The sequence below is a fragment of the Diospyros lotus genome, chromosome 2 (assembly GCF_014633365.1).
Source record: "Diospyros lotus cultivar Yz01 chromosome 2, ASM1463336v1, whole genome shotgun sequence".
NCBI lineage: Eukaryota > Viridiplantae > Streptophyta > Magnoliopsida > Ericales > Ebenaceae > Diospyros > Diospyros lotus.
In genome coordinates, this window is record NC_068339.1 from 7998150 (window position 1) to 8070238 (window position 72089).

Genomic DNA, 72089 nt, shown 5'->3' on the forward strand with positions numbered 1-72089 from the left:
GAGTTATGATATTCTAGCAAAATTTTGATAAATTTTGTCATGTACTTGTAATACCCTGTTTTGTTCGGAGCAGTTTTTTTTTTTTTTTTAAATAAAAGTGTCGTTTGTGAAAATTTGTTGGTGTTTGGCTAAAATTGAATAGAAATTATCTTTATACCGTGAAGTAAAAATAAAAGTAAAAAAAAAAATTGTTTTTTTCAAAATTATCCCTAACAAACATCTGACTTCACACTTAATAATAGAAAACAGTCTAGATGAAAATCACTGCCTTACTATAATCTTCCTTACCAAAAAGTAAAAAAGAATTAACGACATTCACCATAAAAAAGAAAACGTAACGTAGAAAAGAAAGTTCCAATGATCGGAACAAGCTGAAGCTCCCCATCACCGTAGCTTTTCGATGCTTTAAATGCTCCAGTTATCCGTATCCCTTCAGTTGCCCATAATACAATGTAAGAAATGATAAATGATAAAAAAAAATTACAATAAGAGGATGACAACCTAATCCAAAGAGATTCTTTAGAAAAACTGGGAGAACACAAGAAGCTTCTACTTACAATGGGCTTTTACATCTTTCCTCTGCTCTCGTAATTAAGGATATAGATGAAAGGCAATATTATATATATATATATATATCAAGTCCAAGGACCAGGAGGAACTCAATTAGGATTTTTACACAGGCAGGCATTGAGAAGAGGATGGAGATGGGGTCTACTGCCAAGCTCAGCCACTCCATTTAAGCACTCTCTGCAGGCAGGCTCCCCAGGCTCCCCAGGCTTTTCGCATATTTGGGCCTCCACTGGGTTCTTGCCTTCACGATCTCAGCCCCCGCCTCAAGTCGAAGCAAATGCTGGCACTCAACATAACCAGAATCAACTAATCCCCCAATGCCACCCCCTGAAACAGCCGTCAGAGACTGCAGAATGCTGTTCCTCCCACACTCCCTCCTGTACTCCAGAGTCATTCCAGAAAGCTCATGACTCTCCAAAAGCTCCGGAGGTGCACTCTGCAAAGATCGGTATCTTGTTCTGATGAATTGGAACTAACGTACACAAGTACGTGCAAAAGGAATTACACCAAGGCTAAGAGCCAGATAAGCCAAATAGTTGAGGTGCTTAGGAAATGCAGATATTTAATGGGCATGCTACTACTCAGATGCTCAGAAATCAGCATTCAGTGTAGCACTTAAGTTCAAGCAAACATGACCAGACAAGCATCTACGTGATGGCCACGAATAACCTATCTACATATTCATCAGGTAGGCATGGAAGATGACAGGTAAAGAACCCACTGCAGAGAGAATTAAATGGAATAACATCAAAAGGAAGAAAAGAAATTTACCTCAAGAATCCAGCCAATGTATTTCACGTTGTTAACATGTTGGTTGACATCTAAATGGCTCCATCTAGGCTAATCAAATCAAAAAAACAATGTCAAGTCTCGGTCTCAACAACCATATGGGTAAACTTCAAAGGAAAATAATATCACAAGAACAATCTTAAGCTTACAGTTAAACCACTGCAAATACAATCTGCTGTGCTTTCATCAAGTTTCTGTAGTTTCCTGCTGTCTTCATCCAGAACAGGTGGTGAATCCACAAAATAAGGACCTATCTCAAGTCGAACTTCATCTGGAATTTTAGATAACCTCCGGGTCTCTCTATTCATCATCACCCAGACACTGCAAGATGTCCAACCAAAAGTCAGCAAAAGAATAAAAATTCTGTTGAGTCATTCATCCTCAGAATAAGTTATCGTTGACACAAAAAATTCATAGCTTGGAATGCAGGTAAGGATACCTATATCTCCAGGAGAGTATGTCTTTACAGAATGCTGAAAAGTAACCGTTCCTTTTTCTATTTAAACTAGTGTTATATATATTTATTAACATATTGCAATTTTATCTTAAAACAGTAATAGAAAACCTATAGACTTTAGTCAGATGTGTTACAAACCAATATGATCGAGTAGTGGCACTGTCTCAGAGGAGATGTAGAGACAATGCACCTCATCAAGAAAAAAGTCAATGATATTTTTTCAAATGAGCTCCTACCTCGTAGCTCTTGTTAAAATGTCCCCAGTTTTCCAGTCACGGATAAGCCAGTCACGCCGCATACCATTCTTTCCAGATGCAGCTACCCAAGTGTCCACTTGCACAACATCACCCCTGAAAGAAATCAAGATAGTTCAAAGTATTCACCTCTGCTAACAATTTCAAGTATTTATTGTAGTAATTTCTCTAACTTCCAGGCTATGATGTTCCATAAAGCTAATAATTTCCTTCATCAAGTAAAAAAATGGCTGAACCATGCTAATTATGAAATGAAAAACTATGCAAACAAGGTTAATAGTTCACAATCATGTAGCAGGGTACATACAAAAACAGCAGCTATATGTATCAAAATAAGGGTTGCTCCAATCCTAGTCCATTCATTTCTGCATCTCTGATAGCCAAGTAACAACAATGCCATGCTAATTATGAAATGAAATCTAGCGTCCATGCTAGTTACGACAGTAAACCAAGTAAAAAATGGATGAAATCTAGTATCCATGCTAATTATGAAATGAAAAACCATGTGAACAAGGTTAATGGTTCACAATCATGTTAGCAGGATATGCATGAAAAACAGCAGCTACATGTATCAAAATAATGGTTGTTCCAATACAAGTCCATTCATTTGCAACTGATAGCCATGTAAACAATTTCAAAAACTTCAAAGAAGCTATAGGATTAATTAAATATTCATATGACACTAAAACAGGTCCTGACTCTGTTGTTTTGACTGTCCTGTTATTATATTAAACAACTGAAAGTCCTTAAACAATTTCAACCACTGGAGATGCTCACTAAACACACATTTTCTATATGTGGATTATACAGTAATACAGATACAATAATTATAATCACTCTTAAACTTAAGTTCTAATCAGTGTATAGACCATTCTTGAATGAATTTTCCAATTATCTCATAAAAAGATAAAAATATAAGCCAAAGAAAAACCTTTGGTCAAGACTTTCTAGTCCATAAACCTAATAAAAAACAATAGGCCAGGACATATATTACAAGTTACTCATTCAATCTGCCAGGCTAACACAATCTACTTAACAGTAAAATGAGGATCAGAAACAGGTAACTAAAGATAAATTACAACCTTCATGTGCCAACTGCCAAGCTGGGTAGGGAACATTGGCTATTTCTTCTGCAACATACAGCTGCTAGTATTCTAGTAGTGGTCAATTTGGAAATAGAATCTCATAATAGAAAATAACCATAGCCCCAAATCAAACTCAACCAAAATACATATTAAAGAGCAAGTAGTCCCATATGAAAGTTTGGCATAGAATTGATCTTTTTAACATTTGTCATAAAATTAATACTTGTGTCAAAGTTCAGTATTTTTTGTAATTTGCCTTTAACTATTATCATTAAAATTGTATTGATAATATGAGTCTTTTAATATCATCAACCTAAATTGTTCATAATCTTATCATTAACATTTTAACACAACAACAATCACAAGTCTTAATCCCACTAGGTGGGTTGGCTACAACTACTAATATTTTAATATAACAAAACTATTAATAGCAAGATATTGAATTATATTATAATTGAACATTTTATAACCCTCTTGAATACATTTTTCAATTTTCAGACAAGAAAAAAGGTTTCCATATTTGATTTGAACGCATTTTCCAAATTTTCACTGGAAAATGAAAATTGGAGATGAAGCAGAAATTTAGAGATGAAAAATTGAAAGAAGCTGTGTAACCAATCCCCCTAACATCATCAAGCTTTTCAAATAGATAAAGATGTTTAGGCACCAGAGTTTGCCAAATGGTGTTGAAAGTGTTCCACCTATTTATAGCCTATCCCAAGCCCAAACATAAAATCACAAACCAAGAAATAACAAACCAGAAAACATTATGAAAAACATTAATGAACAGCAAGCACAGAGGAACATTGAACAGCAGAGATATTATTGATTTGATGAAACTTGCAACAAAGAACAAATAGAATATTATTTATACATATTAAGTATTATAATGTAACTAATCGAAAATATATAGAACAAAAAAGAAAAGGGCAACAGCAGTAGCACAGAGCAAAAAGAAACCAATAGTCCATGCAGCCATCCAAACACAGTGGAAAAGGCAGAAGCAATTCAACGCAGGATGTTCAACATCCAAAATAATTGTGAGAGGAGGTTCACCAGCCTCCAGTGACAGTGGTTGTCAAAACAGTTCTCCAGCTCCTTCAATGGTGTGTGAACACGCAGAAGGCTGCCAGAACATGCGACCTCTGGAAAACCTCCAGCTTACATGGGTAGTGTCACCTCTCACAGATATACAATATTATGCATTCAAATCTATAAGAAACAAGATGGAAAACAAGAACTCCAAGCTAGAGATTTCACCTTTCTGATGGAAGAAAAAAAAATAAAAATACCTCTTTTCATTAAGGTTGATTCTCAAACATGTGTAAAAGCCACTAGAGAACTGATGTTGATGCTCTCTTTTTTCACTGGAAGCCTCCATTCACTAGAAATCTGTTCTTTCTTTTTGTTTTATTCGGTGATGTTGGTTTGAATCTTCCCACTCGTCTTTTTGTTTGTTTCTTTTGATTTTGGTTGAAGTTTCCATTAAAATGGCAAAAACCTTTCTGACTTCCCGCTAAAGACAAGAGAGAGCTTTGGTTACTTTTTTCTGCCTTATTTTTTAGGGTTTAAATGACACATGAGGAGTGTGCCTCGTGTGACTCCAGCATGTCAAGGTGCACAGAGCTGAGCCTCAGTGCACCTCACACCTAGGCATGCCTAACAACTACAACACACACTTCCTCAAATAGACCTGACTATAGGCAGAAATAATAGTCTTAACAAATAAACAAACAAAAAGAGACTTCCAATCTTTTAAAGCTTAGGAAGCTGCAGTTCACATGTCACACAATAACTAAAACTGACAATATCTAAAGTTACATATTCAGATATCATATGCTTTTACGACATGGTGAGGTAGTGAGTGCATATAATATATATCTGACAACAAGATATCAAGCCTTTATCCACTGGCTACATGAAGTCCAGTTCGCCGGTCATTTGTATCGATGGCTTTATCTTCCTAATATAACTAGACATGAGAATAAACTCCTAGAGACAATTGAACCACCAGAACCATTAAAAACAGTTATGAACAATATTAATGTTGCAAGAAAGCAATGGCATACCACATAAGACCCAACTTACCATGTAGGATAGTGATCCACGAGAACCTGCATTTTGGCAACCACCCAAATGAGGTTCTTTTTGCACATCCCAGGAGTTGAACCAAAGCCATCGCCTAAAAGCCCTGCACTCTTCACATGGTTAAGGGCTGTTTCCTGCAAAAAGAGCTCAAAACTGTGAGGAACACAAAAGTTTATAAACTTGCTCCCTTAATGGCACAAGTCACATACAATGGACAATGACCTTAAGCTTCTAGTTTCATCTGTTTTTCACTTTAAACTAAAACAATAATATTGTCTTTATAATAAAATGAAAATCAATATTTGAGTATACCTGCAAATGGTTCATCAACGTCTCCATAGAGGCAGTCCGATCAGCCCCTATTTCATAGGATCTGATAGAGAAGTTCTGACGGAAAACAAGACCATCCTGAACAATTTTCCCCAAACCAAATGGGTCGACAAGCATGTCAGGGCGCCTTGGCTTCCAATCAAGCATCATCCATTGCTTTTCTGCAGCCAAAAATATTGTTGTGATAGCAGCAAGAAGCATGCTCCAGTCTGGCAATTGGTTGATGAAAGTCCTTGGCTGAGGTGATGGTGTTTCATTATCACCCTTGAGGCCTTCAACTATGCCAACTCTGTTACCATTTACTTTGGAAGGAGCTTGGGCATTGGCCTTGACATGCAAACTGCCACTAGAAGCAGACTTTGAGTTTATGCTCCGTCCATCCACTGTTGATGGCAATCCTCCAAGCTTGTCCGATGTGTTTGGGCCAGATTTGAGATGCGGGGAAGCAGCTGGAAAGAATGCAGAAGTAGCAGCAGTAACGACCATGATGAAAATCTACACCAAGTCAATGAAAGCGCATAAGACCTTACAAGCACAATACTGGGCAAACATTTTGTCTACAACTGAACATTTACCAGAATGCATCAACATTCAACAACTGATGTTATGCTTATTCATGACATGGACATAACCAGATTAAAACAACTGACTTCAAAGCTTTGTTTAATAATACAACCAGAGTCCCTAAAACGTGCTTCAGTGACAGAAGCTTGTAGAAGAGAATGATACAGAGAATCAATTCCATTTTTTTTTCCTTTAGCCGACTACTTTTCATCTAAAGAAGACCTAACTTCATTAAAAGTAACTTCAGCTTCATTACTAAGAAAGTAAAAAGTTATGGCTGTTAAATAATCCTTTTTGACTTTCATGGCAAAGGACCCAATAGTAGAGGAACATCCGTCCGCAAATACCAACAAAAGGAAATTCATCTTCAATCAGGTATTAGAAGGAAACTTTTTTTTTTTTAAAAAAAGGAAGAAGAAGAAAGAAAGAGCATATATATAGCACAAAATTTTTCCTTTTCTCCACTTGAATACGTTTTTCTTCTCAGCAATCCAAAAGAATAGGGTACCCCCAGGAAATTTCTGGAAATACTAAAATTTAAGAGACAGATTCTACGAGAAAAGGAAACAACTGAGGTGCAATAATGAACAAAAAAGGTAAATGGAATTTAGACGCGGGCCAAGAATGAAGAAATCAGCATAAACCAAACAAGAATAACAAAATGTTCGATTCCACTGCGGAAAGAGCTCCAGCACCCAACGGAATTAAAAACAGATCTGAAACTCCATTATTCATTACACCCGGAAGAAGCACAGCAAACTCAACAGAAATGAAATCCCTACACTTCTGATCCACAGAACTCATACCACACCGAAAATCTAGTAATGGAGATAAGACATGAATTGAGGCTCGTACCTTCGCAAATCGATAGAAGATCAATGTATAGGCGTGTGTGTGTATATATATATATATATATATCACGAGTGTCTGAAAGTGTCCAATTACGATCTCCAAACCCTGCTTTCTTCTTCTAGGGTTTTCGATAGTTTCCTCTGTTTTCAAATTCCACTACTCGAAATTTCACAATCCCGAGTCTCGTGTAAGTTCCCGAAGCTGGAAAATTGGAGAGAGAGAGAGAGAGAGAGAGAATCTGTATCTGGCGGCCAGAAGGAATCGGATGGTGAGGATTTGGAGTGCCAGCTGTTGCATTTTATAGAATGCGACTGGCCTCCCTCCCGCCTTTGCTTTCAATTTCTCCATCTCTCCACCCCCATTCTCCTCTTATTTACCATAACGCCCTTCTTTCTTTCTATACGAACGGCAAGGTGCATTTTTTTTTTTTACATTTTGTTTTTAACTTTTAAATAATTGTATTAATTATTAATAAATATGATAAGTGAAAATCAAAGTGAAATAAGTGTACTTCGTTTAAGTTATTATTATATCTTAATTATTATATAAATTAGAAAGATGAACAGTGCAAAATAAAAATAAATAAAATATTTTAACTAAGTCTTCTAAAGAGTAATTTATTTTTTATTTTTTAATTGAGAATTCTTTACGTAACAATAAAGTCATAGTTTTTCTTTTAATTATTTTACTTTATTAACAAAATATATAATATATTTTAGATGTTTAAAAGAGACTTCAAGACGAACACTACATATAATATTTTGTCTAAATAATATTAAAAACGTACTTTATGTTTTGGACATGTAAATAAAAATTTATAATATATATATATATATAGTATCCACTAATTGCTTGTTTGGGTAAGTAAGATTACCCACCAAAAAGCATTTAGTGCTATACAACTGTATGTCAAGACATTAATAATGGGACAAATAGCATAGAATGCTTTCCATTAGGGCAAAGTTTTCTTGAAAAAGCCATTCACATATGTTTATTCATTTAACACTATTTTCTTCTTTTTTGTTAAAAAAGAGTTAAACCAACCTTAAGCAACTGTTGTCTGTTGTGTGCAAATCCAAAGCCTAAAAGCCTCTTTGCTATATATATATATATATATATGTTGTGTTTTTAAAATATAACTATTTTCATAAAAAGTTTTTAAAAATGATGTTTTGGTTGGGCACGATTTTTTTTTTTTTTCAAATTACAGTTATATTTTATTAAGCTAATGTTTGTTAAAATGACTAAGATAAAATTGTATCAACATAATATTGAAATACTTTTCGAACCAATATATGAAATGGTCAATATTAACTTAAAAAATATTTTAATATTTTTATCAAACTATTTATTAAATACATCAATCATGTTTATTAACTGTTTATTAACAGAAAAATATTATTTCATTAATTGATGATAAATGCATCATGCTTTGAACAATTTAATTAACCAATAAAGTTATTTAGATATCAAAAATTAAATAGAATAAATACACATGATCTGGAAACAATATATATTTATTAAGTGTAATAAATGTTCAGTATTTACTGCCCTTAAGTGTAGTAAATGTTCAATATTTTTAGACAACACATATTTATTATATCATATTTTTAGTCTCAAAATAACTAATAATAATGTTTTCAAATTCAAAATAAAATACAATAAATGTACATTTACCCTTAAAACAATAGTTAACATTATAATTACTTTTATAACTATTATTTCTTTCTTTGTATAATTAATCACGGTACGTTATAAGTCAATATTTTTTTTTTATTTTCAATAATTCTAAATTCATTTACGTACTATATACACACATCTATATAAAATAATATTGTCATAAATTTTTTATTTATTTAATACTTTTGTATTTATAGAACAATATCCATCTTTTATTTATAAGCATAGCTTCATTTAACTATGCATCATGTATATATCAAATAATATTTAGTGCTCCTAATTTATATTTATTCTTAATTTTTTTTAAAAATTATGTTAATCATTGTCTAGAATAATAATTATATAAGGTGCAAGACATTTTTTATTAATTGATGTTAAAAAACTGCACTCATTATATTTTGTCATTTATTACTTTTTTTTTTATTATCAAAATACACTGCATTTTCACTTTTCAAACACCTAAGTAACCAATAAAGACCTTTAAGGGTTAAAAATAAAATATAATAAATATAATTTAACTAAAAAAATAAATGTATTTATGATGGAAATTGGGACAATTTTGACTCTAACTTATGGGGGCAAAGAAGCCACGGCCGGCCGACGAGTGAAGGCAGAAAGCAATTGGAATAAATGAAGTATTTAAACACAAAGAACACAAAAATACAACCCCCAACGCCTAGCTAGTCGCCAACCATATTTTATTTATGAGCTTGTGACGTCCCTAACTTCTTCTTTTTTTAATAGCGACGTCGCTTCACTTCACTTATCCAAAAACCATGGAGTTGACGCTCGGCTCCATTGCTTTACATATATATATATATCTACTGCTTTCATCTTAATTTATACGATCGAAATTAAAATTTTAAAATTCACCTGTTATATTATTGATAGATAATAATTTTAATTTTATATAACATTCACCATGTTATAGTACTAATGCATGCTATCTATTGTAGCAGACATGTATCTTAATGCGGAGGCTAATATGGTTAAACTTGATTAAATATATATATATATATATATTGTTTTTAAATAAAGTGTTTTTATTACATATTATTTTTTAACATTTAAATAATTTTATTAGTTAATTAAATAGTTCAGATTAAACACAATAAATTAATTTATCATTAACCAATTAATATGATTATTTAAATATTAAAAATAAATATATCTTTATCTAAAAGTAATTAATGTATATACTTATTGGTACTTAATTATTATTCTTTAAAATATATAATAATGCTATTGTAAATATATAATAATTGCAAGTTAAGTATTGGACTCGTAAGGTAACGTTTTTGAACATTTAATTATATCATTACCAAGCAATCATAGAATTCACCCGACTCAAATCAAGGCCCTGCCTTGCCATGCACCCGATTAGGATACATATATATAGGTTCAATATAAACTTGAATTGTCCGCCGAATCAATGAAAGATGGCGTGGCCCCACCCCACTGGGGATGGTACGTACATATGCCCCCCCCCCCCCCCCCCCCCCCCCCCTCTATTTTTTATTTATCATGTGGGTTGGGTATATAACACACACACACATATATAGATATTAGATATATTATGGATCGATGAACATATTATTTTCATGGTTATTATTCATGGGAAGGGACTTGGACTGCATGTATCGTGTCTTATACGGCACGCGTCAATGAGGGGTCCAGCGAGAAGCAATGCTGCATTTTTAGTTTAACAGTCTTTGCCTGGTTATTGTCTATATTCTTGATTTTAGCAGAGAAAATAAATTATAAATAAATATTTTTTTTCATTGCATAAGATAAAAAATTAAATTCACAATTTACTAGTATAAATTTTAACTTATCATTATCCAACTACTTAATTTATGCCTTAAAAACACAAAATGCCATTATTTAACAATATTCAAAGCGTTCACTCACAACTTTATTGTTGCACTTTAAGCATTGACTACTTCTACCTTGATAGTCTTTCTCAATTATTTTGAAGGAAAATGCTTCCTGTAGGTCAAGAGTCACACCTTTAAGTCACATCTAGGTGCATAAATGACTAAAATGTCATCACAAAAATTATAAATTTACTTTTCCTACCTTTAGTTGCCTCTTCTTTTCTCTTATCTTCTCTACCCTTCTTCTCATGGCTGCCTCCGCAATGGTCGACGCGAGACGAGTCGACGACCGGCAATCAACATTGGTGCCCGACACTACTACTACTATGTGTCATAGTTCACAAGTAAAGTAATTTAAATTCTGGAAATGTACAAAAAAAATTATATATGAGTTCATCTTAATTAATTATTGAGAAGTTAATTGATTTTGTTATGTATAATTTTGCTTGTACGTACAATAACTTTAATAAGCAACCAATTTGTTTGCAAGAAGTGGTTAATTATAGTACCCAAAAAAAAAAGGCATTAAATTTTGTTATCCAAAATTTGGTGTCTATATATATATATATACGCATAGAAGTGCATTTTGTATGAAAAAGCTGGAAACCAATTACGCTGCATTGGTTTAGGGAAATTAAGGCAAACGGTTGAGGCATTTAATATATGGGTTTAAACACAGCTCAACTTTGCCTTCTCCTTAATCTCTCTCTCTCTCTCTCTCTCTCTCTCTCTCTCTCTCTCTCCCAGTCTCTTTCAAATATTGCCCCTCAAAATGATAAATTGTTTTTCAAGTTGTATGCAAATTAAGACATATATTATTATGATGGTTAGGTTAGGGTTTGGTAAGCTGCAATGCAATATCAAATACTCATAGCTGTACCGTGTGGGCTGTTCCGCCACCTTAATTTTTTGAAGCCGATCGACATCATTAGGTTTCAGCCGATTAATCGGCAAACCCAAGCGCGACGGTGGCGGTGGCCTTGTTCTTCTGTTAATTTGCTAATGAAAAATGTTATTGATACAAATAATTAGATTATTAAAAAGATGATTGAAGGTGTCAAAATATAAAAATATCCTCATTTAATATGTCATTGTCGTCTCTAGATGAATCCCGATCGAGTTTCATCTGAGCCTGATCTGGTTGAGATTTACGATTGACGAAGTCTGATGATTGATCGGATTTCATCATCGGATGGAGTCCAATTCAATCATTGGATTTGTACATCTTATCAGTACATATAGTACGGTCATTTGTTAATTGCAACGAATCATCGTGGTCTAATTAAGTCAAACCCAGTTTCATCTTTTTTGCTCTTTAATTTATTCCAATATTAATGTCAATTTCTGCTAAACCATTCAAAAAGTGAGTGTTTCTCTTTTTCTTTTTTTCTTTTTTTTGCTAATTCTTAAAAAAGTGGGTGAATCAGCAAATTTTTTTTAGTGCTTAATAAAATAATTATATATATTTATGAGATTTCAGATGAAAAAGCATACCAACATGGCTTCCAGTTGCAGCAATACTCTTGTATTGAAATTAGACGATGATTGTGTTGTGTACCATAAAAAAAAAATTACAAAATTTAAATAAAACTTCATTTTAATTAGGCCAACATTGGCAACTAAAAATATATAGTTGCTCCTACTCTATTATTATTGAAAGATAAGATTTTAAATGAATATATGAGTAATCTTGATGTAATAAGTAAGATATATTACTTTAATTTATTGTGATATATATTCTAGAGATTTCATAGTTTTATCAAGTCAAAAAAAATAATTTCTTTGCTATATATTGTGTTTTCTCAAAATACAACAAGAAATATATATTTTAAAAAATCTAAAATTTAAAAGGGTTTCGTCACAATAATTAGATGTTTGCTTATATAATATATATAAAAAGATGAAAAAGGAAGTATCAATGGAATACACATGTTAATATATACTATTTCATTGAGAAAATAGAGGTTGAGTGTGTTTTGAACTAAGTACTTAATGCAATTCCAAACTTGACAACAAATTAAGGTTTAAATTAATAATCCATTGATTGTATAATTAAGAAAAGATGCATATATACTCCTATGGACGTAGCACGGATGGTTCACATAGTAGAAGATTGCACCCAAGAATGCACAGATTTGAGTCATGACAGCCGTAGTGTGGGAGTTTCATTTTTTTGTGGGGGTGGCTCTTTGTGGGCACTATGCACTATACCTCTTAGCTTGGAGGTCGTCGTGTAGCGTAATTAACCTTTTTCCGGTGCATGGGATAGTGTGTGGGGGTCCTTAAGGTAAGGGATTTCACCTTTACACCGAAAAAAAGATATATATATATATATATATATAAGAATAGATCGATATTTAATGACAAAACATGCATATTGAGGTGAACTTGAAGATGAATTCATGCGAGTTAATTAGATGAATTGTATTTATTTGAAGATTATTTGAAATAAATAAAAAAAATTAATGGACGGAGAAATTAATGTTAAGGCCTCAACCTCTTCGTGATGAATTGATCAATAAATTTAATGGACGAAAAAATGCTAATTCTCAATCTCTTTATATATGATGAATTGAATAAATTTAATGGACGAAGAAATGCCAAGTCCTCAACCTCTTTATGATGATCAATTGTATTTATTCAACTTCAAAAATAAATATAATTCATATCTAACTCCTAACCAAATGCAAAACATCATCGATCTGAAATAAATAAAAAATTCAATGGACGAGAGATGCCAAGTCCTCAACATCTTTATGTTAAATTGATAGGTACTTTATTGATGATATGATGGTCTTGTATGTAGTACCTCATGCCAAAATGTCATGAAAATGAAATATATTAAGCCAGGGGTGGACCCAGAATTTTCATTCAGAGGGGTTGAAGTTAAATATAAAAAATATAATTTCTAACATAAGACAATAATGATAACATTAAAATGTAAAAAAAAAATTACAATTGTTGTTTGCGGCTTTTCATTCTTTGATGACGTCGCATAATGACATCATTATCAATTTTGTTAAATACATCCTTTTCAATATACACAACTAAGCTATCATTTATCAATTGGTCTCCAATCTTACTACGCAATCGATTCTTCACGATATTCATTGTAAAAAATATCCTTTCAATTGTAGCAGTAGCAACCGGAAGAGTTAATGCCAAAGTCACAAGCTTATAAACTAATGGGACACACTATATTTTTTTCATCGCAACCAACTTCTGTCCAAGTTCATCGAGTCCTCATAATTCTTCAAACTCTTTGCTGGAGCGCATATCAAAAATATAAGTTTGAAATTGATCATCAAGTGCCATGAGCTCTACTCTTGAAAAATCTTCAGGATAATACTTAGCAAGGCGAATTAATTTTTCTTTGTCAAAAACATAAAATGAATCATTTGGGCATAAGCATGCTATACAAAGAAGTAACTCAGTACTAACCTCAGAAAAACGGTCATTCAATTCTTGAAGTTGCATATCAATATAGCATAGAACAAGTCCACACGAAAGTGATGCAAATTTATCATTTCTTCAGTGTTACGCTGTGAACGACCTCAGCGTATAAAAACACCATCCTTGTTGGGAACATCAATATTATGCTTTTCACAAAAAGAAACCATTACTTTCAAAAACAAATCCCACTCATTGTCCCTCATCACTTGGACTTTTTGTTTGCATATTTTCACTAAAGTAATAGTATTTACAATATCTTGATCTTTTCTTTGTAATACCTTGGATACTTCATTTGAAATCGCTAAGATGGTTCTCATGAGATGTAGATTAAAAGCAAATTCAAATGACTGTATTGAGTTCAATAAATCATATGCCTCATATTTTTGTTCAGTAGATCCATCATCAACAATCATTTCAAGAACATCGACTATAGGCGAGAACATGGAAATTAAACTAATCAAAGTACCATAATGCGATCCCCAATGAGTATCACCAAAACGAGTAATAGCACTTAATTTGTTGATTAAGACCCCGGCCACTTGAAATCTCACCATTATGGAGTGCTTCAAAAATTATGGCTTCTTGTTTCTCTCGCAAAAGATCACAACGCTTCGATGACACTCCAACAATATTCACCACTCTAGAAACCAAATTAAAGAGTGAAGTAACTTGCACATGTTTCTTTGCTATAGCTACAAGTGTCAATTGCAGTTGGTGAGCAAAACAATGAACATAGAAAGCACACGGGTTCTCTTTCAAAATAAGTGCTTTGAGACTATTAAATTGACCTTGCATGTTGCTAGCCCCATCATAACCTTGCCCCCGCAATCTAGATATACTTAACCCATATCTAGAAAATAATTTATCTATAGCAGCCTTAAGTGATAGGGCAATAGTACTGGAAACATGTTCAATCCCAATAAACCGTTCAACTACATGTCCCGTTTTATTCACATAACGCAAAACAATAGACATATGTTCCTTTATTGAGATATCTCGTGATTCATCAATTAGAATTAAAAAGAATGCATCACCAACATCTTTTATGATAAGATCAATCGTTTTAATAGCAGTAGCTAGTACAATATCCTTCTGAACATCAGGTGATGTTAACTTGAGATTTTCACGAGCATTTTTCAAAGTAACAGCCTTAATCTCTTTATTATGATTGGCTAGAAATTGTAATAGTTCAAGAAAGTTACCTTGATTATTTGAATCTTCAGACTTGTCATGACCACGAAAGGCAAGTCCTTGTCGTAGAAGAAGTTGAACACAATCAATTGATACATTCAAATGAATTCGATAATCACACCGTGTTTGTTCTGATTGCCTGAAGAAAACTATCTCAATATTTTGCTCTTGATTCATTAAGGCTTCACAGTTACTTAGAGCTTGATTGTGTGCATTATTGGCATCTCCAACACGAACTTGAAGTCTATCTTTCTTTTAAAATTACTGAACTCTTCTTTTACAAAAGAATCACCACCTCCTTGTTCCCCATTATTTGTTTTAAAAAGATAACAATATAAACAAAATGCGGTATCTTTGCTTATACTATATTCCAACTAATCACTAAATTCATTGAACCAAGCCGTAATGAATCGTCTTAATTTTTTTCGTGGAAATAAATGATTTCAAGACTGATATGGACCTCTTTGCAAGTATAGACTCTTCTAATTTGATCTCTAAGATTATCATTGTAATCCATTATTGGAGTTCTTAGCCTAGGATCTGTAGGAAGTTATGCAATATCAATTTGTTCAATACTTCCTTTGTTAACTTGTTCATTTTCTTCAATATGATTTTCCTCCTCCACACTTGCTTTCTTTGCGTCAGAATTTTCTTCAATACTTGCTTTATGTGTATAATAATTCTCTTGAATATCATGATTATCATCTACCCCAACCCTTATTTTCTTTACCCCACTATTTTCTTCAATTGAAAAGAGAGACTTTCTTTTAAAATATCTTCCTAAAAAATAAACAATAATTTCATAAATAACCAATGATTAATAATATGTCCACAAAACCTACGTCAAGCTTTTCTAAATCGTCCAAATTATCAGTATTTTTTCATCTTATAAAAATAATAGAGAAACAACAATCTATAAGAATAAGGGATAATGGATTATATGAACAACATTTTATTCTTGTAAAGAAATGTGTAAAATGCATATACCTTAGAGTAGAAGACTAGAAGTGAGGTTGTTATCAACTAGAATGCATCCTATTCATAGCTTTCATTCTCACATTTTTTATAATCAAGCTCCAGCCCCACTGTTGGTTCTTCCTCAACCCAAAATTGTCACTGTTAGCACATTTCATAAGTAATATGATAATATGATCTCTTTTTGTTTAAGCTCCAAAGAGTAAAAAAATAACAATTAATGAAAAGAACATAAAATTAAAAAAAATGAAATTATAGGATTATTGAAAGATTAGTTATTAATCTATCATCACTGATGTTTCTAACAGTGGAACTATAGAAGTCTATTTTCTATATATCTAATACCAGCCACATTCGCTGCCATTGGCAGCAATTGACGACCACCGCCGGCCAGCGATTTCCATGATCAAATGCTACTATTTGAAATGCAAAGCCAAGGGGGTTAATATATCTAAAATGGGCTAGATCTAACGGTTGGATTGTCGTAGATCTAGTTTTTAATTTTTTATCAAAATGAAAAAATAATCCGCATTTTCACAAATTTATACTGAAAATAGAACTGATGAAACTAAAAATCTTACCTTCTTGTAGATCGAAATTACTTTCATGGTGAAAATGTAGTCAAATCTAAGATCGAACGGCTAGATTTTAACAAATTTGTGTTTTACGCACTTGGAAAAGAGAAAGAGACTGTAATGAGAAGAATAGAAATAAAGCTGGGAGAGTGGAAGTGGTGGGATCGTGGGAGGCTAGAATGGAGCCCTAATGGGGTCACAAGTGAAGTGGGCTTGTGCTACTGGCTCTCTTGGGCCTTTATTAAAAATAATTTATTTATTTTTCTGTTTGGCCCAGTAAACCTTACTTGGCTCCGCCCCTGTATTAAGCATAAAATTAAAAGTTTAGACTTCGTCTCATAATATATGAAGAAAATAACCTATTATGTATATTATATGCGTGTGTGTGTGATTGGATAGGCAGAAATCCTAAAAGGTTTAATCTACATTGCCCGAAGAACTTACCGAATGGAGTCAAAAAGACCAAAATGTTCTCATCCAAAATTCAAATTTGTAAAGGATGTCACTGCCTTCGCCTCTCTCTTCTCTCCATTTCCATGGTTGCGATGCGATCGCCGAGTGCTGTTGCTTTCGCCTCGCCACCTCACCTCCATCAAGCGACAGTCGACGAGACGACTGTAGTAAGGCAACAAGGTGATGTCTGGCGACAGGGTGATGGTAGCGAGGCAGCGAGGCGAAGGTAGTAGCACTCGGCGATCGACAGTCACATCACGACCATAGAAAATGAGATAGGAGAGAGCAGGGCAGTGGCCCACTTTGCAAATTTATAAAGTGGGTAAGGGCATTTTGGTCTTTTTGCCTTCATTCAATAATCCTCTCTGTCAATCTATTTGGCCTTGTAGAAGAACTCATCCTAACATACTCAATTCATCAATACTTTTCTTCTCATGACGAGGATTGTCACATAATACCTCTAAAAATGTTCTTTAATGCTTTAGTCAAGAGAATAGAAGAATTGATATGTCTGAGAAATGAAAATGTTCAAAAAATAAGAGGGATACTTAATTAGAGAGGTCGTAAATTAAGACTTTGACGAAGATAAGATGATACCAATCTTGTTAGTCTCTTGCTCTCTCAGTCTTTTTTATTGATGTTGTCTTTTGGTTCTTGAAGGTTTCCCTCTAGCTAATCCTCATGTCCATGCAATCTGCTACTTACCCTAATCTGTTAGGGATGTTGCTATAAGGGGGCTTAGTTCGTTAAGGCATTACAAGGGCGATTTTGATCGATTATCCTTGGTTGGGTTGAGGAGTGGGGTTAGGCAAGGCAATGTTCTTAAAATATTAGTAGTCACATTAAAACATCTCATCTTTTCAAACATATCAATAATATTATTGTCACATTACTTTAACAAAATTTTTTACATAAAAATTTAGGCTAAATCACAATTTTTATTCAAACTAATTTGATTTTTCGTAGCTTTGTATTACAAGAAAACAATTATTTAGAGACGGATTTAGAGATGGATTTTTGGTCCTTTACAAAAATGATTCTCGCAAAATTTGAGATGATTTTGAGATTGATAAGAAATGGATTTTGCCATCTCAAATTTGAGAGTGATTTTGAGATCGGCATTTTCATCTCAAATTTAAGATGAATTTTTTTCATATAAAATTTGAGAGGAATTTAGAGATGGATTTGTTTTTTTCCCACAAAATAACTAGTTGTTTTTGCATCACTAATCTTAATTGGTTACCGATAAGAACTAGTAGTCTACATTAATCAAGTGTGCATTAAGTAAATTTGCAGAGTCATTCATAAATTATACACATTAATTATAGTTTGTAATCTCATTTTTATTCACCCTGATCTCACAATGTCACTATCTAACCTCTTGTTACAAAGCTAATGTTTGAAAATGAAGCATACCTTTGGTACAGTAGTTAATACATAGAGAGATTTTATTAATGGCCAAAATCAATAAAAGGATCCAAGTCCTGGATGAAGGTAATAAATCTTCAATATATACCTAACTTGTTAAGCATTTTATTCAAATCTAGTATATGAATGAATAAGAAGAAGCACATGCTACGTACGTACGTACATGGGGTGGGATAGGGCTGCATAGCTTTAGAAAGTATACATATGTCTATAAATAAATAAATAAATATAGATTTCGTTTTCCTAGCTAGTCTCCTAGAGCATTAGCTAGGAAGTGCCCATAAGGGCATGCTGATCTGCATATTCGGTGGTACTATTAATGTGTTATATTTGCACATACACATATAGTAGCTAGGTGCTACATGATCACCTTAATCTGAATTTGATAGAAAACTCATTAATGTGAGAGAGGGTTTAATTTAATGCACAAAAGATATCATACATGGCCACATCCACTATCACACAAATTAAATAATTATTTAAACTCATCTAGTAGGGTTAAACAACTTTTGTTGTCATTATTATATGTCGCCTTCAATTCTGATCAATAGTAGGATCATCCATTTTTTTTAAAAAAATGTATTAATTAATTAATCATAAGATGAAGGTAAGACAACCAATTAACGCGGTTGCGTTAGTTGCCACAATTTGACTATGATATCTAATTAGAAATTAATCTTTTATTTTTTGGGAGTTTGTTGATTAGTAACTATATATTTTGATCTTATATATATATATGTATATATTATTGGGGTGATGATTTAATTTAGCTTATAATTGCAATATTAATTAATCACCAAACCCAATAAGATTGTGATATATAGGTGTACTGGGTTTTGGTGTGGCTTAGTATATATAGCTCTATTCTAGTATAACCTAATCTGAAAGTAGGTAACGGAAAAGCTTATACGTATGGAGCGTTTGTTAAAATGAGTAAGATAAGAAGCATTAAGATAAGGTTAGAATGCATTCTGAATCAAGATATGAAATGATCAAAATAAGACTGGAAAGCATTCTAAGATTTCTATCAAAGTATTTGTTAAATTTTTTGAAATCTACTGATAATTGTATTTTTTTTTTTTATGTGTTTGTTAATACATATGATAAGCACCAAGATAAGAGTTTTTTTACCAAAATATCTTTATTACCAAATTTATGATTAAAATAGTATTTTATGATTAATATGAATTATCAAAAAATTAAAAATTAAGAATAATATTTTATTTTCTAAATTCATGTTCAAAAATAAATCTAAAAAGAGTTGAAAGATAGAAATAATTATTGTTAGAATTACAATAATTCTATCTAGATAATTAAAAATGGCCAAAATATCTTTTCATAATAGATAATAAAATATAAAATTAAATAAAATAATTTAAAAATTGGTGAAAGGAATTATATTAGTTAATAAAATATAGAGAGAGATAGAGAAATTTAAATTTTAAAAATCAATGAAATGAATAATGTCATTTAAATTTTAAAAATTGTCAAAACATATAACAATTTAAAAATGTATTAAATAACATTAATTATAAGATTTAAATAAATAATTTTTGTAATAAATTTAAATCTTTAAAAAGTATTAAATGGCATTAACTATTCTATAAGGGCCATATAAATAATTGATTATTATCTTGAAAGAGTCAAATAAATTTATCCTAGAGAGGAGGTCGGATAAATTTATCTTGAAAGAGGGAAATAAGAGATCACGTGAGAGCTTTTTTGGAAATGGTTCAATAAGCTTAACAAACACGTTGGAAAGATCAAACATCCAGAATGCTTCCCATATTTTCTCTCTCTTATCTTAATTAACAAACACCCCATAATATATTAAGGGTATGATAAGTCTTTTTCTCTCCTCTTTGCTTTTTATTATTAGTGGGTGGTTTGTATTGTACACATATAAATGAAAAAAAATAAAAATTTTAAATAAAGACTCATTTTAAAGAAGTGGCATTCCGTAATTGTACTTAATTTTTATTTTAAATAAAAATTAATCATAGTATAAAAATAATGTCGTTGTTGCTTTATGGTAATAGGAAATAGTTTTTTATATTTTCATTTTATTTTTTATTTTAAATAAAATATATGAAAGGTATTTTAGAAATAAAAAATTTATCACGAATCTATAATAATGTTTGCTTATATAATAGAATAGATTAGAGGGATGTCCTATATTATACATGTGTAAGTGAAAAAAGAAATAAAAATGCTATTTAAACATTTAAATTTGACTATAATTTATATTGATATTTTACATTTTATGTCATACCAATATAAATATACAAAACATCAATGTAGAATATCAATAAAAATGTCAAACTTAAGTGTTTAAATAAAATTTTTCAAAAAAATAAAACATTTAAAATGAATTAGGCTTGCCTTCAAAGAAGCCTTAATTGGCCTTTGTAATTTAGTTTTTCTTTAATTTTAGGATAATAGTAAGATTGCTTTAAATCTATTAACCTGAAGTTTATAGACAGCTTTTTTGTTGTGTTTTTTCAAGCAAAAATATATAATGGATAATTTAGAAAAACATAAAAAAAAAAAAAGATTTCTAACACTAAATTTGATATTTTCTCATTACATACTTTGTTATATATTATTATATTATAAGATATGGTTTCAACTTTTATGAGTTTTAAGACAAAATAATAAAATTGATTTAAGAATGAGACCCAAATATTAATAAAGCGTGCTCAGTGTAATAAGGCTCAAAAATATTATTTTATGAATCTAAAATTGTAGGTTTAATTTATAAATCTATTAATATTTGGGAACTTACAAATTATATAATTTACAAGTTTAAGTGGAAAGTAATTTACAAGTATAAATCTAAAATTGTAGGTTTAATTTACAAGCATGAGACTAGTTAAGTGCATTTGAAGTCAAAACACAATATTTCCTAATCTCTTAATTTCAATTCCTAATATGTATGCCATTAACTTCTTACCCTATTATGAAGATTTTTTTTTTAAAAAAAAAAAGATGCAATAGAAAAATGTTGCAGATACATTTCACTAAATACCAAGAATCCAGAAATATGATATAGCAGAAAGATCCAGAAATATTTATAAAAAAAAAAACAATCCAGAAATAGAAGCCCAAGAGGTCTAATTTTAGCAAGTCAGTGACTCAGTGCTGAATCTCATCAGCCATCTTCTGCCTTTGTTTTTGTCATTCAAACTGAATTTAGTCTCGGTAATTGGGCCTTATTTTGTAAGGAAAAATTTCTATTCGCAACCCATAAAATACTTAGTGTGGCCCACAACCTTGCTAAATTCTTTAAGAATTTTAAAATTCTTATTTTACCTTCCAACTACCCCAATAGTCGGCCGCCGCCTCGCCTCTCTCTTTCTCTCCCTCACCATATACATACACAAACACAAACACGTACATATATAAATATGCACACACACAAACACATACATATATAAATATATACACATGGACAACAGCCATGGCTGCCGACTCATCGTCATTACTGGGTAGGTTATGGCGGCCAACCCACCGCCATTGGGAAACACTCTCTCTCTCTGTGCGACGACCGTGAGGTGGGTCAACAATGACGGCCGACCCACCGCCATTGCCAAGATGGGTCAGCCATGGCGGCCGACCCACCATGATCGAGAGAACCTGGGGTTCAGGGATCCCTCGAACCTTAGGGTCCGAGGTACTCCATAACCTCAAGGTTCGCGATGGGTCGATCGCCATCACCGACCCACCTCGTGATCGTCACACACAAAGAGTGTGTGTGTGTGTGTGTATCCCCGGATGGCAGTGGGTCGGTCGCCATCACCGACTCACCTCGTGACCATCGCACATAGAAAGAAAGAGTGCGTGTATCCCCTAATGGCAATGGGTTGGCCGCCATGGCTGACCATAGTCGTCACATGTGTATATATATATATATATATATTAGTGTTAGTGTGTGTGTATATATATATGGTGTGGAAGAGAAAGAGAAAGACGAGGCAGTGGTCGGAGGAGAAAGTGGGTTATTGGGATAAAATAAGAATTTTAAAATTATTAAAGAATTTGACGGGGGCGACGGCTGCACTAAATAATTCCGTGGGTTGTGAATTGAATTTTCCTTTTGTAAAATGGGCTTCTTGGACCATGAGTTTAAAGGCTCACTCACTCTGGAAGGGTTCTTACTTCTTTAAAAATGTGGATACTTTCGCACAGAATAACAGTGCACTTCTTTCGTCTTCTTCCATTGAGAAGGAAAAACTCACTAAAGTATTGGATATATAATTATGTAACAATTACCACCAGAAATTAGTAGTCTTTTGAGAAGTAAGAAAATCAGAGAGAAGGTGCAAATTCCATTGTCAACTTTGGGAACACATTGGTGCCGAAGGAAAAGAGTTAAAAACTCTATGCCCTGCATTGTCTTCTTGATGAAGTCTCCAACTTGGGAACCTCTTATGATGCTTCATTAACAATCTCAGTTAGATCGGATGAATCCATGAGGCTCAAGAACTCTCTGAATTCGTCGGCAGCCACCTCCGGCAAGCAGATGCAGAGCAACATTGTCCCAGTGGAATTTGCAGCCTCCCCTTCAGGCAGAAACATGCAAACTTGTGGAGTTGGTATCAAGTCAATTGGACCGGCATAAACAGGCCTTCCCCACCCAAAATCTGCAGACTCATAGATTGAAAATCTAGTCCATTGTGTTATTGTCAGTTTTCCACCAAATTCCAGCCTCCTTGGCCTTTCCAGCTCAAGATAATCTATGGTGGATCTCAGGTACTCCTCTGAGATGCCTAGCCTGGCACCATGAACCAGTGTAGCTATTTTTGAAAGATGACCATTGACAAGTTCAGATACCCTGCTCGTGGCACAGGCTACGCATAATGCATTGCCATAAAACCCGTCTTCCAGGGTCACCTTTTTGAGTTTCGGGCGAGTGTTGACTGAAAACGTAAGCCGGAGGTTGCTGTCAAGTGGTTTGACATTAAGTGCCTTAACCCAAGATCTCCAAACATGAGCAGCCATAGCATCAAAGGTAGTGAAGTTGGAGTTACCTTGTGTTTGAGCCAGATTCTTCATCTGGGCTTGAAAGTCCCGGCTAATTCGATAACACTTCTGAACCAGCTTGTTTTGCCACAGGGTCATTTCCAGGCATGAGCCCTCTTCAATTCTCATAAACTCAAGATGTGGGTATTTCACCGTAGGGGGATTGCGTGGCCGGAAAATTTCTCTTCCCCAAGCGGGATTAGGGCTCGTCACCAAAATGCCAGCCTTTGCAGTAGAAGACCATGCAGCAAGGAATTGCATAGCACCAATCCCATCACAGAGGCAATGGCAAGTTCTCAGCCCAAGGCTGAAGCCACCACAGCTAAAGCGAGTCACTTGCGCGATTAGCAGTGGCATGTCAATGACTTTGTAAGGGCCTTCATCAGGAAACCTGTACACCAATGGTGCCCAAGCAGGATTTGGGACTGTGAGATTGCCCAGGTTGGCTAAAGCCATATCTGAGTGAGCTTCAACCATGAGAACCCCCTGTTCTGGCCCGAAAAACACCTCCAGCTTTCCTTTCTGTGTCTCTCGAAGCCTGCCCGAGAAAGGGTAATATGGAACTAACACACTGGCAAGAGCATCTTGCAGTGTTTTCATAACAGGTTTTTGGTCAGAAGTAGAGCCATTTGATCGGTAGAAGTACACTGTTGGGGTGAAAACACGTGTCCCAATCATGTCATCGAGGTTTGAGAGGTAGAGGCTATCACCAGGGGAAACTGGAATAGGGGCTGCTGGCATCACAGGGAAGATGCCGTCAACGGTTATAGGTATGTCAAGATGAGGGAAATGGAGCTCTTGAACAAAAGGAGCCATGGCGATGTAGATTGCTGATGGAAGTCATGTCAGGGAGAAGCACTTGTAGAATATTGAAGGGGAATTTTATTGAACGGTTGGCATGTAAAGATACAGAGAGGTAAAAGAATGAAAGGGAGGTTCAGAAAGTTTTTCTGGTACCGAGCAGTTGTTGACGGTATTATTTTAGTTTAGGAGGAGAAACTAAACGGTTAATGCATGAAGCGGGGGTTGTTTGAAGGTCAGTCAACCATACTTTGGAATAGGTGTAGAAGACGTGCGTAAATTCTATTTGCATGAAGATAATATATAAAGTGGTTGAAGCTAGTCCTTTCAATTGGCTTACTCCATAACCATAACTGCAGCAACGATTGGGAAAAAATATGGAGTCTGGTTGGTACGCAACTGGTAAAGCCAAAATAGTTGAGCATTTAACGGGTGCAAGGTAAAAATGGCATAAGAGCTCAGAAAATTAACACACCCAACAGCGCAGCAGCAGAGGCAAGCAAGCAAGCAACATGAAAATTAGCAATGGAAGTACCAAAATACTAAGACAACATCAACGGAACAGAAGGTCCTCAGTCCTCTACATACATTAAGAGCTTAGCAAAATTAACACACCCAACAGCACAGCAGCAGAGGCAAGCAAGCAAGCAACATGAAAATTAGCAATGGAAGTACCAAAATACTAAGACGACAACAACGGAACGGAAGGTCCTCTACATACATCAGCTTCGCAAAACTGTCCAGCAGAAAAAAGTAATGAAGAAACATTAAAATAAAATAAAAAAACATATCTTTTTAGATGTATCCAGAACTTTCATTGTTTCTCCAACCATCCAACCAGGTAGAACAAAAAGATACTCCCTGTTAAAGTCCATATCTCATTTGAACCCAAGACACTGATGATGTTTTATTTTGCATTAAACAAATTGTTGACCCAAAGGCAAAGGGTACATATGCCCTTGAAACATTGAGAACTAAGAAACATATCCTTTATCGCACGGGGTGCTGGTTGTAGTGATTCTTCTCCTTTTTCTTTGCAGCAGCAAGCTTTGCACTCCTTGCAGCAGCCTCAAGAGACGCAGCTTTTGCAGCAGCATCCATCTCCTTGCTTGATTTCTTCTTCTTCATGGATGTAACTTTCTTAATCTTCTCTTTCACATCAACAACAGGTGCTGCATCTTCACTCTTCTCAGTCCCCGCAGCAGCTTCATCAGTTCCCCCATTTGCGCCTTCACTGCCATCAGCCTTGTCCTGTTGCTGTTCTTTAGCCTCCTTTGAAGCTTTATCCTTCTTTTTCTTCTTTTTTGAACTTTTTCCCTCCCCAGGAGGAGCATTTTCCTTCTTCTCCAACTCTCCACTAGGATTATCTAGCTTCTTCTCTTGGGCATCACCTGTAGGCGCCAGTAAGGGGGGCAAGATTTCCCATGCAACAAGAAGAATTATAAGCAGCAGCAAAAACATTCTAATAAGAAATGAATAGAAGATAGGTCTTTTAGATTTTAATCAAATCTCAACCCAGAAGTGATATCACCCACAGACGAATAGACCAAATATAATTGGTAGAAAAGTCAAAACAGAAAAAGCATGCAGTCCAGCTTATGTTAAACAGGATGGAGATCTTTTAATTTGCTTCCACAAAAATGTGTTAAAGATCATAAAGAGATCATTTCTCTATCAGAACTAAGTCATGATACTACCATATTGGCATGGAACAAGGAAATCTACTATAGTTATCTGATGACATAATTATGAATTTGACCTAATTTTATGAAGAAGTGTGAAAGTAAACATGCAAGGCTTGTCTGCAATTATAGATTCGTATATTACCACGTGAGTCATCTTGGACACTGCCCTCAGACTTTGCATATCCCAGTTCAGCAAGGACAGCATCAAGTTCTGCAAGCTCTTTCTTCTTCAGTTCCTTCTTGGAAAGCTGCCTTTCTGGATCTTTATGCACCAAAGAAACTTCAGCAAGTTTCTTCACAATTGGCTCTTTTTCTACTGGCACTTCAGGTTCATTATCATGTTCTTCCTCGTTATCATCATCAACTTCATCTAGTCCTTCATCATCACTTTCACTTTCCTGGAATTCATAATTAACCAAAAGTTAATCAATCTATTCTGTTGTCTTAAAATTTAAAGAATTTAAAATACTGGTCCAGCACAAGGCAGACAAAATCTTAAATTTTTTTATATAGATCACATAACCAAAGAAATCATCTAGGGTCATGTTTATCTCAGTTCTGCTACAATAGAACTCAGCTGGATAAATTAGAAAGCCGCAGGGGAGGGGGGCGAGTAACCCAAGAGATGAATGAAGAAGCTACATAACACAATGAAAAATAAATTTATTGGATAAGAAAGAAAGGAAAGGAAGTTTCAACAACAACTAGGTCTTCAGTCAAATATATATGCATATGTATATATATATATATATTCTGTTTCTTAATATGAAGCCACTATAAGAAAAATAAGATACAAAAAAGGAATGGGTGAGATAACCTTCCAAATAAAAAGAAAAGGAATAATTAGTCAGAGAAAACGAAATGGGACCAGTCGCCAACTTGAAAAAGGAGGAACCAAAAGAAATATACCATGTCATGCACTTCAAGAACATTCTAAAATGCATTCCTTTAAGCGATTAACAGAGAACCAAAAAGATGTCAGCAAATAGTTTCAAGAAGATAATTGTGCAATATGTCCCTTGTCTGCAGCAGGTCAGAGGTTCAAAATTCCTTTCTGACCAAATCAGCTAACTAATAAGAACCAAAAGGACAAGTGCCAACTGATTCAGATCCCTCAACTTTGTCAAAGCCCATGGAGGACTTCTCCAGCAAAGCCACCAAAAGAACCAAATTGTCACTAGCCAAAAATCAGATTGCACAAAATCTCAACCACAAAAGAAACAGTCTAATAATCTCATGCATGATATTTAAGCAAATAAGCAAGCATAAAAAAATACGGCTATTTGAATTTATACACATCTAGCAAAACTATATGCTTTTAATTCTCACCTACATAGGCCATAGTGTACATGTAGGGAAACATTTTTTTACTCCCAAGATGGCATCTAGGATGAGATTGTAGAAATTCAATATACCATTTTTTCTGGGTACATTGAAATTCAGGAATTCACAAAATACAGACACAAAACAGAGCATTCCCAGTCATTTGGACACTAGCAAGTTAATTTATACATATAATGTTCTAGGGGAACAAGGTGCACTCTGCTTAAAATTTACTTAGTGTGCTAAATAATAGATTGCTTCGAAGTCAATTGGCACATTTAAAGTGCTTGTTGAGGCACTTTGACTAAATTTTCATCAGTTCTTACATATTTGGTGAGCTAGATTATATTGTCATCATGCTAACATTAATGAGCATTACATACATATTATTTATCACACAATGTGTATTTATTATACTTCATTTTTAAACATAAACATATTTTGTAGGTTAGGCCCACTGTAATAAATGCATTTATTTTAACACCAACCAATAAGAAATGTTTAAGCCTAAAAACAAGGAATAATAAATACATATTGTTTGTAAATTATTTAATGCTTCTTATATTTAGCAATACCCTAAAACAAATACAGTCATTACAATAAAACCAATCAATAAAAATTGTTTAGTCCTAAAACATATTTTCTAAAACGACGTGCATTTAATACTCTTTAATCATTGCCCTTAGACCAGTAGTTAGAATTACTCTTATTCATTAGTGATTGGATCCTAAATTACATGTTAATTAGTTTTATATTAAATTAAATTTAGAAAACAACAACATATCCAGCATTTATCCCACTATGTGGGGTCGGCTACATGAATACTAGACTTCCATGTATTTCTGTCTTTTGTCACATCTTCATTTAGACTCATACACTTCATATCAAAGTTTAATATCTCTCCTAAAGTCTTCTTGGGTCTGCCTCTACCTCTTTTTTTGACTAATCGTTCCATTTCATCAACTTTCCACATAGGAGCATCTCTTAGTCTTCTCCTCACATGACCAAACCATCTTAGTCTAGTTTCTCTCATTTTCTCGATTGACACTACTCCTACCTTATTACGAATAACCTCATTTCTAATTTTATCTTTTCTTGTATGGCCGCACATCCATCTTAGTATCCTTATCTCCGCTACGCTCGTCTTTTACTCATGTTGGTATTTGACTGCCCAACATTCTGAGCCATACAACAAAATTGGTCCTATAACTGTCCTATAGAATTTTCTTCTGTTTTAATGGGATTTTATCATCACATAATACCCCCCGATACATTTCTCCATTTTAGCCAACCTGCCTTAATTCTATGCGTGACATCCTCATGAATTTCTCCATCTTTTTGAATTACTGATCCCAAATATCAAAAATGGTCTTTTCTTTGTATGATTTAGTCTTCCAATTTTATTATAACATCATCCACTCTTGCATTCTTATTAAATTTGCATTCCATATATTTTGTTTTCTTTCTACTTAATTTAAATCCCTTATATTCTAAATTATTCTCCACAACTTAAGCTTAGTATTCACTCCCTCTTTTGTTTCATCCACCAACACTATGTCATCTGCAAATAGCATATACCATGGCACCTTTGTTTGAAAGTGTTTAGTGAGTTATCCATTACTAAAGCAAATAAATATGGATTTAGTGCAGAACCTTGATGCAGTTCCATTGTAATTTTAAACGCTTCAGTATCCCCTCCGTATGTTATGACCCTTGTCTTTGCCATAGTTTTCAGTGAATTACACGCTTAACTAGCTATGATTATTTAAGATCTGGTGTAACACTTTGTTCTTGGTTAGCCATTACTTATCGCTTGAAATTGGGGACTTTTTCAAATAAATAGTTAATTTAATTTAATAAACACAATAACAATAATAATAAATTTCCCTCGACTATTACCTTTTTTTCATTTTACACTATATGTAGTTGTATATAAATATAAATATATAAATAATACCACCTTCTAAGGATTCTAATCACACCAGCCACCTGTGTGGCTTTTAATAATTTATGCACGCTGAGAGCAGCTCCATTATCTTGACAACTTTATTTTCATTAATACAATGTCCCCACCCAACACTGAGAACATTCCAGCATTTAACTGATTTAATTTTTTTATTGATTCTATACTGAAGGCCAAGGGTCAACCTCGGTTGACTTGGCAACCAAGGGACCCACCCACCTTGGTTGCCAACTGAGGTTGACCACCTCGGTTGCAAAGGCAACAAAGGTCCCACCTCAGTTGCTTTTGCAACCAAGATTTGCCCTTGATTGCTGTGCAACCAAGGCTGGCCAGCTGTCCAAATTAAAAATCTATTTTTTACATTCATTTTCTGATTTGATCATTAATCAAAAGAACATCTTCTTTTGGTATATATCAAACTTGTCCCTCCTTTTAATTCAGATTGCAATCTTCAACAAATGACAAGAACTGGTGCCTTAGTGTGCTTATATTTCATAAATAATCAGCTAAATCATTAGCAACAATGGCAACAACTGCACGATGTTCTTTGCAGAACAATTTTCTCAGAAACAAGTCAAACACATTCCTTTTCATCCAACACCTATGACCTAGGACACAGTATATCTTGATATCAATTCCATCATCCTCCTCTACAAGAGGATACAAGTTCTCCAAGATAAAATGACATTTAAAAAACATCAATTGGGTAACTCAAATTTCTGGAGCTGGTTTCGAATTTTGACATACAGAAAGGTTGAACTTAACATTTTGTAATGCTGTGAATAAGTTATGATGATGTTCTATAATTGAATGCTATCAGCTGGGATGATTAAGTATTGGAGCTGATATGGATATGAATACGAACAGAGACACAGATATGGAAACAGGACATGGAAATTTAATGAATATGGAGATACTACTTGGGAGACAGGGTACACAGAAGAAACATAATGTTTCTACACTGTTCTATTTGTCATGCTATATAAAAATAAAAAACACGAAAAAAAGGATCAACAGTAATTCAGATTGAAATATATTTAAAAAAAATTATAGGCTAGACATTACTGCAATTTGAGAACGCCAATTAACATCTGGCACTCTAAAAACAATACAGAAAACAAGTATTCCCATTGCCAGACATTAAAGTAGTTCAACTTCTTCTAACTTATGCCTAAAATATCAGGACAATTTAATAACACTAATTAACATCTAACAGTCATACAACAACATTGAAACAGACATAATAAATTTCAGACTTTATATTCTTTAAGTAGCATCAATAAATTTTTATCAATTTTAATAAATTGATAATGCAAAGGTAAAACTTCTGTTCTTGGCCTTCACTTGTAAGTATTTCAATTTTTAGCACAGAACCGGAAGTATTTTGAGGGTGTATCTAAGTGCAATATTAAAAGTATAGTTTCTATATTTTTTGAGTAACAGTTCTGTGCTATTTGCCACTATTTGACTTTAAGTTGAAAGTCACAACAAAGGCAATCACCAATTTGAACTGAGTACCAAAATAGTTGCAAATCCTTGCACCTAAGCTGATGATTACCTTTTTGACTTGCTACTAAGGTCAAATTCTCCTCAAGAAGCACCAAAAGCGCAGAACTGTTACTCAAAAGAATATAGAAACTATACTTCTAAATGTTGCACTAATGTACACCCTCAAAATACTTCCAAAACCTTGGTATTTGCAAAATAAATAATTAATGCTTTCCCGTCGCACCACATTGCTAATTCAGGCCATGCAAGGGAAGGCCACGAACATTTTCAGTATCTACTTATCAATAGTCATAATCAATCTATTTATTGAAATTACATGGTTATGATGAACATTTTTATGGTAACATGAGAACCCATAGAGCATCCCATTTTTCAGTATTACTGCACTGTAATATGTTATGAAAGCAAACTGATATCATCAAGGTGTCTATGACAAGTTGACCTAAAGGAGAACCAATAACAAACTGCGTGAAAAGAAGAAATCAGTTAAAAAGGCATTATAGAGTATCCAATAAAATAACATGACCAATAGCCAACAACACAACGTGCATGAACTATGAATTGCCAATTCTATAGTAGTTAATACATCAGAAAAGTATCACGACCTAGGCTATGGGAAGGGTAATTGTATAAATTGAGGGTTGCTATTGTTGTACATTGGTTAGAAGCAGTTAGTGGTTGTCTCGGTTGTTCTAAGGCAGTTAGAAGCAATGGCTGTTACAAGGCTGTTGGGCTTTCAGTTACTGCAACTGAAGAGTAGTTGAGGATCCCTATAAAAGGGTAGTTGAAAGAGGAAGGAATTCAGGCAAATGAAGATTCAAACTTTTATAGGGATCCTCAACTACTCTTCAGTTGCAGTAACTGAAAGCCCAACAGCCTTATAACAGCCGTTGCTTCTAACTGCTTTACAACAACCGAGACGACCACTAACTGCTTCTAACCAATCTACAACAACAACAACCCTCAATTTACACAATTACCCCTCCCATAGCCTAGGGTCGTGACACTTTTCTAATGGGTTAACTACTATAGAATTGGCAATTCATAGTTCATGCACATTGTATTGTTGACTATTGGTCCTGTTATTTTATTGGATACTCTATAATGCCTTTTTAACTGATTTCTTCTTTTCACGCAGTTTGTTATTGGTTTAGGGTTTAACTGAATTCCTAAGAGGAACCACTAACTGCTTCTAACCAATCTACAACAACATCAACCCTCAATTTACACAATTACCCCTCCCATAGCCTAGGGTTGTGACACTTTTCTGATGGGTTAACTACTATAGAATTGGCAATTCATAGTTCATGCACACTGTGCTGTTGGCTATTGGTCCTGTTATTTTATTGGATACTCTATAATGCCTTTTTAACTGATTTCTTCTTTTCACGCAATTTGTTATTGGTTCTACTTTAGAGTTATAATGCCTTTTTAACTGAATTCCTAAGAGGAAGGAATTCAGGCACGTGAAGATTCAATCTTTTTCCCGATTCTCTCTCAACTTTCTTCTCAACTCTCCCTCTTTACTTTCAATCTCACTAAAATAACCCTTATCACATCCAAGGATCTGACAAAGTGGTATCAGAGCCTGTCAATTCTCTGGCAATTTGGGCAGAATCTTAAGTAGTTGAATTTAGGGTTAGATCCAACACAAATCGAGCAGTTTCGGAATTGATCGGGCCGACCGTTCTTGGTGCAATTAAATTCCAGTGCTTCTTGGGTGTCAATTGCAATTAACACCCAAGCAAATTCCGAGGATCTTGGGTTGGAATTGAAGGCAAAGCAGGTCAAAAGAGACAGGCGTGAAGTGGACTCAAGTCCGAGGCAGTGCAGGCAAACCCAGGGCGATCGCAACTAGAGAGAGATTTCCAACGCCAAATTGAGGTTCAAAGGTGGCAGTTGGGTCCGACAAGAGAGTTGATTAGGCCGAACTCATTCCAATTCTGTTGTCAACTAGGAGTAGCGATCGGGGAAGGCATTCATTCCAATTCTGTTGTCAACTGGAGGTAGCAATCAGGGAAGCCATGGCAGAAGGAACAAGAATGAAGCAATTGGAAGCCCGATTGGATACGACGGAGATTGGCCTTCGCCAAACTCAAGAACAACTAGAAGGTCGATTTGAGATGATGGAACACAGGCACCATCAAACATAGGAGGAGGTAAGTCGTGGCAAGGCTGAGAATGTGGCGACCAGAGACATGATGATGTCGGTAGATAACCTGAAGGCTGGATTACCGGTGTTCGTGAGGATGTTCTAATCTCAAGGAGGAGTTTTTTGGGTTTGGCCAGCAGTTGAATATTGTTATGAGCCTATTTTTGAGGTTGCCCAACGCAAGTTTACCGACGGATTTTCATCCGAGCGTGGGTAAGGCTTCGATCTTGGCAGGAGCAAGGAGTGGCAGCCAAACTCCGGATCCTCTGGTAGCAAAGGATCGACCAAAATTTACAGCAAGGGCTTCCGCTAGAGGGGGCTATATGGGTCAAGCCAATACCCTGATGTTGAGGCTGGAAATACCGGCATTCAAAGAGGGCATGCCGCATTGGTGGATCCAACATTGTGAATGGTTCTTTCACTACTATCGTGTGGTCGAAAGTTAGAAGGTCAATCTGGTAGCGACGTATCTTAACGACATGGCAAATGTGTGGTTTTAGGGTTGGAATAGCAAAAGGTCAGAATTGTGTTGGCATGAATTTGCAAAAGAATTTTGTGCTCACTTCAGTGAAAGAGCAATGGCAGACGTGGTAGAGGAGTTCAACAAATTGAAACAAAAAGGTGCAATGGATGATTATCTAATCAGGTTTGAAGAACTAAAATCATTGTTAACTCTTTTTTACCCAACCCTAGATGAACCCTACTTTGTGTCAAGTTTTATCAGCGGCTTCAAAGATGAGCTAAAGCCGACGGTGAAGATGATGCAACCAACCACCGTCAAGCATGCTGCAGAGAAACCTAGGCTCCAAGAACTTACATTGGGAACGATTGTCAAAAGTACACGTTCTCCATGGGAGTCCAGCCTTTGTTCAATCAACAAGTGGAAGGAAACCAAGGGAACTCTCATCTCAAGATTATCCTAACTATAATACAGCTAAAAATTCTGTTATGGAACAACGAAGAAAGTTTGGGTTATGTTTTAAATGTGGAGACAAATTCAGTCCCGACCACCAATGTTGGAGGCTACTACTGCACATGGAAGGATTAGAAGAAGGAAAGGAAGGAGGTGAAAAAAAGGTTGTTCTCCAAGAAGAAACAGAGATTCCAGAAGCTCAGCTACACTCAATTCAGGCTGTTGAGTTAAAAGATGGAACTGAGACAGAGGAAGAACATTCAACGGCTGTGAACACTGCTACTCTCTGACTGGCCCATGAAGAAGAGCAGAGGAGAAAGGAAGAAAGGAGAATAAATAAGGCAGTAAAGGCTGGTATCAGTTGATCCGCTGATCCGTAGCCAGCTTTGATACTTCTTGGGGACAAGAAGTGGTTCAAGAAGGGGGGATTTGTCACGACCCTAGGCTATGGGAGGGGTAATTGTGAAAATTGAGGGTTGTTGTTGTTGTAGATTGGTTAGAAGCAGTTAGTGGTCGTCTTGATTGTTGAAAAGCAGTTAGAAGCAATGGCTGTTACAAGGCTGTTGGGCTTTCAGTTACTGCAACTGAAGAGTAGTTGAGGATCCCTATAAAAGGGTAGTTGTAAGAGGAAGGAATTCAGGCAATTGAAGATTCAATCTTTCTGTCTTTCCTGATTCTCTCTCAACTTTCTTCTCAACTCTCCCTCTTTACTTTCAATCTCACTAAAATAACCCTTGTCAGATCCTTGGATCTGACAAAAAGCTACCTTGAATGTCGTATAACCAATACTGTAACATCACTAGAACAAGGCAAAATATAAATTACTGACATGATAAACATTAAACTATAGTCAAAGATAGCTTAAATGCTGTGGTAATCAGTAGCATCTTGATGCAAAAAATTCTTTGAAAGTAATCTTTCAAGAACCAAAACAAAATATTCTATACAAAATAACACTATCAAACCCATAGATGAATATCTAAAACAAAAAGATTGATTGTGACCATCAGATGGACATTCCTGCAAACACGTTACCATAAAAAGGAAACGGATATTCCTCATTTTAGTGGATCCATGAGCATAATATTTCATACCAATCTTAGTTGTCATAATCGACATTCCTGCTGCTAAACCATTTGCAGTTCCAGTAGCATGGAAAAGAACAAGCTTCCCAGACACCATCACACTGTTAATGCCCAATCAAGATGAGCCTAATCAACATAATCAAGAATTGAACTCTAAATAATATCTGGAATGCAGGTAAATCTAATATAAATTGAATTTGATATAATTCAAATTTAATTTTATCATAATCATAACATCCCCCCTCAAACTCGATTTAGTACAAGAGATAACAACTTGGGTTGGCAAACAAGATAACATAAACATTGGTTTGATCTAATCAATTTTAGCGAAAGTTTCTTGGCTGATGACCACAAATTTGAACTAGCAACAAGGTTGGCAATAGCAGATTTTCACATCTGAACCAGCGACTAGGTTGGAAATGGCAGATCTTTAAACAGCGATAGCAAATTTGAACCAGCAACAAGGTCGGCAATGGTAGATTTGAAAAGGACATTCTCAAAGTTGACAAAACCAAAGCACTGACTTTCCATCCCAATCCCTCATCACAGTGGCACTAGTGATTTTCTCAAATTCACCAAATATTTTTTTCAGATCTTCTGTTGTTGATTTTGAGAGATTCTTTACAAAGGCATTAGTGAATTTTGTCTTAACCACAACCATGTCTCTTTCTTACTTCCGAAGGAAAGGACCCACATATACTTGTTTGTCATTTAATAGCACGCCATTAAGCTTTTGGATGGCTTTTTGAGAAGCATCATTGACATTCTCAGGGTTGACAAAACCAAAGCACTAGACTTTCCATCAAAATCCCTCATCCCCCCATCATTGAGGCTGATGGTGGCAGTGATTTAATCTGACCTAGGTCGAGCCCTATAATCTACCCCTTCACTTTCTAGGGTCTTGTTTTCTCTTTATTTTGTGTTGCCCTGGTTTTCATGATTTAGAGGGTTTGGCTTCTATAAATAACAAAGAGGGGGAAGAGAACCCCCCCCCCCCCCCCAACGGGGGGTGAGGAAGAAAAAAGGTGACTGTTTTCAGGAAGATAAAAGTTTCTTTTTGGAGTTGGTTGGTATGGCAAAAGTTCAGGTGCAACCTCAGGCTGTAACTGAAATGGAGAACCAATTCATGGCAGTGGCAGTGCTTTATGTTGGTAATCTGAACGTGAATGTGACCGAGTCACAACTCTACAATGTATTCAACCAGGTGGGACAGGTGATGTCTGCTTTAACATGTAGGGACTTGACTAGTTAGCTGTCACTCATTACGATTATGCTAATTATGGCAACCCACAAGATGCTGCAAGGGTGTTGGAGCTGTTGAACTTCCCTTCTCTTAAAGGAAAGCTCATTAGGATCCATTATGCCCTTAGTTTGCATAAAACTGGGGCTAGAAATATATTTATTAAGAATTTGGAAAAGGCAATTGACAATAGAGTATTATATGACACATTTGCTTTTATTTGGGAATATTCTCTCTTCCAAGGTGGCAAAAGACTCATCTGGTCAGTCAAGGGCTATGGTTTTGTGCAGTATGATAGTGCGGAAGCTTCTCATAAAGCTATTCAGAAGCTTAATGGTATGCTATTAAATGACAAACAAGTACATGTGGGTCCTTTCCTTCAAAAGCAAGAGGGTACACGCCTATGGATAAGACAACATTCACTAATGTCTTTGTAAAGAATCTCTCACAATCAACAATAGAAGAAGATCTGAAAATAATATTTGGTGAATATGGGAAAACCACTAGTTCCTTAGTGATGAGGGCATTGCTACTTCAATTTGAGCAGGCTACGAAGGAGGGCTGAATCTGTACATTAAAAAAGTTGGATGATGGCATTGGTGATGATGAGCTATGATACTATGTTAGAGGAAATACAATATCTGAAACAATAAAATGTATATTGTATTGAATTCATTTCTATGGTTGTACAAAGTTTTTATAGACTAATTTATGCAAGATAAAGATAAGCCTAATCAACTTAATCAAGAGTTAAATTCTAAATAAATCTAGAATGGATGGTCAATATCTAGAGCGCAGATAAACATAATATTAATCAAATTTGATTTTATCCTAATCTTAACACATTAAATGAACCAAGCATTCCTGGAAACTTGAGTTTAGCAAAATTAACACAATCAAATACAGAGACAGATTCAGTATCACTCAAAGAGTATAATTATCATCAATGAACAATCATTGCGACTATGATGAGTTAGAAAATATTGACCTCAACCGGTGTGGAGCTCTCCTTGGCAGGAGCTGACATATCAGCTGAACCACCCCAAACGGCTTGAGGCGGAGCTGCAGTGGCGTAGTAATCATCATCATCCTCATCGTCAACATCAGCCCATGATTTCACCGTCAATGGCGTTGGAGTCCAAAACACCTGCGGATGAGGCTCCTCCTCCTCTTGTTTTTTCTTGGAAGAGCTTTTGCCCTTCGATGAGCCTTTCTCTTTGTCAGACTTCTTCTTCTTTCTCAGAGTTCCCAGAGCCGCAAACACGTTAGTACTGTTCAACACCAATGACTCGTCCTTTCGGTTTCCACCTCCCACCATTCTCAAGTTAATCTCAGCGCCACCGTTACTTCAAGCAAACAAAAGATTGTTCCAGTAGTAAAAACACTTTGTACACCTATCTGTAGGTCGAAATTTATAACCGTTCTTTGATAATTACAGCGAATTAGATGAAGATTGAGAAAAGTGAGAAGATCGAAGCTTGACTCACTCAAAAATTGAAGAGAAGAAAGAGATAGGAAGCTAGGAGAAGAGGTTGACTTGAGTTGACGAGAAAAAGTAAGATTCGACTCGACGATAGCTAGGGCTAATTTGCTCGGGAAAATATGCCTAATACGGATTTTTCCAAAAATTTGGACACCAGCTCAGATTGATAAAGAGACTGAACTCAATCTAACAGAAAATTAGGAATCAGTGAACAACAGGCTTTTATATCAGATTGCGAACGTAGAGAAGGTTCGATTTTGACGAGGAAAATGAGCTTACCACGGATTTTCTCGGGAAAACAAGGGCAAGAACGCAGATTGATATCAACTGAATACAAACCGCACTCAATCTAGGACTCAATTCGGATCCAACCGACTACGACAACGGGGAGGACGAATTTTCTCCGAGAAGATGAGTCTACGACGGATTTCCTCGTCAAAACAGCAGCAACGGCAGAGATTGCAGACAGATTGCACTGCTGAACAGAAGCAGGTATGCGACACAGTTGAGATATCGATAAGACACGGATTGAGAAGCAGCGATGGGATTGCGACGAAGCGAAGGCAGGATCGATTGTCTCCGGTAATGTTTTCCAGGGAAAACGGAGAAGGAGATCGAGGATCGTAGAAGCAGTGTAACTGGAGAACGGCCGAGAGAGGTGATCGAACGGATTCTAGGGTTTGTAGAGGCGTTGAGCTTGAGACGAAGAGAAGGCAAAGCGTTCTTACGGTCACGAGCGAGAGCTTTCTGGGCTTACCCGGATGCATACGTGTGAATATATAGATTGTTGCTTGTGTTAGATGACATGCGGTACGATGCGTTGGTGGATAGGCGATGACTGGATATGGTTAAGGAAAATTCTATTTGCAGCCATATTTTACTCACTTCTTAATATACCTAAATTAGTCTCAAATGAATATTAAATTTACCCCCCATTCAACTCTGTAATGCTCAATCACCCATCACTAGGCAGCCACCCTTTTTGCGTGAATCACTTTCTTTAATATTTTTTTCTTTTTCTTTGTATATTTTGTGACAAATTGGACCTTTCATGAATGACTTATGACCCAAAAAAATGAATATGACTTCTATAAGAAAAATGAAATATTTGTGGTTGCCTTTCTCGGCGCCAAACTAAGAAATCAGTGATTTCATCTCCAAAAATCAACCTCTTTTGGGCGTATGCGTTTTACACATTGTATGTTTGTGCGCGTGCGTGTATATATATACATATATATGTATATTGTCACATTTATGTTCATTGTCTCTGCCATCACCATCGCTTCCAAGTTTTAAATTTTGTTGAGGTTGTGATGATAAATTCTCATTATGCACACATATATACATATATTATATACATGCATGCAGACGCATGCACATGCACATATATATATATATACATACATACATACCCATTGTCAACGACCATACTCGCCGACGAAGGCCATGAAAGCAGCCTCCAAACCCCTTGGTTCAGGGGCTACTTTCATGGCCCCCTCTGACAGTATATATATATATATGTGTGTGTTTACATCTGGATTGTATATGTGTATGTATTTCAGTACATGTGTCCGTGTATGCATATATATGTGAGTGTGTGTTTACATATGAGTTGTATATGTGTGTATGTGTATGTATATATATATATATATATGTGTGTGTGATCTCTTAATTTTGCACTCATTATAGATTTGAGTTGTTGGGGTTTGAGGATATATTTCAGAGATGACGGTGTAGAAATGGCTGTGTAAGAAAGTATTTTTGAAAAATATTGATTTCAGAGAGTTTTTTACATGACTGTAAAAAGTTAAAAAGAAAAGGTAAATTTTTATTGGCCATGAAAAACAAAAGTGTGGCTACGAATAGAATTTTTTTCTGGGTAATGAGTTAAATAAGATTTTTTTTTGTTTATTTTATAAATTTAGAAAATTATTGGATATTGGATACCATAATAATAAGATTATAGAGTTTTTTAGGATTTCAGTGTACTTATGTTCCACCCTCAGGAGTCAAAACTAAGGGGGGGGGTTTCAAAAATAAAATGTGTTTGATTTTTTGTATTTGTTTTTAAAATTTTTGAAGAATTTTTAAAAAACATAAACAGGAAAAATATCCTTCACACTTTTCACTTTTTGTTTTCTTCCAACTCTTTCAATTATCTTTTGCTATCAACTCCTTGATTACACGCTAAATATTTTAAAAATTACTAAATTCTAGAACTCACATTACTATACTATTTTAGAGATTAGGTGTTGTTTATAAGATATATAATAAAACAATGAAAATAAAATAAGCGTGCTCCTTTGTCAAATTATTCCTCTATATTCACCATTCATGTAATTTAGAATGATAATGGTCACATTATACAATGATACTTATCATGTATAAGGTGTAAGTTATTTGTCAAAAAAAAGTTAATTAGAATATTTTGCTCTTGATATCACGTTAAATCAAATAAAAAAAATTATCAATTCTCAAAATCAATAATATATGCCATAATATTTTTCCATTTGAATCTTCAAAGTATAAGTCAAGTAGTTAAACCACGATAAGTTGAGATTTCCACTAGTAGATTGTGGGTTCAATTATTTATTTTGCGTAATAAGATAAAATTTTCACATGTAATTTATTTCATCTGTCAAAATTAAAGACATGAGTAACGGGAGACCGCGTGAGAACTGTAATTCCAAAATTTTCTTAAAAATTCTCTATGAAAAGATTAAGGCAACTCTTTTGCTATTTTGGGGGGGAAAAAAAAACTCTTTAAATGAATCTATAATTAGAGTTTAACATTCACAAAACTAATCACTACATCATTAATAACTAGCTTTCACATTAGTGCAATGAGTCCTAACAAACACTAGTGGCATGGTCAAAGTCATGTTTTACGAGGCTGTTAGACATATAGGCCTAGTGAGCTTCTGGTGGGACTTGATGGCCAAACCATCCACTCCACAAGAATAATTACCACTCCCTATGTTCAAAGATGCTGCGATAAAGCGATCATGTTTTATCAGATGGTTGATACTCAAACATGATAACTTGAGATTTAGACATAAAAGTCATTCCTTATATCATATTATAATTGATATATTGTAAAATTAACGTCTACGATTTGTATTAAAAGGTAAAACAATAAAAATACAAAATGTACATGAATAAAAAAATATATTATTTATAATATTTTATGTAACTACAAAATGGAGAAATGTTAGTATATTCAATTCTCTCCCCGGTCAGTTCAAAATCCATGCTAGGTCTAACAAACAGGGGAGTGCCATAAGTTCATTATTTGATGCAATTATGTTAAAAGAGTATATAAAATAAAATACATTTGTTAAAATATGTAGGTTGGGTACGAAGTGGGACCCTATTTAGTCATTTTACTCATATTCGATTTTTTTTTTTTTTGCCCCCAATTCACACCTGCCCCTGTTCAAAAATTTAAGTACATTTAACATATTTACTCCAAATGAATTGAATTTATCAGATAAATATAACTAATAAAAGTAACTATCTTCATACATGTCTGGGGTTATTGTACGAGTGTTTGAAAAGTTTTTTTTTTTGTTTTCTTGATTAATAGTGTTGTTATTAAGATATAACAATGAATTTATTTGTATATGAGAGTGTCTCGATTATAATATGAGAAAAGTCTAGTAAAGTTTATGGGAGAACTGTAGAAAAAGATACCGATTAGGAGTGTTGATGAGGTCACCCGTGAACTATTCAATACTTAAATCATTTTTGTGCTTTAAGTGGAATTATAGTTTTCAGCATGTTTGTGAGCATACATTTGCTAAAGAAGAAGTTTTATATTTATAGGTAGAGGGATTCGTATTCTTCAACAAAAATGTCACATTCTTTTCAATTTGTAGGCAAACACATCAAATGTAGAATAGATTATATTTTTCACAATTTTGCGTGAATAATGTTTGGAGATCTCTTGAACTTTATAATATCTCAGAATGATTTCTTGCATGGTTTAAAGAGAGGTTTCCGGGTTTGGATAGTCCACGAGAGTCTCTTGAATATAATTTTTTATGTAAGCGAGTAACATATGAAGTTCTTTCTAGAAGAGTCCCTCGGTGATATTGAGAAAAGCTTCCAAAGAGTTTACGTAAGTCACTTGGTAAAGTCACTCGACTAATGTCTCTCGCTTAAGATGAGTCACTTGATTAATGTCTCTCGCCCAAGTCTTTCTAAAGAGATTCTCGAGTGAGGTCACTTGTCTAGATTTTTTGAGAGATATTCTTGAGTAAGGTTTATCTGTTAGATCTCTAGATGGATTGTGGACTTCTTTTCTTGACCTATTCTTGAACATGTACCCACTTTTTTGGACACAACAGAGAAACAAACTCTAAACATCAATTAGTTACATACTAATCCAACTAATGGAATCATCTTAAAAATAACCAATGGAATCATCAAAGTATAAAAAATTAAATTATAACAAATACAAATCAAAAGAAAATAACAAATTTTTAAAAAAATCATATTAATACGAAGAATAAAATTTGAAACCTTAAAATTCTAAGACATTTACATATAATTCTGAGGTTGACACCAATTACAGTCACCCTTAAAATCTTCTTAGATAATGGGCTGATGGATGGTCATGGTGGTGGGCTTCTTCGACCCAATGTGTAGCTTTAAGGGTTTCAGGACATATAAGGCGGCTCGTAGCACTGTGGCAGTCATGCATCTAATGGCCACTAGCCTCTAGGCCCAAGACATCACATTTAGTTTATGTGGCTTTGGTAGTTGAGCCGTTGAGGGTTGGCACTGATTAGGTTCTATCTAAGCTCCATAAGGATACAAAATTAAGAAAAAAAAGAAAAAAGTTTTGAAGATGGATTCTTCAAATTTTGAATTTTCAATAAGAGAATAAGTGAAGACAATACTTGGTGCGACCTACTACAAAATGTACCACCTAATCCTAATCCTATCTAATTCAAGGGGCAACCACTAGAACTGAGAAAATATGTAATTAAAAAATCCTTTACACGCGTAAGGCCAACCACATCCCCTCCCATCCCATCCCATCCTTACAAAGGCAGCAATAGTCAAGATTTTAACTTTATTGGAATAACACTTTCTTTTTGTTTTTTCAAGCGACTAATACTGAATTTGAGATTTTTGTTATTAAAGTAATATTAGCCTTAGTCAAAAAGATCAAATAGTCTAATGGATGGATGGGTATTTCGAACTTTTCTTTGCCAATAATATACTTAGTATTTAACATAAAAAACACAAGACCCGCTTCGGCTTGCTAGACAGGCGGCAAGTCTTGTGCAAGCATTAAAATTAGGGTTTTTAATGGTTCGATTTGATTTTAATTTTTATTAAAATTATAATCAAATCAAACTTAAAACTATTAAAACTAAAATCAAACTATTGTCCATTAATTTTAAAAATTAAAAATCATAATCAAACTATTCTATTTAAGTTCGATTTTGATTTTAACTATAATTTTTTAATTTGATTTATACTAACAAACAAAGACAAACTCTTGCAAATAGAATTCATACAAATTTTTGATAACTCCACAACAAATAAAGATAAACTCTAATAAAATTATATTTTTTTTATATAAAGTTACAAATTAACTTTAAATTTCTTAAATATAATTATTTGATTGATAAAAATAAAATAATTTAAAATTAAATTTTATTTTTATTTGTTAATTACTTTATAAATATTAAATATTTTATAAATTTGTAATACATTATTTAAAATACTTGTAAAAAAATATATTAGTTAATATATATTATGTGTATATATAATATATTAAATAAATAAATATATTATATATATATTTAATTCAATTTGATTTGGTTACCCAGTATGGTTTCGATTCAAGTTTTGATTTGAATATAATAAAAACTATAACCAAATCATACCAATTGAAACAATGTTTAATTTTTCTCCAAATCAAACCATTACCTAGTCAAACGATTTTTAATCGCGTTAATTGGTTCGATTTTGATTGTAATTGCCATCCCTAATTAAAATGAACACAAATTCTAACATTAAAAGGATATACACATCATCTTTAATTTTTATTTTAAAAATTTTGTAAAAAGGCAACATTACGATGCAATGTTTTGTTTCTTTCGCCAAGCATTAAAATGCAATGGTTAGTTTTTATTTTAAACTAACCCAAAATGGAAACAAATTCTACACTTGAATCGACAAACTAACAGTAAGATCAAGTAGATCCTAATACAACAATATGATGATCATACCAAACTTTAATCTCACTACTCACAGACGCGCTAATAATCTCTCTCTGTGACCATTTCATTTGCATCTTTATTTATAAACATCTATGAGGCCTACAAATGCCCAGAAGCAACCGAGCATGTTAGAGGACAACTGCAACATACACTTTGAAAAGCACTGTGACCAAAGAATTACATCGTCATGTAATCTCAAACACTGAAAGAAGTAGCAGTGTTCTACCTTAAAAGCCCCACAACCCATTATTTGCACCACATTTCAGCAGGCAGTTTGTGACATGCCCCACATCTCCACATGGATGTGTAAAGGTCCATTATACACATTTGATAAAGAGGAGATCAAGAAAAATACACCGGGTTAGTGTTTCTTTACTAATCTAAGATTGAAAATCCTTTCTGGTTACCTTCTCTATCCCTGCTAGTGTGTTAGGTTAGGCAGGAGTAAGGTCCTGCTTGATTAAGATTGATTAGAGCTGCGAGCGTTTGAATTCTACGTACTGGCAGAATCGACACTGTCTGTGATACCTTCCTTGAAGCATGCTTCCTCCGGTAACCTGAAGCTTAAACAAAACATTGCCTGCACAAATACCAAAGTATACATTTCAGTTGGAAGCCGAGCTGCAGTAAATGCATGACAGAAAAATGTTTGTGTGGAAGGGAAAGTATAGCTTTCCGAGGAAAAATTTGGTTCTGATGTTGATCTGTACCTTGTTTGGAGCAACATCTCTAACCCTATGAAATATTGGTTTCTGTACATTGGCATTCAAGGCAGATTGTGCCACCTACAAAATGGTTCATAACGAGTTCAGGTAATGCACAAGGAAACGTACTTCAAAATGAATTATCTGATGTGATTACAGCTTGCCATTTGACAATGCTGAATGAATTTGAAGAGGCAATTCTATCAAGTAAGGAACTGGATCTGGCTAAAATGTTATGGAGTTGAGAGACAGTGAAGCAAAACAGGATCAAATAACGGTGAGCCAGAAAAAAAATTTGTGTAGCATGGGACTACCAAGTTTCAATAGCTTCATATTTCTTGAAGCCGAGACCTCAGATTTGTACCCCAGAAGGTGAAAAAACTATTGCATTATGGAGAAAAAGTCCTTAGTAGAAACTAAATGCCCATTTATGATAGCAGAATACAAAATAAAATACCTATGATTAAACAGATCCAAAAGATGGAAGGAAAAAAACAAAGTAGTACTGTAGAAATAAACTTACTGATATTATGAATTCTTCTGTCTCATTTGACCGCATGAAGCAATAGCAGTGAATCCATGGCAAAGAACCTTTCCAGTGTCTTCTTTGGATAAGTCCATTAAACACATCTGTAGATAACGTCTCAAATTTTCATAATTTTTTTCAGTTAAAATGAAAATAGGAAAAGAAAATAAAATAAAATAAAAAGATTCTAGACATGAGAAATTGCTAATTTATAAAGAACAAAACTAAGTGACAGCATGCTTTCGCTTACCAAAAGAGAACAAAAAAAAAGAAAAAAAGAAAAAGAAAAGAATCTTTCACAAAATACTCAACCTAACCATTCAACTTTCATGGCAGATTCAAACGCACCCTTCTGATTTCAGACAACTTAAGCTAAATGAAAAGACACTCAAAATACTAAATTGGATATTTTCATTGAAAACTTAAGAAACAAGATATCAAAAAATGCTAGAATTTAATTCTCCAAGTTAATTCAGATGCGTTCTCTGCAACACCATTTACATGATTACAAAAATTAGAAGAAACAGGGAGTGGAATTATAGAGAGAAAAAGGTAGAAAAAGAAATAAAGGAAGAAATAAAAAAGGACAGTCATGTTTATCTAATTAAAAGAATGGATGCTGAAATTTATTTTAAATTAACTAATGTTTTGTCCTAAAGAGAAAACAGGGGAAATTAAGTCTTTGATCTTCTAACATGAGTAAGAATGTCTTATATCAAATTAAAAGGATCACACACACATACACACGGAGGTGAGCTATTTACCAAGAAATTGTAGAGCTGAAGCTGGTAAATTCATTATTATGTGGTCAACATGCTCCCAGGGCTTCTTGTTCAATAAATCAGCACATCTCGTTTGCTTATTTGTGTCATGTTTTAAATTATTGGCTGCATGAACACCAGCACTTCAATTTCTAGAACAGGAACTACAGCAACAAAGAAATTTAGAGTTGCCACAATGCCTTCTTGTGGTTTTGGGCATACCTTCCTGAAAACTTTCAGGCTGTCGTTTACTTGTAGTAATGCTTGCATCTGGATTTCTACATAACCCTTTGACACCCTCCACACTGATTGACTTGTTACTGCATACTTCTTCCACATTATCTGCAGGAATATCAAGAATAAACCAAAACAGCTATTGTTTACACAACAGCACCTTTATAAGGCAAACACGGTACCTGCCGGCTTTATGTCCTGCAACTTCCTTTTGCCATTTGCCTGTATGCTGCGTTTCTCCTGATCTTTAAGGACGGGAACATCAGTTTTTCCATCAGTTTCACAAGTGGGCACTGCCATCAATTGACATATGAATTTCCTTGCATCCATATTGTATGTGTGGACCAGATCATTGACTCTGTTAATTTCTGCATTAATCTTCAAATAATGAATGCTATTTGGATTTAAATCATTTGCATATACTACACATCCTTTCTGGGCAGCTGGAATAGCAAATGGACCAACACCAGCAAACATGTCACAAATGATTTCCCCCGGCCTGAATTGAGAAATTAGCCTTATATGTTCATGTTCCAACCTTGAATTCCAGTAGACCAAGCTGTAGTCAAGCTTGAATGTAGCACCATACTGCTTCACTACAGTAACCATATCGGCTAATCCTGCCAGTACCTCGAACTTTGGTACACGGAATTCATTGGTAATAGTTCCAACTTTATTAACAACTGTTCTGATTCTGGGATAATTTTTCTGAAAAGAAAAAGATGAAGGTAAAACAATTAACTTTAGGCATATCAATTTGGACGTGGAAGAAGAAAATGAGGTAATCAGTAATCTTATTTCAGTACAAAAATTTTAAACATATATATCTAAAAATTGTCAATATTATACACTTGCTGCAAGCCCGAATGTCTTTTTTATCACCCAGCAGAAGAAGAGAAGAAAATAAGAAACAGGAATGCCAAAACAAGGTCAGAGATAAAAGAGAAAATTCAAGAAAGGGGCACATTTATAGATCTCCACAGAAAAATAGAATATTAAAGACAAACAAGCGCAAATCCAAATTCAAATGTGGGAATTTCATGAAGACCCCAAATGAATAGAAAAGGAATAAGTTGACGAGATAAACAAAAATGAATAGTAAAAAATTGAAACTCTTCACAGACTAGAAACTCAAAGCAAGAACTACAGTGGTATCCTCAGTTGAGTAAGGACATGTTGAGTGTCTGTCAGATCATTAAAAGTTTTACTTTTCAAAAGGAGAAGATAAAAATGAGAATGGAGGTAATAGAATTAGAGAGTACATAGTTTGACAAACTAATAATGCTAAACAAAAAAGCCATGAACTTGGCATCTAAAAAAAAGGAACAAAACTACTTGGCCGCAAACAACTTTAGTCATGAAAGCATTTCTTTATTTAATGCAGCCATATTTAGCAGGTCAACATGGAATCAAATAAGCATAGAGGTTAAAATATTAAGACATACATCATAGATAACCTTCGCAATAACATCCTTGTAAGGAAGCAGTTCATCACTGATATTGAGATGGGCTATGTGACCTGTATCATTACAAAGGTCATGTCAATTCATTCATCAAAACTGAAATAAAAATGTAGTCACAAACAAGAGTCCAAGATAATTGAAGAGATTGGAAGTAGACTGCTATTGCCTGAAAGCAAGCCATTTTCTGAAAAACCTTTGAAAGTTGATGACAAAATAAAGACAAGCATGTAGAAAAACCGAAGAGAACGACAAACTAAATAGAATACTTAACTATTGTTTCAAAAGATGAAGGTATCTCAAGTCCAGGTGGCAGAATCTGCTTCAACACATGGTCTATACAATAAGAAAAAAGTCAACTATAAGGCAACATTCAGAACAGATTACCTGAATGCAATTAAAGAATTTTCATCAAAACAGATTAAATAGAACATGTTGCAGTTGTAAACATACAAGATAACCTACAAAGAAACATTGGATAAGGCAGCTTCAAGAATATAAAAGGGTGAAGATTGTTGTAACTTACTATGCCAATTTTTCATCCCACATGAGAATTCCAAATGCATAAATGATGGAAAGGTGAAAACAAGAAACAAAGAAAGAAAGGAAATAAGTAATTAAGCTCAATATTAAACTTTGGGGATGAAACCACCATGAATATGATAGGACCCTTGTTAGTCGCATGTACCAGCAAAGAAATAGGAGGGAAGAAGCAAGGGGCAGAATAGGATATTGGGAGAGGGGGAAAGTGACAAAAACAGTTGAAGGGCAAAAAGGGGAAGAGCAGCCGAGGGAGCATGACTGATAGCTGAGGCCGTTGGAGGGGAGTGTCGCTGGATAACAAACTATGAATAAGAGAGGCTAGGAGAATATTAGGGGGGATGATTTTGGTGTTGAGTCTTAGGGAGAGTTAAGGGCCTCTCGAATGCCCTATTGTTCTTATTTTTCCTTGCTGCAAATTATTGGAAACCATTGATATTCGATTGCTGTTGAATTTGCTATCTGGTATCCTATCAGAATAGTATGCATAGTATGCAGGGGGTTTCATTTATAACAAAACGGTTATGGGCAGGGAATTCATCAATAACCATATGCAACTTAACTTGCATTGCTGATGCATCTGAATGAATAGCTAACTGATCATACCTATATTTAGCGTCGCTGACCTTAAAAACTTTATAATTTCCAAAAATTTCACATCAAGAAATTAAGACTGTACAAACTGGATTATATGATTAACGTTTTTTCTTTTTTGTTTTTTGACAGTGACAACTGAAAAAATAGATTGAACAAAAGATATAGACATGCTTAGATAGGTCCAAGGATATACAAAAGCAAAGTAAAAGCCTAATTTCCCTTCCTGAGGACACCAATATTTTAGCTTCACAGGTTATACGCTTTCAAAATTTAACCAAGATAAAATCCTCCCATACCTCACCTAGTGGGATTAAGGTTTCTGATGTTGTTGTAAAATCCTCCACATACTCAGATGAAAGGACTTCAGCAGTAGGCACTACTAGTTTAATCTACCCAAGCATGTCATTTCGTGACCTCATGCCTTAGTTTTTTATTTCTCTCAAAAAGCTGGATTCTGCCTACGTTTCACACTTCAGAGCTCTATTATATCCTATGTTACAGAGACACTGCATTTCAGGCATTATACTGGTGTCCACATGACATGCCACTAGTATTGGTATGGGATATGTGTCGGACTCTTCATTTTTCAGGTCTATGCGTTAATTCTTGCTTTTTATGTATTTAATTTACTTTTAATTTAAAATAATAAAAATTAACAATTTATTTTGATTTATTATTTCTGTTAATCTGCTTTTAGCCTTTTAAAAATATATTGTTTGTATGAGATCACCCAAATTGCTTACCTACCAGCTACCATGTTATCTTATATGTAACATACCCTTAATTTTTAGTTACAGAACTAAAAGATAAAAAAGGCTTGTAAATGTAAGGGTAAGGTAGTAAGACTGTAAGATTTTTATTCTTTGTGTCATATCCCAGTACCACATCCTACGTTTAGACACATATCCCTGTATCCAAAAATTCATAAAATTGACAAGTCCAACCTCTAGGTACATACCCATATCTGACACCCATACCCAAGCCCATGTTACATAGATTATATCTTCTAGCCGACAGGATGTGCATTCATAATGTTGAACGTGTAGAGCATTTAATATCATCCAAATTTAGCATTTATAATGGCAGGAAATCATTCTTGTTAGACAATTGCATTATTTCTTTTGTAGCTTGTTAATGCATTTATAGTGACAAATTAACCTTGAGGCAGGACTTGGATGGCATAAAAAGAATAACCTAAAGCATCCTCTAACTAGCAAATCAAGTTGTTTTTTCATTTCTTTTTTTAACCAGTTTAAATTGAATTTATCCAAAAAAAAAAAAAAAATGGAACACGAAAAGAGGTAGCTGGATAAGCAGATTGGAAGGAATATTTTTTTAATGAAATACATATTCATGTGATAAATTCCAGGTATGTGAAAATTCTTTGGGACCTGTGGTTCCATCACACAACCTAAACAAGATCTTGAGCAGTTTACTCCTCAAGCATTTTCTTTTCCTGTGTTTTTTTTTTTTTTTGATACACTAATTTTATTGAGAAAGCACAAAAAAGGGGCCTCGGCCTTGTAGACATGAAGTATAACAAAGGATTGTGCACGCAAACTGACTATGCATGTACAGGAACACACAATTTCCAAAGAATTAAAAAAAAAGGTGAAGAACGGGATATCCCTTATAAGCAAAACAAATAAGGAAACTGGTACTGCTCCATCAAAGCTAAAAAAGAAAATTGAATGCTCTCTCTCTCCCTCCCACCCTCTTCCCATAAGCACCACATGAAACAAAAGGGGCCATTGCCAACACGCTGTGATGTCAATGCCTTGAACAACCATGAAGACAAGGGTCTAGAACTAGAACAATGCACCAGATAACCCATGCTGAGCAATTAACATATGGCTTGTATTTAGAAGCTGGTCATCGTGTGATAGACTAGATGCAAAATGTTTCACTAGGAAACTACCTCTGTTTTTTCTCGAAGAAAATTTAAAACAACAGATCATCTGCTCTTTTGCCTTCATCTTGATCAAGATGCCGTTTGAATAGTTATACTTAATGTTGTAACTAAAATAATCCAAGAGAAACTAATACAGTGATTTTCAATTGCCTAGACGCCTAGCACCAAAATAAATAAGATTTTCTGAAATCCATATCAACATAAATAGCATGCATATGGAGCCTGGTTTACAAAACACAAAGGAAGTACAGTTGAAGAATATTTGAAAAATGGCTGAGACTATGAGAGTTTATTGATTTTTTTTTTAAATAATTATTGAGATACCAGATTTTCAAAATTTTGAGACATGATAATTCTCTGCTAGCACAAGAAGTTCAGCTAAAAGATAAAGAAGTATGTTGGTAGCATTAGATTTGTGTATTTGATTTTGCAATAGAAATTTGCTCTTTTTTGTAATAAATGTCAGTCAGTTAGTCAGTATGCCTCCTTGCATTATCTCTCTTAATTGGGCTCATTTACTGTAACTTAGTGGGCTGAATATATTTTACTAAGGATCCCAAGGAAAAGGAAAATGTAAGCACAGCAAATTTGTACATTTAAATCATTATCATGGACAAATTTTCTGGTCAAAACTACAGTTAATCATTGGTCCCATCAGCATCATTTTGTTACATCCTTCAACAACAATCACAAGACCAACCATCCATGTGCAACTATTTCACACACCATATACACAAATAATTAACAGACAAGGCACATTAGAAAACGACATTGTAATCCAATATGATAACGTGATTAACATTGAAGTTTTGCCAACCCTAATTTTAAAGTAACAACATAGATATTTGAAAGGAAGTTACAGGAAAAAAAAAAAACATTGTCACTGACCTGCACCCCAGTAGGAATATCCAAGTGTCAATGAGTAGGGCACTACTTCAATTTTGCAGAGTGCCTTTAGTTCATCTAGCTTTTGGCTTGGAATATCAGATAAATCTGCTCCAAACAAAATTATTATAACAAGGCAGGGCTATTTCCCAAAGATTGATGAATACAGACCATTTAGACAAGCAGAAACCAATGCAAATTCTGTTTATGAGTTTACAAAATCACCTGAACTAAGCCCAGAGCGTGAAAAGGACAAGAGTTGTTTATAACAAGCAGAAGTGCAAAGAATTGGACACAAACTCATGGTTAAAGAACCATTATAAGTCATTTGATCATAAGATTTATTTTAGATATTATAGATGCAAGACATTTGACAATTCTTACCAGAATTCTGAACTTTTTCAGATAATATCATATAACGATTCTTCTCACATGTTGGATCTTCAGTGATAGGTTTGATGCGGGGTCTGTCAAGCATGTAGCTGCAGATGAAAAGGCAATGATAAATTGGTTCATCATTTTCTTTTCTTTTTCTTCCATTCTTTTTATTTCTTCCTCTCTTTTCTTTTCTTTTTTTTTTTTTTTTTTGATGGATGGGGGGTGGGATTAAACAACTTATGAATAAAGGCAATCTATTTATGAAAGTTTTCTCCCTAAAATATCATCTTCATTTATATAAAGAATGAATCAAATCAAACCATTACAGTATCTTAAGTAATAGGGCTACCAGCAAAAATTACCAAATCTATTGGAAGACTGAGCAAGATCAAGCTTTTTGCCTATGTTAGATGGTTTCCCAATAAGTCCTGAGCTGAAAAATATGAGAGATTTTGAGAACTGATATATGATAGCTTGAGTCTTATTTCCCAAGAATACAAATCTAGCGATATAAGATGTTAACCTTAGGACTCTTAGATTACACCCTTAGGCGAGAAAACCCTCACATAAACCCTCTTAAACACTCTCGGATGCAATGTAAATGTAAGAACATAAAACTGAACAACAGAAAAGAAAATAACTGAATTTAAAAGATCAAACCAAACAGCATTAGGTGTAGATTTATCCTGGTTCGGAATGCCTTTGGCAATCCTACATCCAGCCTTCAAACACCCACCAAAAGCAGCCTTTTATTAGGATGAAACTGATCAGTACAAAGCCCAAGCCCTCTCTCAACCCTATTGCTCAAGTACAACCCTTGTTCACTCCAAGAAAACTCAAGAACACAATACACATGTCTCACTTTCTCTAGAACAAAGAATACTCACAATAGAAACAGAGAACTTGACAAGAGAGAGGAGTTATTAGACTGCTGCCTTGCCCTCTTATTTATAGAGGAGGCAGACACACTTAGGCAACTAACTAACTTAGGGAAATTACATATTAACCCAACAAAATGTACTAATTACACTTAACCCCTAGCTGCCTAATTTCTTCAGCCAAAACTACTCTTTTATACTCCTTCCGGTTCTGCTATCTTCTAGGACAAAACTCGAGGCAAACTTCAACATAAGAATTTAGCAGTTTATTGTAAATGATTGTTATCATTGACAGATTGGCTGGACCTTGACTAAATGGAACAATAATAAAACCTACTTTACAATGAAAATCTGAAGTTGGCAATTTTTTTTTTTTTTTATAAAACAGAAGATTATTTTAACATATAATTAAGAAATTTAAAATATATTGTTGAAAACTTTCACTTATAAACTGACATCTCTTAAATTAGTTGACTACACCTAAGTGAGCCCTTAATGATTTTTCCTTGTAAGTTGGCGGTCATTTTATACAGGGTCTACCCCCTAAGGCTCTTCTTTTCTTAATATATTTTTATCTTCAAAAAGATCAAAAATGGGCCCTTAATTTATGCCATATAATAAAGCTGGTCTTATAGTCATTAGATGAAATTTCCTTTTGACTTTGTAAAGCCAGGGGAAGGTTGCATACAAAAACAAAGCTCCCCCAACCCTTAGGAAGTGGGAGCCTTAACCACTGACGACATTTTTTTAGCTTTAATGAAATTTTAGCATCGCATGAGACATTGGATGCATTTCTCCATTTTAACCATCATGCTTTAATTATGTGAGTATCATCCTATCATCCTTAATAATCTCCTAATCTTTTTGGGGAATTGATCCAAAATCTCAGAACTATTCTTTTCTTAGAATAAATTGATCTTTAGGTCTTACCATAAAATCATTCACACTTCGGTCTTTATTAAACTTAAATTTCATATATTCAGTTTCTAATCCACAAAGCATGAAGCTGTCAGATTCTAAGGAGTCCTTCCATATCTTAAGTTTAATATTCACATCTTCTTTTTGTCTCATCCACCAACACAATGTCACCTGCAAATAGCATACACCAAGGCATTTATGATTGTCTGTGTTATCTGGAAATCTGAAGCCAGAGCACCATTATCCTAATCCATACTGATGAGAATTCTACTTCACAAGAAATTGAACATAATGCGACTGAATTGGACTTATTATACGCAAACATGAATGTTAATTACCAACTGAACTACACTAGGAAATGTCATGAACTTGTACGACACATAATCTACGACGCAGTGTATCTCTGAACAAGGTTTCGTCGAGTATGGAATTGAATTTACGCAAAGAAACTGCTTACCCATTTAGTACCCTAGTGGCGGCCTTGCACATTTCTCGAGGAATTTGAATGGCCCACAACTTCAAATGCATATCAAACTTGCTTTCGTCCAAAATAGCACCTTCCATGGCGCTTTTAGCACTAAGTTATCAAACCCACAAGTTAACTTCTCAGATTCTTCCCAGCTTGCGTTTTGATCGCGGACGCTTCGAGGATGGACAGCCGACGTCATTCAATGATTCACAAATGGATCGGATATTTATAGTTACACATATACCCTAGGGCACGAAATGGTTTCGAATCGGGGAGTCTGTGGCCAGTGAACGCCGTGCTTGGAAGGTGGACTACCTCCAGTACAGTACAACTTACTGGCATTAATGAGCTGAGGCCCAGCACATTTGGGCCCGTAGGCCCATGGGGTTTTTGAAGGAATCATTCGTTGGCACGCTAACTAGAAGTTCAGCGGTGGTTTTAAAATTTAATGGTAAAGTACATTTAAATATTTCTTGTGATTCATATTTGTAAAAAGATTCCTGCTTTAAAAATATCTCTAAATGCTTTTATAATTTATTTTTTATTATAACATATCATTTAGAGATATTTTTAAATCTTTATAATTTAAAGATATTTCTAAAAATCCATGTCTTAAATTTTTTTTACTCAAATAATTTATTTAAACTCATGTTCAAATTGATAAAAAAATATTTAAGAAAAAAATTACAAAAACCTCTAAGTATATTTTAAAACCATAAGAGATTTTTGTTCAAATAAGATTGCAATAGAATCAAGACGAGTTGAGTTTCGTTGAGTTTAGGCTTGATATAACAAGCTACTTTTTAGGCTTGAACTTGAATTTTTAAAAGGTTAATAAGCTGAGCTCAAGTGTTTGTTTGTGAGCTCATTCGACGGTGATAGAAAGATAAAGGGTATGCAATATAGACAATGAATGAAGAGTGTGTGCAGCAACAATAGTAGATAATTTTTCAAAGAAATAGTGGTGTCATGCAAATTCACAAGGTGTGTGGTGGCAAGTAACGATAGTAGCAAGTGACGGCAACAATCAGTGCTTTAAAAGGAGGATTGTGTGGCGACAACTAGCTTTAAAGAAGTGGAGAATGTGCAACAGCAATAGACAATAGCAATTGATGATGGTTTAGCCTAAGAGAAGGCTTGTAGCGACCTATGATTCATGAAAATTTCTTAGGAGAGTTGTTCCTGTTCTAATGTTTTTATTTCTAAAACGTTAAAAAACGTTTATAAACTACTTTTACAATTTTAGAAACTTTTTGTGGGTGTTTCGTAATATTATAAACATATTAAAAACACGTTTCCAATTTGCAAACACATTTTCATCTACAAATAGAGATGAATTTTTTTTGTCTCTTAACTTAAAATTTTTATTTTTTTCTATAAATTGTTTGAATGCATTATAAAATTTATATATATTTTAAAATTAAATAAGTATTTTTTTATAATTTTATATATTAAAAATTATATTTACAACAAAATTATATTTTTTTATTTACATATTTTTTCCATATTTTCATTTCTTACTTTTTTTTTTAAAAAAATGACGTTTTTTCCAATTTCATTTCATATCATATATGTTTTCCATTACTGTACAATCTAAATAGCCATAGGTGATGATCGTGGGCATGGTCTCTTTTTTATTTTTTTCCCCTTCAATCTTCAATTCACAAATCACAGTTCATAGCTTTTTTAGTTTTAGGGTTTCTAATTTCTAAGTCAACTATTTATATAATATGTTTAGCTAAATCTAATTTGGTATTTTACTTTGTTGTGTGTATATATATATTATGTTAAATAATTAAATTAATATATATAATAATTTTAAACATATTAAATTTAATAATATGATTATAATAATTTAAAATTTGATAATTTTATATAAAATAATATATTTACAAAATTATAAATAAATTTATTAATATATTTATAAATGAATCTATTCATAAAATATTCACAAACTTCTAATCAAACCATACTTACGAACCTATAATTGAGTTTTTTCATGAATTTTTAATCAAATATATTTACGAATTTTAACGCATCTAATTTTATTGAGTTTAAGTTCTACACAATTATAAATTAGTTTTCAAAATTAGGCTTAAAACCGATTCGTTTATCTTAACGAATAAATTCAAATGAACTTTTGACGAGCCAGACATCAAATCACTCACGAATGAATTGATTTATTTGCAACCCTATGATCAAATGATTCAAACAATAACAAAGTCTAAATACAATTTATTCTAAATAATAATCAAACTATTGTATCTCATGATTCAATCTTCTTGTTATCATAATGAAAAACATATTTTCCAAAAAGTAAGGTTAATCATACCATGTGGGAAATGATTTTTTTTTTTTTTTTTTGAGCACGGAGCTTAAGATATTTTCAATGGTATTATTTTTGAAAAAATTGTGAAAAAAAGGGTCAACTCTTTGCCTCGCCTCAAGTTTATTATAAGGATAGTAGCTGATAGCTAATAATACCATAGTACTTGTGCTATTACTTAAATTATTTAAAAACAATACTAATCTCTAATATCTTATAAATAAATAATTTTAAGACAACCCGATTACCGGTTAGACACAAGACAAATTTTAATCATGCAGATGTTTCCTGTGAGAAACCGAAAGGGAAAAGTAGTCAGAAATCATGTCATCTATCAGAATGAATCTGCTGAGCAGCTGGAGGGAATTTCACATTTTGAGGTGGTAATATTTGTCAAGTAGCTTCTCAGTATACTCTCCAAAAGTAAGAGATCCATGAGATGAAATTAACTGCAAAGCAACACAAGAACAATTTCCAATTACTATGATAATTTTTTTGAATTTCACAAGCAAATTCAAACAACAAACTGAAACAGCGAGCTGAAAACTAGTTATCTACTCCAAAAGGTAACTTAAAAAGGTAAAATACCTCCTATATTCTTAAATGGATAAGTACCTTTTACATTTCAGAAATTACAAACTATCCCTATTATTCAGAAGTTGTATTAAGTTGTCTCCATCATTAGATTTATATTATATTGGGCACCCCTGACGTTTTATATACCTGAATGGATTTTTTAAGGTTATTTTATGACGGGAAGTCAGAAGTCAATTAATGAAACCCCAAAGTATTGCATGTAATTTACTCTTAGGCAATGATACTCAAAACAGTGACCACAGCAAATTGAGGTGCATTAGATGAACAGCCCTCTCCCAATAGTGAGATGAAGGCTTATGGTTGTTCTTGTTTGTAGAGGTTTATGATTGCTGTCACAAAGTACTTTGGTAGCAGAAATCGTTCTAATATTCACTTGATTGTAACGCTTAATATTTATGCAAATTTTGCTAGTTTGAGGTTAAGAAATAAGAATACACACCTCCTGATGGATATGGACCACCTTAGGGAAATTAAGCTTTTCATCCCTGAAAATTAGAGAACACAAAAGAAAGCTAATTAAAATCAGAAATATGCATATAAGTGAAGATAAAGTTGGAATTCAGACTGTGCAGATGCTATTGAGTAATCAACCAAAGAAAGTAGACTTAGAAGCTTCAGATCTCCAGTTGGCTTGTAATATGTTCAGTACATCAGACGATACAGTAAGAAGAGGGATAGCAATAGCACTGATGGCATTAAGTGATCTCACTAACTTAGGCCAGATCTAGTTTGCAACCGGAAGAGAGTTCTACTTGTGAAGATTCAGGGTAGGATTTCATTAGATAATTAGGTCACATAAGAAAATTGTACATTTTTTTCAGGCAAATTGGTGTTAAAAAGTAAAGCAAAGGACAAATATCAACTTCATGAATTTAATCTAAATACTATTGAGGACACAACCAAGATGAAATAGCACAATTAATTAAGAAATTGAGTAAAAGCCTCTGAAGCTTGGTTAAGGTGGATGTGTTAAAAATGACCTTGCAGGAATCAATCTACCCTTCAAGCTTCATTTGCATCAGGCAATAAAACAAAATCAAAGAGATTGTATCATTATGATCCTTGAAGAGTTTCTGGCACTGACGAATTTAAAGCCCCAAAACTGCACCTGATAACTTGTTCACTCCTATTTTCAAATTTCTATGTTATGTTCAACTCTCAATACGAAGATTGTAACTATATCAGCAAAGATTAAGGGAGCCATTGCTAATGCTGAACCAAAGCATACTATCAGAAAGAGCCAACTGCACAATAGAATATTGATAGGAAAGGTTTATCTTCATTAATAAATTTACCAATCAGGCTGCATGAATAGTGCAAAAGTGGATCGTTCAACCCCAGAAGCCTGTTCTCCTTTGGGTGCCTAACAGGTGAAGATAATCAGTATAAAATATGAGGATCACCTGGCATTAGCAAGTACACCAAATGATGAAAATAACGACTATGTTTATCTGACTACAGACAGGCAATCCTTAGCGTTCAAAAAAATTCCATGATCTTAGTTTTTGGTCTAAATTTGACAAACATAAACCTAAATATTCTATACATTAAATTTTCAGTCACCAGTTGCAGCAGATCATGTCACAGTATGAGTATGAAGAGGACTGACACTTCACCAATGAAACAAAATGGTAGGATATTTATGCTAGTTGACCTTTTATGTGGCAACTTATCAGTGACCTTACTGGTTTTCTAGAGTCAGTTACAGGGGTGTCATGCAAATTTGTTCATATACATCATGTTGAAAATAGGAACAATAGTTGCTGTTTTTTAACTGAAAAGAGTACATCAACCAAATATTATGTTTGGGTTTGCAGTATCTATCTGCGGAACCTCAAAAACAAATACAGTTCTGGTTCCTTGAGATTAACATGGTGTCATTGAAAAGGTTTGGATTAACAAAGTTTCAACATTAAAATATGGAATAATGACCAAAAGTGAAACATATCATTAGGTGGTTGGAAGAAGATTGAATATTAAATAGAGGGACTATACCATGATGCACTCTAGATGCTCTGGCTATCAAACCCTGCTAGATATAGGTCTAAATGACAGCAAAACAGATAAAGGATGGGGGAATTGGGGTTGGAAGAAAAAGGAGAAAGAAGCGAGACATATCAAGCTGAGAACCATGTGAAATCAGAAAACAAAAGAAAATATAAGCCACTTATAAAGTGTGATAGATTAGGACACATGGTGACAAAAATCCTACTAGTATACAAAAAAAGAAATAGAAAGAAACTACCCGAACACAATGTGGTGTTGCACAAAGACAACCTCTTGACAATATTTCAGTAGTTTCACCAATCTGGTATGCTATTTCATCTTCTCCAAATACCACCTGGTGAAGAAGAAACTATATTCTTAGACAAGAGCCATAAAGATCCTCCTATGGCTAAACAACCAATAATAAGAGACAAAAATTAAAGCCATAATTGTCAATCTTACAATTCAAGCATAGTACACTCCCACTCAAATAGAAGCCAACAATGTTTTTCCAATCTATTTCCTCAAAGTTCTCCATAAGAGAAACAAAGTCAAACATCATTAACTCATCTAGAGATGCAAGGGGCTATAGTGCTCCTGAACTTGGTTTTGCATCGAGAATAAACAATAACCTACTGACTGTAGTCTAATCATTGGAGATAGGGACTGCCCCTCTAGGAGACAGAAACAGGCTTGCTATGCAGTTCCTTCTTGTGTGATGTGGAGGTATCCAGGGAAAGGAATAGTAGAGTTTTCAAGGTGATTGAGAGGCTGTAAAATTGGCATAGGCTAGGGGTTGACTGTTTTTTGGCCTTGTTCTTTTGTACAGTTATTGGATGACATATCCATGTCAATGGACGGTGCTTGTTTCTTACATTTTATATGGTACACCCCTTTTAAGACAATTTTCCTTTGATTTAGTACATTTAAAAAAGGAAGAAGAAGCCTAAAACCACTAGGTGGGGTGTTGGTTAGATGAACTCTAGTCACCAATCAAAAAGATAGTAAAAAACTCTATGACTTTTAGTTACTTCCCTATTCTTATGATTTTGTCAAAAACCCAGGCTGCGCTGACATGCATCTTAAACAACATCATGTTTCATCTCCTCTTATATAACTATATGATTCGCATAATTTATAGTCAAGACAAGGATAATAGCCCTGCTGAATTCCATTTATTTTCTTATAATTTATCCATATATGGATTGTTTTCTATGTATTTATTTGACTTGCAGGTGCCTTATCAGTTATCTTTCTTTTATTCATATGGCACTAAGAATTTGTCATGTGTACCACAACCACAGCTATAAACAAGTTTCAACATTATTTACAAAATCTCAATAGTTTTTAAGTAAATGGCTTTGCCATTTCTAACCTTACAAATCTCTACTCCTAAAGTTGTCTTGTCCATATTATATTCATCACCAACAAAAATTTATTTCTTTCAACTGAATTTGCCATACTAAGTATCACAAGTCTTTCAAGGTGTCTATACATCCATAATTTAAGTGTATTCCATTATCAATAACATCAAAAAATTGCAGGAAATTTTGGAAGATTACAATCAAAAAAGAAAGTATACTTTCAGGATTTGATCAGTTTGGGTTTTAATATAAAGGCCTTCAGTGGCATATATCCCACAAGATTTGCATATAGGATTCTTAAAAAGAAATTGAGCCCTTGTAGATTTAAAGCAACATGCAGAGGGAAAACATTCATAGAATCAAGTGTATTCCATTATCAATAACATATACAAATTGCAGGAAATTTTGGAAGATTACAATCAAAAAAGAAAGTATACTTTCACGATTTGATCAGTTCGGGTTTTAATATAAAGGCCGGCAGCACTATCAGGGCAAGGTATTTCTACACCATTTCTCAAAAGCATTCCACAGGTAAGACCTACATGTTGAATTCAAAAATTAGAAAAAAAAATGAGACATGGATGACAAATTCAAATATAGCGGAAAATTGGAAAAAAAAAAAAATCAAGCTGCAAGTCATTCAATGAAAGAGCACCAAGAAAATTTCTATATGTACAAGGTCTTAGCAAAACTGTAGAGGTTTATTTATCAACAGCTAAGTTATCATGTTTGTCAAATACAATTTGAAGTTCCATAGGCACTTAACTTGTCTGGTTGATGGAATGGTGGTCATGTGAAGCATTAAAAATAAATGTTTTTCATATTATACAGGTAATAAACATCTGACATTTATCAAATAAACACAGCTTAAGAAACTGATTACATAATCGATACACATTTAGGTTGTTCCAATTGAAAGGATTCACAAGTAGAACAGGGAAGAGTGGGTGTGTGGAGAAGGTGCACTTTAATAGGATGCCGCTGAGCTTAATGCTGAAAGATATGGTGGTAGCTTGCTCCTCCCCTACCCTGTGGTAGCAAAATCCTTCCCTAACTGGCCAAGGGCAAGTTTACTTAGCTCAATGGCATGCTTGAAGTTCCAGGCTCCTTTGTGTCATGTAAATAAAGGAGACACCATGATGTTCTTACTTCTTCAGTTCTTCAGCCAAACTGATTATGCTTTTGTTCTCACATCAAAGAACCAATGCTTGTATAAGGTATTTAACATGCTTTCTCTTTAGGTTTTCATTTTTACTGGTGGATGATGATTCCATGGAAGTAAGAGGCTTCAATTAATGAGAAGCGCAATGTAGAACTGAACAAGAAGGTATCCCTAGAAGGAGAAGGGGGAGGGGGGGGGGGGTGTTAAATTATTTGACACCTCTGTTAATTTCTTTGGGGAATAAGGGTAAGCAATAACACCACCACCAATCATCTCTGTGGTGCCCCATCCCTGGCCAAGGGTCTTCCAGTGATCTCACCAATATAATTGCAAAGGAGTCTTCTCTCCAAATGGATGTCTTTTTGATCCCTTTGCATGTGGTAAGGCCCTTAGTTCCCATTTCAGTCCCAAGTTTAGTCTTCATCATTAGGGGTTTCACTTTTGTCACATCTCGTATCATGTATATGTCATCACATTAAACTAAGATAACACCAAGTATGAATTTACCATGATATCCTCATTCATATATATCTTGTGCAGCTTTAATACATTAGCATACTACCATACATGCATTAACATACTTAAAGATATATACATGATATCATACACCATTTCAACCATTATATACCCTCCTTCCCAATCACTTGCATGGTTTGGAATGTCAAAATGCAATACATAAGAAAACAATCTCAGTCTGGCATGTCATGGCAATTCAATCACACACAATCTCAGCAATCATCCACTTATTAACCTTGAAATTTTAATTATTTTTGTTAAATATAACATATTCAGTAGAATAATTGGTAAATATATGTTGGTGACTTTGTGTTGTTTTAATGTTGAGACAATAATATTTATTTTATTTTGTCACTTTGGATTTTTGTAGACTTGTTTTGTGTATGTATTGGTATAGAAAATGAGAAATAAAAAATAATATTATTAATTTGTAAATTCTTCAATATAAAAAATTAAACATGTAATTAGCTAGATGTCAATTTCTTAATTTTCTTTTAAATTTATTTTCTTGAAAATTTAAATTTTTAATAGAAATAGAAAATTAACAAAAGAAAAATATTTATAATATAGAAATTGAGAAAAATAAATTAGTTTTTAAATTTTCAATAAGAAATTATTTAGAAAAAATTATTTTGTAGAAAATAAATTTTCATTAGGTGCAATAGTTATTTGGTCAAAGAATTAAATTTTCAATTGTTATTTTCTTTTAATTTTTCTCCAGCAATAGAAATAAAAACTAATAAAAAATTAAAATTTTCTGATCTGGAAGTTGAAAAATAAATTAGTTTAGTATTAAAACATAAATTTTTTATATTCTATAAATATTTTATAAAATATATATTTATATTTTAATGAATAAAATATAATATACGTTTTATATAAATATAAAATTTATATATTTTAGGAAATATAGGTTCTAATGTATATTTATAAAAATGTAATATATTTATACCTATACTATATGTGAGAAGTTAGAGGTAGAATTTCAATCTGAAAAGCTAGCTTAACAGGTGAAAGGATCATCCTCCTTATATATAGCCTAGGTCTCTCTTGTGGAGGCGATGTGGGATTCTCAACACTCCCTCCCAAGCCGAAACTTCTCTAGTAACTGATACATGCCCAGGTGATCGGGCAGGGTATTGGTCCATGACCACGACAACCAAGGGTTAGCTCTGATACCATGTGAGAAGTTAGAGGTAGAACTCCAACCTGAAAAGCTAGCTTAACAGGTGGAGGGATCCTCCTCCTCCTTATATATAACCCAGGTCTTCCTTGTGGAGGCGATGTGGGATTCTCAACACTATACATATTTGAAATTTTATATTTTATATCTCAATATATATGATATAACACATGCAAATATACATAAATATATTTATCTTATATGCATTTTTATATACTAACATATATTTTTCTAAAATATATTTAAAATTTATAAAATATGTATATATATAACAAATATACTTTTGCAGAGCTATAATTTACAAAAGGTATTTTTAAATATATTTTCAATAATTCAAAATAGTTCATGTACTTTTAGCCTCTATATATCTTTAGTTTATATGTATTTTTTGTAAATAAAATATTTTTTCTAATTAAATTTTTTTATAAATATTATTTTGATAAAGAAAGTGTAGAGAGAAGATTGTCTTAAATACCATGTGAGAGAGAGGAGAGAGGAGAAAGATAGGGAGAGAGAAGTGTCTTAAATAGCGTGTGAGAGAGAGAGAGAGAAAGAGGAGACAGGAGAGAGAGAGTATGTTATTGGTAGATTAAGACATTAATTAAAGCATTTAAAGTGTATTGTGGTAGATGAGTGCCATTTGTCAAGAAAGGTGCTTGTGGCAGCCACTTCAGTATTTTTTTAAGATTTTAAGATGCATTTCCCCCTCTCTGTCACTTTCTTTAACTTGCTCTATTGTTCATATAATGCTCAAGGTGCCTCTGGTTACCAAGTCGGAACACTTAATAAAATGACATAGGTATTGTCTGCAGCAAGATCATTTAGGAGCTTAGATAACTGCATGTCATCAATTGTGCTCTCTACAAGATTTTTTCAGTCCTTTACTGCTGGAGGTTAAAAATATAAAGGAAATGACAAAGAATTGGAGAATTAGCATTTTGACAAACTAGATTAAGGACGTTCTTTAGTTGTAAAGAAAAGCACCTGTCTCGGTCTATCAGTAGAACTCATATAGGAATATTAATACAATTTGGGTGGAAAACTTGCTCACCTGTGAGTGATCCATGATCGGTATGCCAACCACACCAAGATGACATAGAGTCACCATCTTGAATAATGTTGCTGCAAAGAAAATTCATTTTCAAGTTGTAAATGGTTAGGGTCTTCAAGCTAATTCCAGCACCTGAGATTACCAATTACAGACCACACTACTAAATGGGAATCTCATCAAACATAGTTTAAAAAGAGTTGTTGGAAAAACCTAGCAACCACTGCCAAATCAATTGGACAATCTATACACATTTTATTATAAGAAATGGGTGGGCTTGTTAATTTATGTGAATGCATACACTAGAAACAAAGTATGGTTCAGGAATTCTGCATGAAAGAAAGATTTAAAGATTTGCTATAATGTTTCAAATTTGACTATAATCCTAGGCATGAACTGGAAAAAATTAGATACAAGCAATCAATTGAATTGTAAATTTGAACAACTTAAAAGCAAGATTCTTTCTAGCATATAAAATAATGAAGCTTATGGATATAGTAAATAGGATGCTAAGTAAGCCTCTTTCATACCAAACAGCACTAAATATTTTGGAAGATAACAATACAGAAAGATATCAATCTTCCTAAAACATGGTGAAATATACAGATTGGGTTGTTTAACAGCAGAAGTGGAGATTCACAGTCAGGAAATTAAATCAACTATCATGTCCTTACTGAAAAGTAATGAGATTAAATCAACTATTACGTCCTCACTGAGAAGTAGTGAGGACATTGTAGCTGGCTTGAACTTTTCCTCTGCAAATAGAGGACATTCTGATCCGTGTAAAATGACAGTGAGACTCATTCCAGTTTATAACCAAGACTAGCTTCATTTTGAATGGAAAGTGAAGGACATTAAAATTGAGCAAATATAATAAAATGCAAGTGCTTCTCAAAATTAGCAGGATGCAAGATACTTTCTGTAGTTTCTCAGTGAACATAGTAGCCTTTCATTTTTCTTTTTGTGTATCTATGAATAGGGTTGTCCTCCCAACCCCAAAAATTATGTGGTTGATTCCATGATGTTTTACCCATTGGATAAGGGGGAAAAAGGAACTGGGTTCACAAATCAAGAGCCTGAGACTGAGAAGGGAAATTTCCATTACATCAAGATAAATAAGTTGCTTTCCATCTTTATTGAAGTGGAGGATGAGATTACAGTGAAAGGAGCATCTATGACTCGCAAGGAAATCAAGCAAGAAGAAAGAGCTCTATTGGAAAGGAAATTTCTGAGACCATTTTGCATATATACATAGAGAGAGAAGGGGTTTCCACTTTACACAGCTCCACTAGCTCATGAAGTTTTATTATGGGGTTCATTCCTCTTTGGAGGCCACTAGCTCATAATGTTTTATTGTGCCATTGGAGATGGAAAAACTACGCCACTTGTTACCTTCATCATTGGCCTGGGATGACCTTTTGTCCCTATCAGAAACTTACCTTCAATCTCTTCCATGTTAACAGTATCATTTATTTGCAAATCTAGAATTTTCGAGATCTCAGTATTAGAAATTTCAACAGATTTGTGAATAATTTGACAGTCCCTAGTGTGGTAATAGACAAGTTTTCTATACAACTTTTTATTGAGTTCTTTCATGATCACTTTCTGTCTGGACAAGTTGACAATTGGGTTCAAAGGCCTTGCTATCCAAGTGATGGATTTTTACGTAGCTTGTTTTATGATACTATTTGTTATCAATGGAAGTTGTTTGGAGATCAAAGTTCGCTCCCAGGTTTACTTTCTATGTTTAGTTAGCTTCTCACAGTGCAACTCTTATGACTAAAAATTAAAGGACAGACAGCACTTCATTGATTGGTCCATGCAAGGAGTATGGTGAATCATCTTATCATCTACTTCTGCATTGTCCTATGGCCAAAAAGATTTGGATCATTTTATTTCTTGCATTTAATATCACTAGGTCATGCCAGCTTCAGTGAAGGAGCTTACTGATCTCTGCATCTGTTTCAGAAAAGTTTTTGGCGTATTATTCCTTGTTTTTGTGTTGTGGTACATTTGGTGGTAAAGAAATAGTAGAACCTTTAAGCATGCTGAGCATTCTATATATACCTTTAGGGTTCTATCCTTGTCTCATTTTTTTGTGGCGCAATGGTTCTCTTCCTTTTTCTTTTCTTCCAATAACCATTTTGTCACTGAGCTAATTCATTTATTTTTTTTGTCTTTTTGTAGGCTTGGTTGTACAAGTCTGCCCCCTTTTTGGCTGTTTCATCTCTATCTTTAAATATATATATGTGTATATATATATATATATATATTCATAAAAATTTAAAAGATCTCTACAACAAAGATGCCATATAATCTACTTCCACAAATGCATATTTATCCAAAAAATAAATAAATAAATGTGTTGACCATAACCATGTCAAACACACTTTTTTCATCTGCCAATGCCTAAACTAAATGACAAATACAAGGTAACTCTGAAATTATCAAGGTACTAACAAGCTATAACAGATCCTAAGACTGCAGAAAGAATTCAGTCACTGAAGTTGTAAAATTAATTATAATGGAGAAAACTTTAATAAGAACAAATAAGATTACCTCTGTTGGGCTGGATAATAATACAACAAACGACCTTTATGACATCGAGAGCGGAATAGAATCCGTTCAAGGCCTTCATCATCATGAATTTTCATCCCTTGTGATACTGCTCAAGTCCATATCACAATCTAAACAGTTACAGGCATAGATATAGATAGCTCATTATTGGAAGAACAAGTAATTTAGAAAGAAGCAATGAAGGCAACAAGGATTACAGAAGGCAATTTGATGGGACGGGATCTGAGTCTACTTCTCCCCATAATATGTTGCCTGAGGCAAGATGCCCCAAAGTCTGAGATCGTAGGTCATGGCAAGGGGAAAACTTCAGAACCACTAAGCGAAAAATATTTCTTGATTTAGTAAAAGTCTTTGATAATTTACAAAGAAAAATCTTGCTATCAGCAAGGTCTACATTGTACATAAGGAAAACAATTACTGCACTCATTTATTCTTCTGAAACTGATAAGACGCTTTTCTGCAAAAGCCTATAAAAACTGGTTAGCTAGTCCAAAATTTATACAGATACTTCTCAAATTAACTTCAAGTTCATATTCCATGATTCACGGAAAGGTTTTTATGTTTAACTATCTGATGCAGATCCTGTAACAAAACACCAGAGTAGACCCATTTACTCAAATCAATATCATTGATCAATTTTGATAATCAAAGCTACCTTCAAATTACAATCCAAAGAACTATTTATAGACAATTAATAGATAAAAATCTAGCCTCATCAGGATTCCTTAATCCAATCTAATTAGGATTCTACTAAAGGAAACAAAAAGATATTAAAAGAAATCAAAAGAAATAAGGAAGCAAACTAAAATAGGAAATAAACTAAATAAATAAAATAAACAATACTAATTCATAAAATTTACTATTCTGTCCTACATCACTATCATTATGATAATGTAACATTGGCAACATCTCAAACCCATTCAGCTCTTCACAAATCTTCTAATGCTTTTTATACTTCTCAGGGCTTTAGTTTGGTTGCATACTTGGTATGTTTGTAGAACTATTTTTTTTTTCTGTCTGAAACTCAAACTCAAAGCATTCATTCTCCCTTGTCGAAGTAGACCAATCATTAGTGAAAGCATTTCTTCTTTTGGCACAACTAAATTCTAGAACATACAGGTGCCCTCCTTTTTTATAAATGTTGGTATGACATCTATAAGCGTATTAGCAACAGAGCAACAGCAGGAATACAATCTTTTATGACAAAACATATGGAAAATGAGACTGGAGAAACAAGAACTCAATTACAAAGTATTATAAGTGAAACTGGAATCCTTAAACATGTTAATTTACCATATTGATCGCAATGGTATGCTACCATCAACCCAACGTCCAGGATCAGCTTCCCAAGAGCTTTGAAAGCTATCTACCAAGAATAAATGCTTAGTAATGATATGATTCATGAAAAGGAGAAATAACAAGAATACAAAAGGTAAAAACATTCCTCAGATATTACATTAAGTTATCACTACTCACTAAAAAAGCCTAAAATACTGACATTGAAAATCCTAGAAGCATGGGTATAGATATATGACATGGAAGTTCTGGTTTAAAATTCCTATAGTTGTAAGTATAAAAGAGTTTACAGGATCCACTTTGTATTGTCTTATGAAAAACTGCTTCATATTGTATTATCTTATTTTTAGATTCTCCATTATTAACTGTTTCAAGTGGATTAAAAAAATGGATATAGATGTAGCAAAGTGGCCAAGTGTGCCCCTCCTAGTACAGTGATGTCTAATGAGTGCCCAGTTTTCAGTAGATCAACAAATAATAGAACAATGTTCAGACAGCTGTCTGGAAGGTAAGCATGTTTGATGAGCCAACAGAGACATGGTACCTCTTGAAAGTGCATGTCCTTCTTGTCAGTAGTCCCTAAATCACATGCAAACTATAAACAAATTGACTGAAACAACAAATGCATGCAAAACTTCTTACCCCACACGTCATTCCCTTGAATAAAGAATTCACAAGAAAAGGGTCAAGGCCATAGGCACAGCACAATCCAATCAAGAGATATTGTGGCACAATTACATATATATCGACATGTTTATTCCACAACTGAAACCAGTTATAAATTTAGTATAATTAGACACAACTGTTAGGACCGTAGGGTGTATAGTAGCTTACAGTAGGGTTGGGTGTAGCATGTTATTCCTCAAGAGTAGTAGTTAGTTACTTTACTTCTTGTATTTTCTGTTTTGTCTTTGTTATAGAATCCTAGCATAGGAGAAGAAGATATATAAAGCTACTAGGGCTGTCGTAGAGGGATTATTGAGAAATATCAATCGAAATTCTGATTTCCTCTCTTTGAACTCTCTCTCCCTCTCAGATTTGTCTCTTTCTCTCCCTCAGCTTTTCTTCTTCTCTTTCTCCCTTCCGATTCTCTCTGATTCTCCCTCTAATCTCCCTCTCAATCTCCCTGTTTCTTCCCCCACCTCCTGTTTTTCCCTCACTTTCTCTAATTCTACCAAAATTCTTCCTAAAATCAGCCCTAATTCTCTCGTTCAGCAGAGAAGTCACTTGCCAGGATCCTACTCAAACCCTAGGTGCATGACAACAACTATAAAAGGTTATGCTTTCATAATGTGAATGGGTAAAGAATTATGCAAATCTTGACAAAGGAAAGCCACAAGTTAACTGAAAACTAGAGCTTGGCTTTTTTTTAGTGATAAGAGATTGGTAGATATATGAGAAGAGAAACTTGTAAAGGACAAAGGGCAGTCAAATGATTTATTTGGATGAAATGTTCTGGTATGTAGCTATGTTAATAGTTTTGTGTCATAAAACTTCATATCCATCCTAAAACGCACGTATCATAATTGGTAACATAGCTTCAAAGACCACAGTTAACAAAAAGGAGCATTGTATCCAGAAGTGTCACTTAAATGGATAATGGAGGCATCAGATTACAATATTACAGATACTACAAAAAGGATACATGCAGGAAATGCTCATGCAGTAATATCCAAGCATATAAATTAACAAATGAAAGAAAAACATACCCACTTCCAGTTCTGGAATAGCCCTATGAGGCCATAAATTAGGTCCACAGTATGCTGGATACCTAGAAGGCATAACATGAGAGCAACATTTAGGAATATTAACACAAAATTTATTAGTGAAGATAGGTTCCACCTAAAAATGTTTAAGGAACAAATGTCCCAGAAACTCTGCAAGGTAAGCCAGATTTATGAAATGATATGGATGTAGCCCATTATGGAATTAAGGGCATCTCGAGTGTCTCAGACTGCTTGCTTTGAGAGGGTTGAGGCAAAGTCCTTTATCTACAGAGTCTAGTAGCGTATCATATGCATAGTCCATTTGTTATCAGTCTTTCCCATTTATCAGTGACCTTTGAATTGGAAGGAAAACTCCTTAAATGCCACAAACTACTTCTCATAGAATGGATTTACTAGCCTAACTTGGTCAGCAGTGCCTTACAGGAGGGACAGATGAAGGGAGGGAGAGAGAGTACACTGAAAAATATTAGAGTTCCCTGGTCACATTTACCGTTGAATAAGATATGCATCACTTGTAGGTGTATCTAATACTGGATTTGCATAGAAAGAGCCTTTCAACATGTCTGCACAATAAAAACAAGAAAACTCCTGAAAACATAAAGTATGAACTCAATCATTGAATTCATATTGTATCAAGAATAATATTTCAACCAGAGGTGAACAAAAGTTTAGATGGACTGGAAAAATGTCGTGCAAAAGTTATAAACCAGTCTTGCTAGTTGTGTCCTAATTGGGGTTTATTCCATTTAAAATGGCATCAATGGACTGCTTTTCAAATTCTAATCTGTAGAATTCCATGCCTTCTACTTCCCAGATAACGCTGATAACTATATTGCATGAAACTGAAACTGATTATGGGCTATATAATTTCAAGCCAAGTTTACCTGGTTTTCCAGATTCAAGCTTTTTTTTTCCGTGGCTCCACCCAAAGTTGTACCTAATCATTGTCCCATAAGATATGAAATGTTAGTATTACTTTACAGTGTAAAGGAGCATGCACTGATAGAGATTTGTGTCATTGGCTAAACAAATAACAAAGAGATGACAGCTTGCTGTTAAAACACCAGGAAGCAGTTTTAAATTGCCTGCTATTAGGATCTTCAAGTTCTTTCTTGACATCTTCAGGCAGACTGGCTAATCTGATAGAGAGAAATAGTAATCCTGTAAGTCACATGATACACACACATAGAGATAGATGGAAAGAAACCTTCTTTTTAACATTTGCAACTTACTCTTAACTACAATAGAAAATCTATCAAAGCTTATACCTTGGTGAAAGATGCAGAAGAGTTTGACGCAATGAAGAATACCCCGGAACCTATAAAACAACTTGTTGCTCAATTTATTTACCATGAGTATTTCTTAATTATTTGTCAAAAATTAAAAAAAAAAAAAGAAAAAAGGCCGTGGCAGAAGGACAAATCTGTTATTTCTCTCATTGTTCCAAACTTACCAATATTGGCACTGATGGCATACAACAGCAATTGTTGTTCAAACAACCAGGATGTAATAAATAAATTTTTCAGCATCTATATCCCTTTTCCTTTTGGCACAGGAAATGTTGGAACCCTCCCTTCTTATTTTTTTGTTTATGTTGCAAACTGTGATGGGAAAAACTTGTGCATTAACAAAAAAGCTGATAGCTCTATAAAGTTTCAAAGCATCTGACTAGCACCATGTTTTATGTAATACGGTTTAAAACAGAGGCAGCTATAGGGTCATGGATTCTTTTAGTTCTTCAAACCCATATCAACATTGGCCATGTGAGTGATCAGCTGTACATGGAATTCTTTTCTTTTTTTTTTGTCAAAATGCAATAATTTACATAAAAACTTTTCAAATTACTAATCATCTTGTTAAAGGTTGTCTCGAGTATATGGTATAAGAAGAAGAAGATGGCAGTAGCAGTGAATGATGACAGTTCGCTAGAAGTTCCTTTTGAAGATTTTAGATAGAAGTTGTAACCCAAATTGTAATTAGTTATAGTTTGGGGGTTAAACTGTAAATAT

The 72089-nt window shown here is 34.0% G+C and overlaps 5 protein-coding genes across 18 annotated transcripts in view; all 5 read right to left on the reverse strand.

Annotated features, from left to right (window-relative positions):
• Positions 1-251: 251 nt before the first annotated feature.
• Positions 252-7265, reverse strand: LOC127795442 (palmitoyl-acyl carrier protein thioesterase, chloroplastic-like). The gene is made up of 7 exons (XM_052327112.1): positions 6993-7265; positions 5556-6068; positions 5244-5377; positions 2053-2166; positions 1509-1680; positions 1342-1410; positions 252-1006 (listed from the first exon to the last, which is right to left on the reverse strand). Exons 2-7 carry the CDS (start codon positions 6057-6059, stop codon positions 737-739), a joined length of 1263 nt encoding a protein of 420 aa, XP_052183072.1. The 5' UTR covers positions 6060-6068; positions 6993-7265; the 3' UTR covers positions 252-736.
• Positions 7266-22891: 15626 nt separating this feature from the next.
• LOC127795677 (fatty alcohol:caffeoyl-CoA acyltransferase) lies at positions 22892-24680 on the reverse strand. The gene has a single exon (XM_052327498.1). The coding sequence runs from the start codon at positions 24457-24459 to the stop codon at positions 23050-23052; it is 1410 nt and encodes a 469-aa protein (XP_052183458.1). The 5' UTR covers positions 24460-24680; the 3' UTR covers positions 22892-23049.
• Positions 24681-25181: 501 nt separating this feature from the next.
• Positions 25182-38555, reverse strand: LOC127794489 (uncharacterized). The gene is made up of 3 exons (XM_052325626.1): positions 37303-38555; positions 26272-26527; positions 25182-25835 (listed from the first exon to the last, which is right to left on the reverse strand). Exons 1-3 carry the CDS (start codon positions 37630-37632, stop codon positions 25435-25437), a joined length of 987 nt encoding a protein of 328 aa, XP_052181586.1. The 5' UTR covers positions 37633-38555; the 3' UTR covers positions 25182-25434.
• Positions 38556-44202: 5647 nt separating this feature from the next.
• LOC127795489 (tRNA (guanine(37)-N1)-methyltransferase 2-like) lies at positions 44203-54581 on the reverse strand. Of its 4 annotated transcripts, XM_052327195.1 has the most exons (13): positions 54287-54580; positions 53842-54000; positions 52396-52466; positions 52040-52137; positions 51659-51763; positions 47995-48057; positions 47707-47780; positions 46444-46969; positions 46250-46369; positions 46031-46153; positions 45264-45370; positions 44747-44821; positions 44203-44616 (listed from the first exon to the last, which is right to left on the reverse strand). In XM_052327195.1, the coding sequence occupies exons 4-13, from the start codon at positions 52131-52133 to the stop codon at positions 44530-44532; spliced, it is 1374 nt and encodes a 457-aa protein (XP_052183155.1). In that variant the 5' UTR covers positions 52134-52137; positions 52396-52466; positions 53842-54000; positions 54287-54580; the 3' UTR covers positions 44203-44529. The 4 variants fall into 4 exon arrangements, with proteins under 4 accessions (XP_052183155.1, XP_052183156.1, XP_052183154.1 ...); XM_052327196.1 differs by lacking the exon at positions 53842-54000; XM_052327194.1 differs by lacking the exons at positions 52396-52466; positions 53842-54000 and having other exon boundaries at positions 54287-54581.
• Positions 54582-56773: 2192 nt separating this feature from the next.
• LOC127795490 (uncharacterized) overlaps positions 56774-72089 on the reverse strand; it is a 46563-nt gene continuing 31247 nt past the window's right edge. Inside the window, exons 1-14 of one of the 11 annotated variants that reach the window (XM_052327210.1) lie at positions 71534-71974; positions 71349-71398; positions 71166-71219; positions 70965-71017; positions 70571-70643; positions 70063-70124; positions 68351-68419; positions 67040-67145; positions 64484-64554; positions 61009-61109; positions 59467-59562; positions 58517-58584; positions 57661-57706; positions 56774-57073 (exon numbers count right to left, since the gene is read on the reverse strand). In XM_052327210.1, coding sequence (XP_052183170.1) covers positions 56993-57073; positions 57661-57706; positions 58517-58584; positions 59467-59562; positions 61009-61109; positions 64484-64554; positions 67040-67145; positions 68351-68419; positions 70063-70124; positions 70571-70643; positions 70965-71017; positions 71166-71219; positions 71349-71398; positions 71534-71554 — 951 coding nt within the window. In that variant the 5' untranslated portion in view covers positions 71555-71974 and the 3' untranslated portion in view covers positions 56774-56992. Of the gene's footprint in view, positions 57074-57660; positions 57707-58516; positions 58585-59466; positions 59563-61008; positions 61110-64483; positions 64555-67039; positions 67146-68350; positions 68420-70062; positions 70125-70570; positions 70644-70964; positions 71018-71165; positions 71220-71348; positions 71399-71533; positions 71975-72089 lie in introns of those variants that run through there. The other 10 variants (XM_052327209.1, XM_052327208.1, XM_052327199.1 and 7 more) reach the window with 10 other exon arrangements.

Excerpts from the sequence above, each read along its gene's own strand:
- LOC127794489 (XM_052325626.1), bottom strand. The coding sequence starts at position 37,632 with ATGGTGGGAGGTGGAAACCGAAAGGACGAGTCATTGGTGTTGAACAGT. Across the intron at positions 26,528-37,302 it reads AGAGCTCCACACCGGTTGAG|GAAAGTGAAAGTGATGATGA; the intron begins GTCAATATTTTC and ends TATGAATTCCAG. Across the intron at positions 25,836-26,271 it reads TGTCCAAGATGACTCACGTG|GTGATGCCCAAGAGAAGAAG; the intron begins GTAATATACGAA and ends TGGCGCCTACAG.
- LOC127795442 (XM_052327112.1), bottom strand. The coding sequence starts at position 6,059 with ATGGTCGTTACTGCTGCTACTTCTGCATTCTTTCCAGCTGCTTCCCCG. Across the intron at positions 5,378-5,555 it reads CGTTGATGAACCATTTGCAG|GAAACAGCCCTTAACCATGT; the intron begins GTATACTCAAAT and ends CTCTTTTTGCAG. Across the intron at positions 1,411-1,508 it reads GTATTTGCAGTGGTTTAACT|CCTAGATGGAGCCATTTAGA; the intron begins GTAAGCTTAAGA and ends TGATTTGATTAG.
- LOC127795677 (XM_052327498.1), bottom strand. The coding sequence starts at position 24,459 with ATGGCTCCTTTTGTTCAAGAGCTCCATTTCCCTCATCTTGACATACCT.
- LOC127795489 (XM_052327194.1), bottom strand. The coding sequence starts at position 54,393 with ATGGAAGGTGCTATTTTGGACGAAAGCAAGTTTGATATGCATTTGAAG. Across the intron at positions 52,138-54,286 it reads GCCACTAGGGTACTAAATGG|CTACATGCTTGACAGACCCC; the intron begins GTAAGCAGTTTC and ends TTTCATCTGCAG. Across the intron at positions 46,154-46,249 it reads GCCTGAAAGTTTTCAGGAAG|CCAATAATTTAAAACATGAC; the intron begins GTATGCCCAAAA and ends GTGTTCATGCAG.